This window comes from Myotis nattereri (genome assembly GCF_964212035.1).
Source record: "Myotis nattereri genome assembly, chromosome: 15".
NCBI lineage: Eukaryota > Metazoa > Chordata > Mammalia > Chiroptera > Vespertilionidae > Myotis > Myotis nattereri.
This window is the reverse complement of record NC_138090.1, coordinates 36,721,729-36,793,817: the sequence shown is the minus strand read 5'-3', so window position 1 is coordinate 36,793,817 and position 72,089 is coordinate 36,721,729.

The window sequence follows — 72,089 nt, the reverse complement described above, 5'->3', positions numbered from 1 at the left end:
CTCCTTAGAATACCAAAGAATATGAGTTAAAAGAGCTCAGAACACTGTGTAAATGCGGTTACTGTTCTAAGAATTCACAATAATACACACTGGAATTGTTCTGTGATGTAAATGGAACACTTGAATAACAAGTCAAAAGAACCTTATTACAAACCGGGGAATAAAAATACAGTGAACATAGGTTGAAACAAGTCTCAAATGCCGAGTTTACTGTTAACATTTCCTATTCCTGTCACTCTGATGGTGTTTTTAAAGAAACTCCTTAGAATACTAAAGTATATAAGTTAAAAGAGCACAGAACACTCTCTAACTGTGGTTACTGTCTAAGAATTCACAATCATAAACATTGGAATGTTTCTGTGATGTAAATGGAACACTTGAATAACAAGTCAAAAGAACCTTAGTACAAACCGGGGAATAAAAATACATTGAACATACGTTGAAACAAGTCTCAAATGCCGAGTTTACTGTTTACATTCCCTATTCCCGTCATTCTGATGGCGTTTTAAAAGAAACTCCTTAGAATACTAAAGTATATAAGTTAAAAGAGCTCAGAACACTCTCTAAATGTGGTTACTGTTCTAAGAATTCACAATCATAAACATTGGAATGTTTCTGTGATGTAAATTGAACACTTGAATAACAAGTCAAAAGAACCTTTTTACAAACCAGGGAATAAAAATACAGTGAACATAGGTTGAAACAGGTCTCAAATGCCGAGTTTACTGTTTATATTTCCTATTCCCGTCATTCTGATGGCGTTTCAAAAGAAACTCCTTAGAATACTAAAGTATATAAGATAAAAGTGCTCAGAACACTCTCTAAATGTGGTTACTGTTCTAAGAATTCACAATAATAAACACTGGAATTGTTCTGTGATGTAAATGGAACACTTGAATAAGAAGTCAAAAGAACCTTATTACACAACGGGGAACAAAAATACACAGAACAAACGTTCAGAATACTCTGAAATGCCGAGTTCACTGTTTACATTTCCTATTCCCGTCATTCTGATGGTGTTTTTAAAGAAACTCCTTAGAATACCAAAGAATATGAGTTAAAAGAGCTCAGAACACTGTGTAAATGCGGTTACTGTTCTAAGAATTCACAATAATACACACTGGAATTGTTCTGTGATGTAAATGGAACACTTGAATAACAAGTCAAAAGAACCTTATTACAAACCGGGGAATAAAAATACAGTGAACATAGGTTGAAACAAGTCTCAAAAGCCTAGTTTACTGTTAACATTTCCTATTCCTGTCACTCTGATGGTGTTTTTAAAGAAACTCCTTAGAATACTAAAGTATATAAGTTAAAAGAGCACAGAACACTCTCTAACTGTGGTTACTGTTCTAAGAATTCACAATCATAAACATTGGAATGTTTCTGTGATGTAAATGGAACACTTGAATAACAAGTCAAAAGAACCTTATTACAAACCGGGGAATAAAAATACAGTGAACATACGTTGAAACAAGTCTCAAATGCCGAGTTTAAAATTTACATTCCCTATTCCCGTCATTCTGATGGCGTTTAAAAAAAACTCCTTAGAATACTAAAGAATATAAGTTAAAAGAGCTCAGAACACTCTGTAAATGTGGTTACCGTTCTAAGAGTTCACAATAATAAACACTGGAATTGTTCTGTGATGTAAATGGAACACTTGAATAAGAAGTCAAAAGAACCTTATTACAAAACGGGGAACAAAAATACACTGAACAAACGTTCAGATTACTCTGAAATGCCGAGTTCACTGTTTACATTTCCTATTCCCGTCATTCTGATGGTGTTTTTTTAATGAAACTCCTTAGAATACCAAAGAATATGAGTTAAAAGAGCTCAGAACACTGTGTAAATGCAGTTACTGTTCTAAGAATTCACAATAATACACACTGGAATTGTTCTGTGATGTAAATGGAACACTTGAATAACAAGTCAAAAGAACCTTATTACAAACCGGGGAATAAAAATACAGTGAACATAGGTTGAAACAAGTCTCAAATGCCGAGTTTACTGTTAACATTTCCTATTCCTGTCACTCTGATGGTGTTTTTAAAGAAACTCCTTAGAATACTAAAGTATATAAGTTAAAAGAGCACAGAACACTCTCTAACTGTGGTTACTGTTCTAAGAATTCACAATCATAAACATTGGAATGTTTCTGTGATGTAAATGGAACACTTGAATAACAAGTCAAAAGAACCTTATTACAAACCGGGGAATAAAAATACAGTGAACATACGTTGAAACAAGTCTCAAATGCCGAGTTTACTGTTTACATTCCCTATTCCCGTAATTCTGATGGCGTTTTAAAAGAAACTCCTTAGAATACTAAAGTATATAAGTTAAAAGAGCTCAGAACACTCTCTAAATGTGGTTACAGTTCTAAGAATTCACAATCATAAACATTGGAGTGTTTCTGTGATGTAAACTGAACACTTGAATAACAAGTCAAAAGAACCTTTTTACAAACCAGGGAATAAAAATAAAGTGAACATAGGTTGAAACAGGTCTCAAATGCCGAGTTTACTGTTTATATTTCCTATTCCCGTCATTCTGATGGCGTTTCAAAAGAAACTCCTTAGAATACTAAAGTATATAAGATAAAAGTGCTCAGAACACTCTCTAAATGTGGTTACTGTTCTAAGAATTCACAATAATAATCACTGGAATTGTTCTTTGATGTAAATGTAACACTTGAATAAGAAGTCAAAAGAACCTTATTACACAACGGGGAACAAAAATACACTGAACAAACGTTCAGAATACTCTGAAATGCCGAGTTCACTGTTTACATTTCCTATTCCCGTCATTCTGATGGTGTTTTTAAAGAAACTCCTTAGAATACCAAAGAATATGAGTTAAAAGAGCTCAGAACACTGTGTAAATGCGGTTACATTCTAAGAATTCACAATAATACACACTGGAATTGTTCTGTGATGTAAATGGAACACTTGAATAACACGTCAAAAGAACCTTATTACAAACCAGGGAATAAAAATACAGTGAAAATAGGTTAAAACAGGTCTAAAATGCCGAGTTTACTGTTTACATTTCCAATTCCCGTCATTCTGATGGCGTTTTTAAAGAAACTCCTTAGAATACTAAAGAATATAAGTTAAAAGAGCTCAGAACACTCTGTAAATGTGGTTACCGTTCTAAGAGTTCACAATAATAAACACTGGAATTGTTCTGTGATGTAAATGGAACACTTGAATAACAAGTCAAAAGAACCTTATTAAACAACGGGGAACAAAAATACACTGAACAAACGTTCAGATTACTCTGAAATGCTGAGTTCACTGTTTACATTTCCGATTCCCGTCATTCTGATGGTGTTTTTAAAGAAACTCCTTAGAATACCAAAGAATATGAGTTAAAAGAGCTCAGAACACTGTGTAAATGCGGTTACTGTTCTAAGAATTCACAATAATACACACTGGAATTGTTCTGTGATGTAAATGGAACACTTGAATAAGAAGTCAAAAGAACCTTATTACAAAACGGGGAACAAAAATACACTGAACACACGTTCAGATAACTCTGTAATGGTGAGTTTACTATTTAAAATTACAATCCCCGTCATTCTGATGGCGTGTTTAAAGAAATACTTAGAATCCTTCAGAATATAAGAAATTTGATCTCAGAACACTCTGTCAATGTGGTTACTGTTCTAAGAATTCACAATCATAAACATTGGAATGTTTCTGTGATGTAAATGGAACACTTGAATAACAAGTCCAAAGAACCTTATTACAAACCGGGGAATAAAAATACAGTGAACATAGGTTGAAACAGGTCTCAAATGCCGAGTTTACTGTTTACATTTCCTATTCCCGTCATTCTGATGGCGTTTTAAAAAAAACTCCTTAGAATACTAAAGTATATAAGTTAAAAGAGCTCAGAACACTCTCTAAATGTGGTTACTGTTCTAAGAATTCACAATCATAAACATTGGAATGTTTCTGTGATGTAAATGGAACACTTGAATAACAAGTCAAAAGAACCTTATTACAAACCGGGGAATAAAAATACAGTGAACATAGGTTGAAACAGGTCTCAAATGCCGAGTTTACTGTTTATATTACCTATTCCCGTCATTCTGATGGCGTTTCAAAAGAAAATCCTTAGAATACTAAAGTATATAAGTTAAAAGTGCTCAGAACACTCTCTAAATGTGGTTTCTGTTCTAAGAATTCACAATAATAAACACTGGAATTGTTCTGTGATGTAAATGGAACACTTGAATAACAAGTCAAAAGAACGTTATTACACAACGGGGAACAAAAATACACTGAACAAACGTTCAGATTACTCTGAAATGCCGAATTCACTGTTTACATTTCCTATTCCCGTCATTCTGATGGTGTTTTTTTAATGAAACTCCTTAGAATACCAAAGAATATGAGTTAAAAGAGCTCAGAACACTGTGTAAATGCGGTTACTGTTCTAAGAATTCACAATAATACACACTGGAATTGTTCTGTGATGTAAATGGAACACTTGAATAACAAGTCAAAAGAACCTTATTACAAACCGGGGAATAAAAATACAGTGAACATAGGTTGAAACAAGTCTCAAATGCCGAGTTTACTGTTAACATTTCCTATTCCTGTCACTCTGATGGTGTTTTTAAAGAAACTCCTTAGAATACTAAAGTATATAAGTTAAAAGAGCACAGAACACTCTCTAACTGTGGTTACTGTTCTAAGAATTCACAATCATAAACATTGGAATGTTTCTGTGATGTAAATGGAACACTTGAATAACAAGTCAAAAGAACTTTAGTACAAACCGGGGAATAAAAATACAGTGAACATACCTTGAAACAAGTCTCAAATGCCGAGTTTACTGTTTACATTCCCTATTCCCGTCATTCTGATGGCGTTTAAAAAAAACTCCTTAGAATACTAAAGTATATAAGTTAAAAGAGCTCAGAACACTCTCTAAATGTGGTTACTGTTCTAAGAATTCACAATCATAAACATTGGAATGTTTCTGTGATGTAAATGGAACACTTGAATAACAAGTCAAAAGAAACTTATTACAAACCGGGGAATAAAAATACAGTGAAAATAGGTTCAAACAGGTCTAAAATGCCGAGTTTACTGTTTACATTTCCAATTCCCGTCATTCTGATGGCGTTTTTAAAAAAACTCCTTAGAATACTAAAGAATATAAGTTAAAAGAGCTCAGAACACTCTGTAAATGTGGTTACCGTTCTAAGAGTTCACAATAATAAACACTGGAATTGTTCTGTGATGTAAATGGAACACTTGAATAACAAGTCAAAAGAACCTTATTAAACAACGGGGAACAAAAATACACTGAACAAACATTCAGATTACTCTGAAGTGCTGAGTTCACTGTTTACATTTCCGATTCCCGTCATTCTGATGGTGTTTTTAAAGAAACTCCTTAGAATACCAAAGAATATGAGTTAAAAGAGCTCAGAACACTGTGTAAATGCGGTTACTGTTCTAAGAATTCACAATAATACACACTGGAATTGTTCTGTGATGTAAATGGAACACTTGAATAACAAGTCAAAAGAACCTTATTACAAAACGGGGAACAAAAATACACTGAACACACGTTCAGATAACTCTGTAATGGTGAGTTTACTATTTAAAATTACAATCCCCGTCATTCTGATGGCGTGTTTAAAGAAAGTACTTAGAATCCTTCAGAATATAAGAAATTTGATCTCAGAACACTCTGTCAATGTGGTTACTGTTCTAAGAATTCACAATCATAAACATTGGAATGTTTCTGTGATGTAAATGGAACACTTGAATAACAAGTCCAAAGAACCTTATTACAAACCGGGGAATAAAAATACAGTGAACATAGGTTGAAACAGGTCTCAAATGCCGAGTTTACTGTTTACATTTCCTATTTCCGTCATTCTGATGGCGTTTTAAAAGAAACTCCTTAGAATACTAAAGTATATAGGTTAAAAGAGCTCAGAACACTCTCTAAATGTGGTTACTGTTCTAAGAATTCACAATCATAAACATTGGAATGTTTCTGTGATGTAAATAGAACACTTGAATAACAAGTCAAAGGAACCTTATTACAAACCGGGGAATAAAAATACAGTGAACATAGGTTGAAACAGGTCTGAAATGCCGAGTTTACTGTTTATATTTCCTATTCCCGTCATTCTGATGGCGTTTCAAAAGAAACTCCTTAGAATACTAAAGTATATAAGTTAAAAGTGCTCAGAACACTCTCTAAATGTGGTTACTGTTCTAAGAATTCACAATAATAAACACTGGAATTGTTCTGTGATGTAAATGGAACACTTGAATAACAAGTCAAAAGAACCTTATTACACAACGGGGAACAAAAATACACTGAACACACGTTCAGAATACTCTGAAATGCCGAGTTCACTGTTTACATTTCCTACTCCCGTCATTCTGATGGTGTTTTTAAAGAAACTCCTTAGAATACTAAAGTATATAAGTTAAAAGAGCACAGAACACTCTCTAACTGTGGTTACTGTTCTAAGAATTCACAAACATAAACATTGGAATGTTTCTGTGATGTAAATGGAACACTTGAATAACAAGTCAAAAGAACCTTATTACAAACCGGGGAATAAAAATACAGTGAACATAGATTGAAACAGGTCTCAAATGCCGAGTTTACTGTTTACATTTCCTATTCCCGTCATTCTCATGGCGTTTTAAAAGAAACTCCTTAGAATACTAAAGTATATAAGTTAAAAGAGCTCAGAACACTCTCTAAATGTGGTTACTGTTCTAAGAATTCACAATCATAAACATTGGAATGTTTCTGTGATGTAAATGGAACACTTGAATTACAAGTCAAAAGAACCTTATTACAAACCGGGGAATAAAAATACAGTGAACATAGGTTGAAACAGGTCTCAAATGCCGAGTTTACTGTTTATATTTCCTATTCCCGTCATTCTGATGGCGTTTCAAAAGAAACTCCTTAGAATACTAAAGTATATAAGTTAAAAGTGCTCAGAACACTCTCTAAATGTGGTTACTGTTCTAAGAATTCACAATAATAAACACTGGAATTGTTCTGTGATGTAAATGGAACACTTGAATAACAAGTCAAAAGAACCTTATTACACAACGGGGAACAAAAATACACTGAACAAACGTTCAGATTACTCTGAGATGCTGAGTTCACTGTTTACATTTCCTATTCCCGTCATTCTGATGGTGTTTTTAAAGAAACTCCTTAGAATACCAAAGAATATGAGTTAAAAGAGCTCAGAACACTGTGTAAATGCGGTTACTGTTCTAAGAATTCACAATAATACACACTGGAATTGTTCTGTGATGTAAATGGAACACTTGAATAACAAGTCAAAAGAACATTATTACAAAACGGGGAACAAAAATACACTGAACACACGTTCAGATAACTCTGTAATGGTGAGTTTACTATTTAAAATTACAATCCCCGTCATTCTGATGGCGTGTTTAAAGAAAGTACTTACAATCCTTCAGAATATAAGAAATTTGATCTCAGAACACTCTGTCAATGTGGTTACTGTTCTAAGAATTCACAATCATAAACATTGGAATGTTTCTGTGATGTAAATGGAACACTTGAATAACAAGTCAAAAGAACCTTTTTACAAACCGGGGAATAAAAATACAGTGAACATAGGTTGAAACAGGTCTCAAATGCCGAGTTTACTGTTTACATTTCCTATTCCCGTCATTCTGATGGCGTTTTAAAAGAAACTCCATAGAATACTAAAATATATAAGTTAAAAGAGCTCAGAACACTCTCTAAATGTGGTTACTGTTCTAAGAATTCACAATCATAAACATTGGAATGTTTCTGTGATGTAAATGGAACACTTGAATAACAAGTCAAAAGAACCTTATTACAAACCGGGGAATAAAAATACAGTGAACATAGGTTGAAACAGGTCTCAAATGCCGAGTTTACTGTTTATATTTCCTATTCCCGTCATTCTGATGGCCTTTCAAAAGAAACTCCTTAGAATACTAAAGTATATAAGTTAAAAGTGCTCAGAACACTCTCTAAATGTGGTTACTGTTCTAAGAATTCACAATAATAAACACTGGAATTGTTCTGTGATGTAAATGGAACACTTGAATAACAAGTCAAAAGAACCTTATTACACAACGGGGAACAAAAATACACTGAACAAACGTTCAGATTACTCTGAAATGCCTCGTTCACTGTTTACATTTCCTATTCCCGTCATTCTGATGGTGTTTTTAAAGAAACTCCTTAGAATACCAAAGAATATGAGTTAAAAGAGCTCAGAACACTGTGTAAATGCGGTTACATTCTAAGAATTCACAATAATACACACTGGAATTGTTCTGTGATGTAAATGGAACACTTGAATAACAAGTCAAAAGAACCTTATTACAAACCGGGGAATAAAAATACAGTGAAAATAGGTTCAAACAGGTCTAAAATGCCGAGTTTACTGTTTACATTTCCAATTCCCGTCATTCTGATGGCGTTTTTAAAGAAACTCCTTAGAATACTAAAGAATATAAGTTAAAAGAGCTCAGAACACTCTGTAAATGTGGTTACCGTTCTAAGAGTTCACAATAATAAACACTGGAATTGTTCTGTGATGTAAATGGAACACTTGAATAACAAGTCAAAAGAACCTTATTAAACAACGGGGAACAAAAATACACTGAACAAACGTTCAGATTACTCTGAAATGCTGAGTTCACTGTTTACATTTCTGATTCCCGTCATTCTGATGGTGTTTTTAAAGAAACTCCTTAGAATACCAAAGAATATGAGGTAAAAGAGCTCAGAACACTGTGTAAATGCGGTTACTGTTCTAAGAATTCACAATAATACACACTGGAATTGTTCTGTGATGTAAATGGAACACTTGAATAACAAGTCAAAAGAACCTTATTACAAAACGGGGAACAAAAATACACTGAACACACGTTCAGATAACTCTGTAATGGTGAGTTTACTATTTAAAATTACAATCCCCGTCATTCTGATGGCGTGTTTAAAGAAAGTACTTAGAATCCTTCAGAATATAAGAAATTTGATCTCAGAACACTCTGTCAATGTGATTACTGTTCTAAGAATTCACAATCATAAACATTGGAATGTTTCTGTGATGTAAATGGAACACTTGAATAACAATTCAAAAGAACCTTATTACAAACCGGGGAATAAAAATACAGTGAACATAGGTTGAAACAAGTCTCAAATGCCTAGTTTACTGTTAACATTTCCTATTCCCGTCACTCTGATGGTGTTTTTAAAGAAACTCCTTAGAATACTAAAGTATATAAGTTAAAAGAGCACAGAACACTCTCTAACTGTGGTTACTGTTCTAAGAATTCACAAACATAAACATTGGAATGTTTCTGTGATGTAAATGGAACACTTGAATAACAAGTCAAAAGAACCTTATTACAAACCGGGGAATAAAAATACAGTGAACATAGATTGAAACAGGTCTCAAATGCCGAGTTTACTGTTTACATTTCCTATTCCCATCATTCTCATGGCGTTTTAAAAGAAACTCCTTAGAATACTAAAGTATATAAGTTAAAAGAGCTCAGAACACTCTCTAAATGTGGTTACTGTTCTAAGAATTCACAATCATAAACATTGGAATGTTTCTGTGATGTAAATGGAACACTTGAATAACAAGTCAAAAGAACCTTATTACACAACGGGGAACAAAAATACACAGAACAAACGTTCAGAATACTCTGAAATGCCGAGTTCACTGTTTACATTTCCTATTCCCGTCATTCTGATGGTGTTTTTAAAGAAACTCCTTAGAATACCAAAGAATATGAGTTAAAAGAGCTCAGAACACTGTGTAAATGCGGTTACATTCTAAGAATTCACAATAATACACACTGGAATTGTTCTGTGATGTAAATGGTACACTTGAATAACAAGTCAAAAGAACCTTATTACAAACCGGGGAATAAAAATACAGTGAAAATAGGTTCAAACAGGTCTAAAATGCCGATTTTACTGTTTAGATTTCCAATTCCCCTCATTCTGATGGCGTTTTTAAAGAAACTCCTTAGAATACTAAAGAATATAAGTTAAAAGAGCTCAGAACACTCTGTAAATGTGGTTACCGTTCTAAGAGTTCACAATAACAAACACTGGAATTGTTCTGTGATGTAAATGGAACACTTGAATAACAAGTCAAAAGAACCTTATTAAACAACGGGGAACAAAAATACACTGAACAAACGTTCAGATTACTCTGAAATGCTGAGTTCACTGTTTACATTTCCGATTCCCGTCATTCTGATGGTGTTTTTAAAGAAACTCCTTAGAATACCAAAGAATATGAGTTAAAAGAGCTCAGAACACTGTGTAAATGCGGTTACTGTTCTAAGAATTCACAATCATAAACACTGGAATGTTTCTGTGATGTAAATGGAACACTTGAATAACAAGTCAAAAGAACCTTATTACAAAACGGTGAATAAAAATACAGTGAACATACGTTGAAACAAGTCTCAAATGCCGAGTTTACTGTTTACATTCCCTATTCCCGTCATTCTGATGGCGTTTAAAAAAAACTCCTTAGAATACTAAAGTATATAAGTTAAAAGAGCTCAGAACACTCTCTAAATGTGGTTACTGTTCTAAGAATTCACAATCATAAACATTGGAATGTTTCTGTGATGTAAATGGAACACTTGAATAACAAGTCAAAAGAAACTTATTACAAACCGGGGAATAAAAATACAGTGAAAATAGGTTCAAACAGGTCTAAAATGCCGAGTTTACTGTTTACATTTCCAATTCCCGTCATTCTGATGGCGTTTTTAAAGAAACTCCTTAGAATACTAAAGAATATAAGTTAAAAGAGCTCAGAACACTCTGTAAATGTGGTTACCGTTCTAAGAGTTCACAATAATAAACACTGGAATTGTTCTGTGATGTAAATGGAACACTTGAATAACAAGTCAAAAGAACCTTATTAAACAACGGGGAACAAAAATACACTGAACAAACGTTCAGATTACTCTGAAGTGCTGAGTTCACTGTTTACATTTCCGATTCCCGTCATTCTGATGGTGTTTTTAAAGAAACTCCTTAGAATACCAAAGAATATGAGTTAAAAGAGCTCAGAACACTGTGTAAATGCGGTTACTGTTCTAAGAATTCACAATAATACACACTGGAATTGTTCTGTGATGTAAATGGAACACTTGAATAACAAGTCCAAAGAACCTTATTACAAAACGGGGAACAAAAATACACTGAACACACGTTCAGATAACTCTGTAATGGTGAGTTTACTATTTAAAATTACAATCCCCGTCATTCTGATGGCGTGTTTAAAGAAAGTACTTAGAATCCTTCAGAATATAAGAAATTTGATCTCAGAACACTCTGTCAATGTGGTTACTGTTCTAAGACTTCACAATCATAAACATTGGAATGTTTCTGTGATGTAAATGGAACACTTGAATAACAAGTCAAAAGAACCTTTTTACAAACCGGGGAATAAAAATACAGTGAACATAGGTTGAAACAGGTCTCAAATGCCGAGTTTACTGTTTACATTTCCTATTCCCGTCATTCTGATGGCGTTTTAAAAGAAACTCCATAGAATACTAAAGTATATAAGTTAAAAGAGCTCAGAACACTCTCTAAATGTGGTTACTGTTCTAAGAATTCACAATCATAAACATTGGAATGTTTCTGTGATGTAAATGGAACACTTGAATAACAAGTCAAAAGAACCTTATTACAAACCGGGGAATAAAAATACAGTGAACATAGGTTGAAACAGGTCTCAAATGCCGAGTTTACTGTTTATATTTCCTATTCCCGTCATTCTGATGGCCTTTCAAAAGAAACTCCTTAGAATACTAAAGTATATAAGTTAAAAGTGCTCAGAACACTCTCTAAATGTGGTTACTGTTCTAAGAATTCAGAATAATAAACACTGGAATTGTTCTGTGATGTAAATGGAACACTTGAATAACAAGTCAAAAGAACCTTATTACACAACGGGGAACAAAAATACACTGAACAAACGTTCAGATTACTCTGAAATGCCTCGTTCACTGTTTACATTTCCTATTCCCGTCATTCTGATGGTGTTTTTAAAGAAACTCCTTAGAATACCAAAGAATATGAGTTAAAAGAGCTCAGAACACTGTGTAAATGCGGTTACTGTTCTAAGAATTCACAATAATACACACTGGAATTGTTCTGTGATGTAATTGGAACACTTGAATTACAAGTCAAAAGAACCTTATTACAAACCGGGGAATAAAAATACAGTGAAAATAGGTTCAAACAGGTCTAAAATGCCGAGTTTACTGTTTACATTTCCAATTCCCGTCATTCTGATGGCGTTTTTAAAGAAACTCCTTAGAATACTAAAGAATATAAGTTAAAAGAGCTCAGAACACTCTGTAAATGTGGTTACCGTTCTAAGAGTTCACAATAATAAACACTGGAATTGTTCTGTGATGTAAATGGAACACTTGAATAACAAGTCAAAAGAACCTTATTAAACAACGGGGAACAAAAATACACTGAACAAACGTTCAGATTACTCTGAAATGCTGAGTTCACTGTTTACATTTCCGATTCCCGTCATTCTGATGGTGTTTTTAAAGAAACTCCTTAGAATACCAAAGAATATGAGTTAAAAGAGCTCAGAACACTGTGTAAATGCGGTTACTGTTCTAAGAATTCACAATAATACACACTGGAATTGTTCTGTGATGTAAATGGAACACTTGAATAACAAGTCAAAAGAACATTATTACAAAACGGGGAACAAAAATACACTGAACACACGTTCAGATAACTCTGTAATGGTGAGTTTACTATTTAAAATTACAATCCCCGTCATTTTGATGGCGTGTTTAAAGAAAGTACTTATAATCCTTCAGAATATAAGAAATTTGATCTCAGAACACTCTGTCAATGTGGTTACTGTTCTAAGAATTCACAATCATAAACATTGGAATGTTTCTGTGATGTAAATGGAACACTTGAATAACAAGTCAAAAGAACCTTTTTACACAACGGGGAACAAAAATACACTGAACAAACGTTCAGATTACTCTGAAATGCCTCGTTCACTGTTTACATTTCCTATTCCCGTCATTCTGATGGTGTTTTTAAAGAAACTCCTTAGAATACCAAAGAATATGAGTTAAAAGAGCTCAGAACACTGTGTAAATGCGGTTACTGTTCTAAGAATTCACAATAATACACACTGGAATTGTTCTGTGATGTAATTGGAACACTTGAATTACAAGTCAAAAGAACCTTATTACAAACCGGGGAATAAAAATACAGTGAAAATAGGTTCAAACAGGTCTAAAATGCCGAGTTTACTGTTTACATTTCCAATTCCCGTCATTCTGATGGCGTTTTTAAAGAAACTCCTTAGAATACTAAAGAATATAAGTTAAAAGAGCTCAGAACACTCTGTAAATGTGGTTACCGTTCTAAGAGTTCACAATAATAAACACTGGAATTGTTCTGTGATGTAAATGGAACACTTGAATAACAAGTCAAAAGAACCTTATTAAACAACGGGGAACAAAAATACACTGAACAAACGTTCAGATTACTCTGAAATGCTGAGTTCACTGTTTACATTTCCGATTCCCGTCATTCTGATGGTGTTTTTAAAGAAACTCCTTAGAATACCAAAGAATATGAGTTAAAAGAGCTCAGAACACTGTGTAAATGCGGTTACTGTTCTAAGAATTCACAATAATACACACTGGAATTGTTCTGTGATGTAAATGGAACACTTGAATAACAAGTCAAAAGAACATTATTACAAAACGGGGAACAAAAATACACTGAACACACGTTCAGATAACTCTGTAATGGTGAGTTTACTATTTAAAATTACAATCCCCGTCATTTTGATGGCGTGTTTAAAGAAAGTACTTATAATCCTTCAGAATATAAGAAATTTGATCTCAGAACACTCTGTCAATGTGGTTACTGTTCTAAGAATTCACAATCATAAACATTGGAATGTTTCTGTGATGTAAATGGAACACTTGAATAACAAGTCAAAAGAACCTTTTTACAAACCGGGGAATAAAAATACAGTGAACATAGGTTGAAACAGGTCTCAAATGCCGAGTTTACTGTTTACATTTCCTATTCCCGTCATTCTGATGGCCTTTTAAAAGAAACTCCATAGAATACTAAAGTATATAAGTTAAAAGAGCTCAGAACACTCTCTAAATGTGGTTACAGTTCTAAGAATTCACAATCATAAACATTGGAATGTTTCTGTGATGTAAATGGAACACTTGAATAACAAGTCAAAAGAACCTTATTAAACAACGGGGAACAAAAATACACTGAACAAACGTTCAGATTACTCTGAAATGCTGAGTTCACTGTTTACATTTCTGATTCCCGTCATTCTGATGGTGTTTTTAAAGAAACTCCTTAGAATACCAAAGAATATGAGTTAAAAGAGCTCAGAACACTGTGTAAATGCGGTTACTGTTCTAAGAATTCACAATCATAAACATTGGAATGTTTCTGTGATGTAAATGGAACACTTGAATAACAAGTCAAAAGAACCTTATTACAAACCGGGGAATAAAAATACAGTGAACATACGTTGAAACAAGTCTCAAATGCCGAGTTTACTGTTTACATTCCCTATTCCCGTCATTCTGATGGCGTTTAAAAAAAACTCCTTAGAATACTAAAGTATATAAGTTAAAAGAGCTCAGAACACTCTCTAAATGTGGTTACTGTTCTAAGAATTCACAATCATAAACATTGGAATGTTTCTGTGATGTAAATGGAACACTTGAATAACAAGTCAAAAGAAACTTATTACAAACCGGGGAATAAAAATACAGTGAAAATAGGTTCAAACAGGTCTAAAATGCCGAGTTTACTGTTTACATTTCCAATTCCCGTCATTCTGATGGCGTTTTTAAAGAAACTCCTTAGAATACTAAAGAATATAAGTTAAAAGAGCTCAGAACACTCTGTAAATGTGGTTACCGTTCTAAGAGTTCACAATAATAAACACTGGAATTGTTCTGTGATGTGAATGGAACACTTGAATAACAAGTCAAAAGAACCTTATTAAACAACGGGGAACAAAAATACACTGAACAAACGTTCAGATTACTCTGAAGTGCTGAGTTCACTGTTTACATTTCCGATTCCCGTCATTCTGATGGTGTTTTTAAGGAAACTCCTTAGAATACCAAAGAATATGAGTTAAAAGAGCTCAGAACACTGTGTATATGCGGTTACTGTTCTAAGAATTCACAATAATACACACTGGAATTGTTCTGTGATGTAAATGGAACACTTGAATAACAAGTCAAAAGAACCTTATTACAAAACGGGGAACAAAAATACACTGAACACACGTTCAGATAACTCTGTAATGGTGAGTTTACTATTTAAAATTACAATCCCCGTCATTCTGATGGCGTGTTTAAAGAAAGTACTTAGAATCCTTCAGAATATAAGAAATTTGATCTCAGAACACTCTGTCAATGTGGTTACTGTTCTAAGAATTCACAATCATAAACATTGGAATGTTTCTGTGATGTAAATGGAACACTTGAATAACAAGTCAAAAGAACCTTATTACAAACCGGGGAATAAAAATACAGTGAACATAGGTTGAAACAGGTCTCAAATGCCGAGTTTACTGTTTACATTTCCTATTCCCGTCATTCTGATGGCGTTTTAAAAGAAACTCCTTAGAATACTAATGTATATAAGTTAAAAGAGCACAGAACACTCTCTAACTGTGGTTACTGTTCTAAGAATTCACAATCATAAACATTGGAATGTTTCTGTGATGTAAATGGAACACTTGAATAACAAGTCAAAAGAACCTTATTACAAACCTGGGAATAAAAATACAGTGAACATAGGTTGAAACAGGTCTCAAATGCCGAGTTTACTGTTTATATTTCCTATTCCCTTCATTCTGATGGCGTTTCAAAAGAAACACCTTAGAATACTAAAGTATATAAGTTAAAAGTGCTCAGAACACTCTGTAAATGTGGTTACTGTTCTAAGAATTCAAAATAATAAACACTGGAATTGTTCTGTGATGTAAATGGTACACTTGAATAACAAGTCAAAAGAACCTTATTACAAACCGGGGAATAAAAATACAGTGAAAATAGGTTCAAACAGGTCTAAAATGCCGAGTTTACTGTTTACATTTCCAATTCCCGTCATTCTGATGGCGTTTTTAAAGAAACTCCTTAGAATACTAAAGAATATAAGTTAAAAGAGCTCAGAACACTCTCTAAATGTGGTTACTGTTCTAAGAATTCACAATCATAAACATTGGAATGTTTCTGTGATGTAAATGGAACACTTGAATAACAAGTCAAAAGAACCATATTACAAACCGGGGAATAAAAATACAGTGAACATAGGTTGAAACAGGTCTCAAATGCCGAGTTTACTGTTTATATTTCCTATTCCCGTCATTCTGATGGCCTTTCAAAAGAAACTCCTTAGAATACTAAAGTATATTAGTTAAAAGTGCTCAGAACACTCTCTAAATGTGGTTACTGTTCTAAGAATTCACAATAATAAACACTGGAATTGTTCTGTGATGTAAATGGAACACTTGAATAACAAGTCAAAAGAACCTTATTACACAACGGGGAACAAAAATACACTGAACAAACGTTCAGATTACTCTGAAATGCCTTGTTCACTGTTTACATTTCCTATTCCCGTCATTCTGATGGTGTTTTTAAAGAAACTCCTTAGAATACCAAAAAATATGAGTTAAAAGAGCTCAGAACACTGTGTAAATGCGGTTACATTCTAAGAATTCACAATAATACACACTGGAATTGTTCTGTGATGTAAATGGTACACTTGAATAACAAGTCAAAAGAACCTTATTAAACAACAGGGAACAAAAATACACTGAAAAAACGTTCAGAATACTCTGAAATGCCGAGTTCACTGTTTACATTTCTTATTCCCGTCATTCTGATGGTGTTTTTAAGGAAACTCCTTATAATACCAAAGAATATGAGTTAAAAGAGCTCAGAACACTGTGTAAATGCGGTTACTGTTCTAAGAATTCACAATAATACACACTGGAATTGTTCTGTGATGTAAATGGTACACTTGAATAACAAGTCAAAAGAACCTTATTACAAACCGGGGAATAAAAATACAGTGAAAATAGGTTCAAACAGGTCTAAAATGCCGAGTTTACTGTTTATATTTTCCAATTCCCGTCATTCTGATGGCGTTTTTAAAGAAACTCCTTAGAATACTAAAGAATATTAGTTAAAAGAGCTCAGAACACTCTGTAAATGTGGTTACCGTTCTAAGAGTTCACAATAATAAACACTGGAATTATTCTGTGATGTAAATGGAACACTTGAATAACAAGTCAAAAGAACCTTATTAAACAACGGGGAACAAAAATACACTGAACAAACGTTCAGATTACTCTGAAATGCTGAGTTCACTGTTTACATTTCTGATTCCCGTCATTCTGATGGTGTTTTTAAAGAAACTCCATAGAATACCAAAGAATTTGAGTTAAAAGAGCTCAGAACACTGTGTAAATGCGGTTACTGTTCTAAGAATTCACAATCATAAACATTGGAATGTTTCTGTGATGTAAATGGAACACTTGAATAACAAGTCAAAAGAACCTTATTACAAACCGGGGAATAAAAATACAGTGAACATACGTTGAAACAAGTCTCAAATGCCGAGTTTACAGTTTACATTCCCTATTCCCGTCATTCTGATGGCGTTTAAAAAAAACTCCTTAGAATACTAAAGTATATAAGTTAAAAGAGCTCAGAACACTCTCTAAATGTGGTTACTGTTCTAAGAATTCACAATCATAAACATTGGAATGTTTCTGTGATGTAAATGGAACACTTGAATAACAAGTCAAAAGAAACTTATTACAAACCGGGGAATAAAAATACAGTGAAAATAGGTTCAAACAGGTCTAAAATGCCGAGTTTACTGTTTACATTTCCAATTCCCGTCATTCTGATGGCGTTTTTAAAGAAACTCCTTAGAATACTAAAGAATATAAGTTAAAAGAGCTCAGAACACTCTGTAAATGTGGTTACCGTTCTAAGAGTTCACAATAATAAACACTGGAATTGTTCTGTGATGTGAATGGAACACTTGAATAACAAGTCAAAAGAACCTTATTAAACAACGGGGAACAAAAATACACTGAACAAACGTTCAGATTACTCTGAAGTGCTGAGTTCACTGTTTACATTTCCGATTCCCGTCATTCTGATGGTGTTTTTAAGGAAACTCCTTAGAATACCAAAGAATATGAGTTAAAAGAGCTCAGAACACTGTGTAAATGCGGTTACTGTTCTAAGAATTCACAATAATACACACTGGAATTGTTCTGTGATGTAAATGGAACACTTGAATAACAAGTCAAAAGAACCTTATTACAAAACGGGGAACAAAAATACACTGAACACACGTTCAGATAACTCTGTAATGGTGAGTTTACTATTTAAAATTACAATCCCCGTCATTCTGATGGCGTGTTTAAAGAAAGTACTTAGAATCCTTCAGAATATAAGAAATTTGATCTCAGAACACTCTGTCAATGTGGTTACTGTTCTAAGAATTCACAATCATAAACATTGGAATGTTTCTGTGATGTAAATGGAACACTTGAATAACAAGTCAAAAGAACCTTATTACAAACCGGGGAATAAAAATACAGTGAACATAGGTTGAAACAGGTCTCAAATGCCGAGTTTACTGTTTACATTTCCTATTCCCGTCATTCTGATGGCGTTTTAAAAGAAACTCCTTAGAATACTAATGTATATCAGTTAAAAGAGCACAGAACACTCTCTAACTGTGGTTACTGTTCTAAGAATTCACAATCATAAACATTGGAATGTTTCTGTGATGTAAATGGAACACTTGAATAACAAGTCAAAAGAACCTTATTACAAACCTGGGAATAAAAATACAGTGAACATAGGTTGAAACAGGTCTCAAATGCCGAGTTTACTGTTTATATTTCCTATTCCCTTCATTCTGATGGCGTTTCAAAAGAAACACCTTAGAATACTAAAGTATATAAGTTAAAAGTGCTCAGAACACTCTGTAAATGTGGTTACTGTTCTAAGAATTCAAAATAATAAACACTGCAATTGTTCTGTGATGTAAATGGTACACTTGAATAACAAGTCAAAAGAACCTTATTACAAACCGGGGAATAAAAATACAGTGAAAATAGGTTCAAACAGGTCTAAAATGCCGAGTTTACTGTTTACATTTCCAATTCCCGTCATTCTGATGGCGTTTTTAAAGAAACTCCTTAGAATACTAAAGAATATAAGTTAAAAGAGCTCAGAACACTCTCTAAATGTGGTTACTGTTCTAAGAATTCACAATCATAAACATTGGAATGTTTCTGTGATGTAAATGGAACACTTGAATAACAAGTCAAAAGAACCTTATTACAAACCGGGGAATAAAAATACAGTGAACATAGGTTGAAACAGGTCTCAAATGCCGAGTTTACTGTTTATATTTCCTATTCAAGTCATTCTGATGGCGTTTCAAAAGAAACTCCTTAGAATACTAAAGTATATAAGTTAAAAGTGCTCAGAACACTCTCTAAATGTGGTTACTGTTCTAAGAATTCACAATAATAAACACTGGAATTGTTCTGTGATGTAAATGGAACACTTGAATAACAAGTCAAAAGAACCTTATTACACAACGGGGAACAATAATACACTGAACAAACGTTCAGATTACTCTGAAATGCCGAGTTCACTGTTTACATTTCCTATTCCCGTCATTCTGATGGTGTTTTTAAAGAAACTCCTTAGAATACCAAAGAATATGAGTTAAAAGAGCTCAGAACACTGTGTAAATGCGGTTACTTTTCTAAGAATTCACAATAATACACACTGGAATTGTTCTGTGATGTAATTGGAACACTTGAATTACAAGTCAAAAGAACCTTATTACAAACCGGGGAATAAAAATACAGTGAAAATAGGTTCAAACAGGTCTAAAATGCCGAGTTTACTGTTTACATTTCCAATTCCCGTCATTCTGATGGCGTTTTTAAAGAAACTCCTTAGAATACTAAAGAATATAAGTTAAAAGAGCTCAGAACACTCTGTAAATGTGGTTACTGTTCTAAGAGTTCACAATAATAAACACTGGAATTGTTCTGTGATGTAAATGGAACACTTGAATAACAAGTCAAAAGAACCTTATTAAACAACGGGGAACAAAAATACACTGAACAAACGTTCAGATTACTCTGAAATGCTGAGTTCACTGTTTACATTTCCTATTCCCGTCATTCTGATGGTGTTTTTAAAGAAACTCCTTAGAATACCAAAGAATATGAGTTAAAAGAGCTCAGAACACTGTGTAAATGCGGTTACTGTTCTAAGAATTCACAATAATACACACTGGAATTGTTCTGTGATGTAAATGGAACACTTGAATAACAAGTCAAAAGAACATTATTACAAAACGGGGAACAAAAATACACTGAACACACGTTCAGATAACTCTGTAATGGTGAGTTTACTATTTAAAATTACAATCCCCGTCATTTTGATGGCGTGTTTAAAGAAAGTACTTATAATCCTTCAGAATATAAGAAATTTGATCTCAGAACACTCTGTCAATGTGGTTACTGTTCTAAGAATTCACAATCATAAACATTGGAATGTTTCTGTGATGTAAATGGAACACTTGAATAACAAGTCAAAAGAACCTTTTTACAAACCGGGGAATAAAAATACAGTGAACATAGGTTGAAACAGGTCTCAAATGCCGAGTTTACTGTTTACATTTCTTATTCCCGTCATTCTGATGGCGTTTTAAAAGAAACTCCATAGAATACTAAAGTATATAAGTTAAAAGAGCTCAGAACACTCTCTAAATGTGGTTACAGTTCTAAGAATTCACAATCATAAACATTGGAATGTTTCTGTGATGTAAATGGAACACTTGAATAACAAGTCAAAAGAACCTTATTACAAACCGGGGAATAAAAATACAGTGAACATAGGTTGAAACAGGTCTCAAATGCCGAGTTTACTGTTTATATTTCCTATTCCCGTCATTCTGATGGCCTTTCAAAAGAAACTCCTTAGAATACTAAAGTATATAAGTTAAAAGTGCTCAGAACACTCTCTAAATGTGGTTACTGTTCTAAGAATTCACAATAATAAACACTGGAATTGTTCTGTGATGTAAATGGAACACTTGAATAACAAGTCAAAAGAACCTTATTACACAACGGGGAACAAAAATACACAGAACAAACGTTCAGAATACTCTGAAATGCCGAGTTCACTGTTTACATTTCCTATTCCCGTCATTCTGATGGTGTTTTTAAAGAAACTCCTTAGAATACCAAAGAATATGAGTTAAAAGAGCTCAGAACACTGTGTAAATGCGGTTACATTCTAAGAATTCACAATAATACACACTGGAATTGTTCTGTGATGTGAATGGAACACTTGAATAACAAGTCAAAAGAACCTTATTAAACAACGGGGAACAAAAATACACTGAACAAACGTTCAGATTACTCTGAAGTGCTGAGTTCACTGTTTACATTTCCGATTCCCGTCATTCTGATGGTGTTTTTAAGGAAACTCCTTAGAATACCAAAGAATATGAGTTAAAAGAGCTCAGAACACTGTGTATATGCGGTTACTGTTCTAAGAATTCACAATAATACACACTGGAATTGTTCTGTGATGTAAATGGAACACTTGAATAACAAGTCAAAAGAACCTTATTACAAAACGGGGAACAAAAATACACTGAACACACGTTCAGATAACTCTGTAATGGTGAGTTTACTATTTAAAATTACAATCCCCGTCATTCTGATGGCGTGTTTAAAGAAAGTACTTAGAATCCTTCAGAATATAAGAAATTTGATCTCAGAACACTCTGTCAATGTGGTTACTGTTCTAAGAATTCACAATCATAAACATTGGAATGTTTCTGTGATGTAAATGGAACACTTGAATAACAAGTCAAAAGAACCTTATTACAAACCGGGGAATAAAAATACAGTGAACATAGGTTGAAACAGGTCTCAAATGCCGAGTTTACTGTTTACATTTCCTATTCCCGTCATTCTGATGGCGTTTTAAAAGAAACTCCTTAGAATACTAATGTATATAAGTTAAAAGAGCACAGAACACTCTCTAACTGTGGTTACTGTTCTAAGAATTCACAATCATAAACATTGGAATGTTTCTGTGATGTAAATGGAACACTTGAATAACAAGTCAAAAGAACCTTATTACAAACCTGGGAATAAAAATACAGTGAACATAGGTTGAAACAGGTCTCAAATGCCGAGTTTACTGTTTATATTTCCTATTCCCTTCATTCTGATGGCGTTTCAAAAGAAACACCTTAGAATACTAAAGTATATAAGTTAAAAGTGCTCAGAACACTCTGTAAATGTGGTTACTGTTCTAAGAATTCAAAATAATAAACACTGGAATTGTTCTGTGATGTAAATGGTACACTTGAATAACAAGTCAAAAGAACCTTATTACAAACCGGGGAATAAAAATACAGTGAAAATAGGTTCAAACAGGTCTAAAATGCCGAGTTTACTGTTTACATTTCCAATTCCCGTCATTCTGATGGCGTTTTTAAAGAAACTCCTTAGAATACTAAAGAATATAAGTTAAAAGAGCTCAGAACACTCTCTAAATGTGGTTACTGTTCTAAGAATTCACAATCATAAACATTGGAATGTTTCTGTGATGTAAATGGAACACTTGAATAACAAGTCAAAAGAACCATATTACAAACCGGGGAATAAAAATACAGTGAACATAGGTTGAAACAGGTCTCAAATGCCGAGTTTACTGTTTATATTTCCTATTCCCGTCATTCTGATGGCCTTTCAAAAGAAACTCCTTAGAATACTAAAGTATATTAGTTAAAAGTGCTCAGAACACTCTCTAAATGTGGTTACTGTTCTAAGAATTCACAATAATAAACACTGGAATTGTTCTGTGATGTAAATGGAACACTTGAATAACAAGTCAAAAGAACCTTATTACACAACGGGGAACAAAAATACACTGAACAAACGTTCAGATTACTCTGAAATGCCTTGTTCACTGTTTACATTTCCTATTCCCGTCATTCTGATGGTGTTTTTAAAGAAACTCCTTAGAATACCAAAAAATATGAGTTAAAAGAGCTCAGAACACTGTGTAAATGCGGTTACATTCTAAGAATTCACAATAATACACACTGGAATTGTTCTGTGATGTAAATGGTACACTTGAATAACAAGTCAAAAGAACCTTATTAAACAACAGGGAACAAAAATACACTGAAAAAACGTTCAGAATACTCTGAAATGCCGAGTTCACTGTTTACATTTCTTATTCCCGTCATTCTGATGGTGTTTTTAAGGAAACTCCTTATAATACCAAAGAATATGAGTTAAAAGAGCTCAGAACACTGTGTAAATGCGGTTACTGTTCTAAGAATTCACAATAATACACACTGGAATTGTTCTGTGATGTAAATGGTACACTTGAATAACAAGTCAAAAGAACCTTATTACAAACCGGGGAATAAAAATACAGTGAAAATAGGTTCAAACAGGTCTAAAATGCCGAGTTTACTGTTTATATTTTCCAATTCCCGTCATTCTGATGGCGTTTTTAAAGAAACTCCTTAGAATACTAAAGAATATTAGTTAAAAGAGCTCAGAACACTCTGTAAATGTGGTTACCGTTCTAAGAGTTCACAATAATAAACACTGGAATTATTCTGTGATGTAAATGGAACACTTGAATAACAAGTCAAAAGAACCTTATTACACAACGGGGAACAATAATACACTGAACAAACGTTCAGATTACTCTGAAATGCCGAGTTCACTGTTTACATTTCCTATTCCCGTCATTCTGATGGTGTTTTTAAAGAAACTCCTTAGAATACCAAAGAATATGAGTTAAAAGAGCTCAGAACACTGTGTAAATGCGGTTACTTTTCTAAGAATTCACAATAATACACACTGGAATTGTTCTGTGATGTAATTGGAACACTTGAATTACAAGTCAAAAGAACCTTATTACAAACCGGGGAATAAAAATACAGTGAAAATAGGTTCAAACAGGTCTAAAATGCCGAGTTTACTGTTTACATTTCCAATTCCCGTCATTCTGATGGCGTTTTTAAAGAAACTCCTTAGAATACTAAAGAATATAAGTTAAAAGAGCTCAGAACACTCTGTAAATGTGGTTACTGTTCTAAGAGTTCACAATAATAAACACTGGAATTGTTCTGTGATGTAAATGGAACACTTGAATAACAAGTCAAAAGAACCTTATTAAACAACGGGGAACAAAAATACACTGAACAAACGTTCAGATTACTCTGAAATGCTGAGTTCACTGTTTACATTTCCTATTCCCGTCATTCTGATGGTGTTTTTAAAGAAACTCCTTAGAATACCAAAGAATATGAGTTAAAAGAGCTCAGAACACTGTGTAAATGCGGTTACTGTTCTAAGAATTCACAATAATACACACTGGAATTGTTCTGTGATGTAAATGGAACACTTGAATAACAAGTCAAAAGAACATTATTACAAAACGGGGAACAAAAATACACTGAACACACGTTCAGATAACTCTGTAATGGTGAGTTTACTATTTAAAATTACAATCCCCGTCATTTTGATGGCGTGTTTAAAGAAAGTACTTATAATCCTTCAGAATATAAGAAATTTGATCTCAGAACACTCTGTCAATGTGGTTACTGTTCTAAGAATTCACAATCATAAACATTGGAATGTTTCTGTGATGTAAATGGAACACTTGAATAACAAGTCAAAAGAACCTTTTTACAAACCGGGGAATAAAAATACAGTGAACATAGGTTGAAACAGGTCTCAAATGCCGAGTTTACTGTTTACATTTCTTATTCCCGTCATTCTGATGGCGTTTTAAAAGAAACTCCATAGAATACTAAAGTATATAAGTTAAAAGAGCTCAGAACACTCTCTAAATGTGGTTACAGTTCTAAGAATTCACAATCATAAACATTGGAATGTTTCTGTGATGTAAATGGAACACTTGAATAACAAGTCAAAAGAACCTTATTACAAACCGGGGAATAAAAATACAGTGAACATAGGTTGAAACAGGTCTCAAATGCCGAGTTTACTGTTTATATTTCCTATTCCCGTCATTCTGATGGCCTTTCAAAAGAAACTCCTTAGAATACTAAAGTATATAAGTTAAAAGTGCTCAGAACACTCTCTAAATGTGGTTACTGTTCTAAGAATTCACAATAATAAACACTGGAATTGTTCTGTGATGTAAATGGAACACTTGAATAACAAGTCAAAAGAACCTTATTACACAACGGGGAACAAAAATACACAGAACAAACGTTCAGAATACTCTGAAATGCCGAGTTCACTGTTTACATTTCCTATTCCCGTCATTCTGATGGTGTTTTTAAAGAAACTCCTTAGAATACCAAAGAATATGAGTTAAAAGAGCTCAGAACACTGTGTAAATGCGGTTACATTCTAAGAATTCACAATAATACACACTGGAATTGTTCTGTGATGTAAATGGTACACTTGAATAACAAGTCAAAAGAACCTTATTAAACAACGGGGAAAAAAATACACGGAACAAACGTTCAGAATACTCTGAAATGCCGAGTTCACTGTTTACATTTCTTATTCCCGTCATTCTGATGGTGTTTTTAAAGAAACTCCTTATAATACCAAAGAATATGAGTTAAAAGAGCTCAGAACACTGTGTAAATGCGGTTACTGTTCTAAGAATTCACAATAATACACACTGGAATTGTTCTGTGATGTAAATGGTACACTTGAATAACAAGTCAAAAGAACCTTATTACAAACCGGGGAATAAAAATACAGTGAAAATAGGTTCAAACAGGTCTAAAATGCCGAGTTTACTGTTTAGATTTCCAATTCCCGTCATTCTGATGGCGTTTTTAAAGAAACTCCTTAGAATACTAAAGAATATAAGTTAAAAGAGCTCAGAACACTCTGTAAATGTGGTTACCGTTCTAAGAGTTCACAATAACAAACACTGGAATTGTTCTGTGATGTAAATGGAACACTTGAATAACAAGTCAAAAGAACCTTATTAAACATCGGGGAACAAAAATACACTGAACAAACGTTCAGATTACTCTGAAATGCTGAGTTCACTGTTTACATTTCCGATTCCCGTCATTCTGATGGTGTTTTTAAAGAAACTCCTTAGAATACCAAAGAATATGAGTTAAAAGAGCTCAGAACACTGTGTAAATGCGGTTACTGTTCTAAGAATTCACAATCATAAACACTGGAATGTTTCTGTGATGTAAATGGAACACTTGAATAACAAGTCAAAAGAACCTTATTACAAACCGGGGAATAAAAATACAGTGAACATACGTTGAAACAAGTCTCAAATGCCGAGTTTACTGTTTACATTCCCTATTCCCGTCATTCTGATGGCGTTTAAAAAAAACTCCTTAGAATACTAAAGTATATAAGTTAAAAGAGCTCAGAACACTCTCTAAATGTGGTTACTGTTCTAAGAATTCACAATCATAAACATTGGAATGTTTCTGTGATGTAAATGGAACACTTGAATAACAAGTCAAAAGAAACTTATTACAAACCGGGGAATAAAAATACAGTGAAAATAGGTTCAAACAGGTCTAAAATGCCGAGTTTACTGTTTACATTTCCAATTCCCGTCATTCTGATGGCGTTTTTAAAGAAACTCCTTAGAATACTAAAGAATATAAGTTAAAAGAGCTCAGAATACTCTGTAAATGTGGTTACCGTTCTAAGAGTTCACAATAATAAACACTGGAATTGTTCTGTGATGTAAATGGAACACTTGAATAACAAGTCAAAAGAACCTTATTACACAACGGGGAACAAAAATACACTGAACAAACGTTCAGATTACTCTGAAATGCCTTGTTCACTGTTTACATTTCCGATTCCCGTCATTCTGATGGTGTTTTTAAAGAAACTCCTTAGAATACCAAAGAATATGAGTTAAAAGAGCTCAGAACACTGTGTAAATGCGGTTACTGTTCTAAGAATTCACAATAATACACACTGGAATTGTTCTGTGATGTAAATGGAACACTTGAATAACAAGTCCAAAGAACCTTATTACAAAACGGGGAACAAAAATACACTGAACACACGTTCAGATAACTCTGTAATGGTGAGTTTACTATTTAAAATTACAATCCCCGTCATTCTGATGGCGTGTTTAAAGAAAGTACTTAGAATCCTTCAGAATATAAGAAATTTGATCTCAGAACACTCTGTCAATGTGGTTACTGTTCTAAGAATTCACAATCATAAACATTGGAATGTTTCTGTGATGTAAATGGAACACTTGAATAACAAGTCAAAAGAACCTTTTTACAAACCGGGGAATAAAAATACAGTGAACATAGGTTGAAACAGGTCTCAAATGCCGAGTTTACTGTTTACATTTCCTATTCCCGTCATTCTGATGGCGTTTTAAAAGAAACTCCATAGAATACTAAAGTATATAAGTTAAAAGAGCTCAGAACACTCTCTAAATGTGGTTACTGTTCTAAGAATTCACAATCATAAACATTGGAATGTTTCTGTGATGTAAATGGAACACTTGAATAACAAGTCAAAAGAACCTTATTACAAACCGGGGAATAAAAATACAGTGAACATAGGTTGAAACAGGTCTCAAATGCCGAGTTTACTGTTTATATTTCCTATTCCCGTCATTCTGATGGCCTTTCAAAAGAAACTCCTTAGAATACTAAAGTATATAAGTTAAAAGTGCTCAGAACACTCTCTAAATGTGGTTACTGTTCTAAGAATTCAGAATAATAAACACTGGAATTGTTCTGTGATGTAAATGGAACACTTGAATAACAAGTCAAAAGAACCTTATTACACAACGGGGAACAAAAATACACTGAACAAACGTTCAGATTACTCTGAAATGCCTCGTTCACTGTTTACATTTCCTATTCCCGTCATTCTGATGGTGTTTTTAAAGAAACTCCTTAGAATACCAAAGAATATGAGTTAAAAGAGCTCAGAACACTGTGTAAATGCGGTTACTGTTCTAAGAATTCACAATAATACACACTGGAATTGTTCTGTGATGTAATTGGAACACTTGAATTACAAGTCAAAAGAACCTTATTACAAACCGGGGAATAAAAATACAGTGAAAATAGGTTCAAACAGGTCTAAAATGCCGAGTTTACTGTTTACATTTCCAATTCCCGTCATTCTGATGGCGTTTTTAAAGAAACTCCTTAGAATACTAAAGAATATAAGTTAAAAGAGCTCAGAACACTCTGTAAATGTGGTTACCGTTCTAAGAGTTCACAATAATAAACACTGGAATTGTTCTGTGATGTAAATGGAACACTTGAATAACAAGTCAAAAGAACCTTATTAAACAACGGGGAACAAAAATACACTGAACAAACGTTCAGATTACTCTGAAATGCTGAGTTCACTGTTTACATTTCTGATTCCCGTCATTCTGATGGTGTTTTTAAAGAAACTCCTTAGAATACCAAAGAATATGAGTTAAAAGAGCTCAGAACACTGTGTAAATGCGGTTACTGTTCTAAGAATTCACAATAATACACACTGGAATTGTTCTGTGATGTTAATGGAACACTTGAATAACAAGTAAAAAGAACATTATTACAAAACGGGGAATAAAAATACACTGAACACACGTTCAGATAACTCTGTAATGGTGAGTTTACTATTTAAAATTACAATCCCCGTCATTTTGATGGCGTGTTTAAAGAAAGTACTTAGAATCCTTCAGAATATAAGAAATTTGATCTCAGAACACTCTGTCAATGTGGTTACTGTTCTAAGAATTCACAATCATAAACATTGGAATGTTTCTGTGATGTAAATGGAACACTTGAATAACAAGTCAAAAGAACCTTTTTACAAACCGGGGAATAAAAATACAGTGAACATAGGTTGAAACAGGTCTCAAATGCCGAGTTTACTGTTTACATTTCCTATTCCCGTCATTCTGATGGCGTTTTAAAAGAAACTCCATAGAATACTAAAGTATATAAGTTAAAAGAGCTCAGAACACTCTCTAAATGTGGTTACAGTTCTAAGAATTCACAATCATAAACATTGGAATGTTTCTGTGATGTAAATGGAACACTTGAATAACAAGTCAAAAGAACCTTATTACAAACCGGGGAATAAAAATACAGTGAACATAGGTTGAAACAGGTCTCAAATGCCGAGTTTACTGTTTATATTTCCTATTCCCGTCATTCTGATGGCCTTTCAAAAGAAACTCCTTAGAATACTAAAGTATATAAGTTAAAAGTGCTCAGAACACTCTCTAAATGTGGTTACTGTTCTAAGAATTCACAATAATAAACACTGGAATTGTTCTGTGATGTAAATGGAACACTTGAATAACAAGTCAAAAGAACCTTATTACACAACGGGGAACAAAAATACACTGAACAAACGTTCAGATTACTCTGAAATGCCTTGTTCACTGTTTACATTTCCTATTCCCGTCATTCTGATGGTGTTTTTAAAGAAACTCCTTAGAATACCAAAGAATATGAGTTAAAAGAGCTCAGAACACTGTGTAAATGCGGTTACATTCTAAGAATTCACAATAATACACACTGGAATTGTTCTGTGATGTAAATGGTACACTTGAATAACAAGTCAAAAGAACCTTATTAAACAACGGGGAACAAAAATACACTGAACAAACGTTCAGAATACTCTGAAATGCCGAGTTCACTGTTTACATTTCTTATTCCCGTCATTCTGATGGTGTTTTTAAGGAAACTCCTTATAATACCAAAGAATATGAGTTAAAAGAGCTCAGAACACTGTGTAAATGCGGTTACTGTTCTAAGAATTCACAATAATACACACTGGAATTGTTCTGTGATGTAAATGGTACACTTGAATAACAAGTCAAAAGAACCTTATTACAAACCGGGGAATAAAAATACAGTGAAAATAGGTTCAAACAGGTCTAAAATGCCGAGTTTACTGTTTACATTTCCAATTCCCGTCATTCTGATGGCGTTTTTAAAGAAACTCCTTAGAATACTAAAGAATATTAGTTAAAAGAGCTCAGAACACTCTGTAAATGTGGTTACCGTTCTAAGAGTTCACAATAATAAACACTGGAATTGTTCTGTGATGTAAATGGAACACTTGAATAACAAGTCAAAAGAACCTTATTAAACAACGGGGAACAAAAATACACTGAACAAACGTTCAGATTACTCTGAAATGCTGAGTTCACTGTTTACATTTCCGATTCCCGTCATTCTGATGGTGTTTTTAAAGAAACTCCTTAGAATACCAAAGAATATGAGTTAAAAGAGCTCAGAACACTGTTTAAATGCGGTTACTGTTCTAAGAATTCACAATCATAAACATTGGAATGTTTCTGTGATGTAAATGGAACACTTGAATAACAAGTCAAAAGAACCTTATTACAAACCGGGGAATAAAAATACAGTGAACATACGTTGAAACAAGTCTCAAATGCCGAGTTTACTGTTTACATTCCCTATTCCCGTCATTCTGATGGCGTTTAAAAAAAACTCCTTAGAATACTAAAGTATATAAGTTAAAAGAGCTCAGAACACTCTCTAAATGTGGTTACTGTTCTAAGAATTCACAATCATAAACATTGGAATGTTTCTGTGATGTAAATGGAACACTTGAATAACAAGTCAAAAGAAACTTATTACAAACCGGGGAATAAAAATACAGTGAAAATAGGTTCAAACAGGTCTAAAATGCCGAGTTTACTGTTTACATTTCCAATTCCCGTCATTCTGATGGCGTTTTTAAAGAAACTCCTTAGAATACTAAAGAATATAAGTTAAAAGAGCTCAGAACACTCTGTAAATGTGGTTACCGTTCTAAGAGTTCACAATAATAAACACTGGAATTGTTCTGTGATGTGAATGGAACACTTGAATAACAAGTCAAAAGAACCTTATTAAACAACGGGGAACAAAAATACACTGAACAAACGTTCAGATTACTCTGAAGTGCTGAGTTCACTGTTTACATTTCCGATTCCCGTCATTCTGATGGTGTTTTTAAGGAAACTCCTTAGAATACCAAAGAATATGAGTTAAAAGAGCTCAGAACACTGTGTAAATGCGGTTACTGTTCTAAGAATTCACAATAATACACACTGGAATTGTTCTGTGATGTAAATGGAACACTTGAATAACAAGTCAAAAGAACCTTATTACAAAACGGGGAACAAAAATACACTGAACACACGTTCAGATAACTCTGTAATGGTGAGTTTACTATTTAAAATTACAATCCCCGTCATTCTGATGGCGTGTTTAAAGAAAGTACTTAGAATCCTTCAGAATATAAGAAATTTGATCTCAGAACACTCTGTCAATGTGGTTACTGTTCTAAGAATTCACAATCATAAACATTGGAATGTTTCTGTGATGTAAATGGAACACTTGAATAACAAGTCAAAAGAACCTTATTACAAACCGGGGAATAAAAATACAGTGAACATAGGTTGAAACAGGTCTCAAATGCCGAGTTTACTGTTTACATTTCCTATTCCCGTCATTCTGATGGCGTTTTAAATGAAACTCCTTAGAATACTAATGTATATCAGTTAAAAGAGCACAGAACACTCTCTAACTGTGGTTACTGTTCTAAGAATTCACAATCATAAACATTGGAATGTTTCTGTGATGTAAATGGAACACTTGAATAACAAGTCAAAAGAACCTTATTACAAACCTGGGAATAAAAATACAGTGAACATAGGTTGAAACAGGTCTCAAATGCCGAGTTTACTGTTTATATTTCCTATTCCCTTCATTCTGATGGCGTTTCAAAAGAAACACCTTAGAATACTAAAGTATATAAGTTAAAAGTGCTCAGAACACTCTGTAAATGTGGTTACTGTTCTAAGAATTCAAAATAATAAACACTGGAATTGTTCTGTGATGTAAATGGTACACTTGAATAACAAGTCAAAAGAACCTTATTACAAACCGGGGAATAAAAATACAGTGAAAATAGGTTCAAACAGGTCTAAAATGCCGAGTTTACTGTTTACATTTCCAATTCCCGTCATTCTGATGGCGTTTTTAAAGAAACTCCTTAGAATACTAAAGAATATAAGTTAAAAGAGCTCAGAACACTCTCTAAATGTGGTTACTGTTCTAAGAATTCACAATCATAAACATTGGAATGTTTCTGTGATGTAAATGGAACACTTGAATAACAAGTCAAAAGAACCTTATTACAAACCGGGGAATAAAAATACAGTGAACATAGGTTGAAACAGGTCTCAAATGCCGAGTTTACTGTTTATATTTCCTATTCAAGTCATTCTGATGGCGTTTCAAAAGAAACTCCTTAGAATACTAAAGTATATAAGTTAAAAGTGCTCAGAACACTCTCTAAATGTGGTTACTGTTCTAAGAATTCACAATAATAAACACTGGAATTGTTCTGTGATGTAAATGGAACACTTGAATAACAAGTCAAAAGAACCTTATTACACAACGGGGAACAATAATACACTGAACAAACGTTCAGATTACTCTGAAATGCCGAGTTCACTGTTTACATTTCCTATTCCCGTCATTCTGATGGTGTTTTTAAAGAAACTCCTTAGAATACCAAAGAATATGAGTTAAAAGAGCTCAGAACACTGTGTAAATGCGGTTACTTTTCTAAGAATTCACAATAATACACACTGGAATTGTTCTGTGATGTAATTGGAACACTTGAATTACAAGTCAAAAGAACCTTATTACAAACCGGGGAATAAAAATACAGTGAAAATAGGTTCAAACAGGTCTAAAATGCCGAGTTTACTGTTTACATTTCCAATTCCCGTCATTCTGATGGCGTTTTTAAAGAAACTCCTTAGAATACTAAAGAATATAAGTTAAAAGAGCTCAGAACACTCTGTAAATGTGGTTACTGTTCTAAGAGTTCACAATAATAAACACTGGAATTGTTCTGTGATGTAAATGGAACACTTGAATAACAAGTCAAAAGAACCTTATTAAACAACGGGGAACAAAAATACACTGAACAAACGTTCAGATTACTCTGAAATGCTGAGTTCACTGTTTACATTTCCTATTCCCGTCATTCTGATGGTGTTTTTAAAGAAACTCCTTAGAATACCAAAGAATATGAGTTAAAAGAGCTCAGAACACTGTGTAAATGCGGTTACTGTTCTAAGAATTCACAATAATACACACTGGAATTGTTCTGTGATGTAAATGGAACACTTGAATAACAAGTCAAAAGAACATTATTACAAAACGGGGAACAAAAATACACTGAACACACGTTCAGATAACTCTGTAATGGTGAGTTTACTATTTAAAATTACAATCCCCGTCATTTTGATGGCGTGTTTAAAGAAAGTACTTATAATCCTTCAGAATATAAGAAATTTGATCTCAGAACACTCTGTCAATGTGGTTACTGTTCTAAGAATTCACAATCATAAACATTGGAATGTTTCTGTGATGTAAATGGAACACTTGAATAACAAGTCAAAAGAACCTTTTTACAAACCGGGGAATAAAAATACAGTGAACATAGGTTGAAACAGGTCTCAAATGCCGAGTTTACTGTTTACATTTCTTATTCCCGTCATTCTGATGGCGTTTTAAAAGAAACTCCATAGAATACTAAAGTATATAAGTTAAAAGAGCTCAGAACACTCTCTAAATGTGGTTACAGTTCTAAGAATTCACAATCATAAACATTGGAATGTTTCTGTGATGTAAATGGAACACTTGAATAACAAGTCAAAAGAACCTTATTACAAACCGGGGAATAAAAATACAGTGAACATAGGTTGAAACAGGTCTCAAATGCCGAGTTTACTGTTTATATTTCCTATTCCCGTCATTCTGATGGCCTTTCAAAAGAAACTCCTTAGAATACTAAAGTATATAAGTTAAAAGTGCTCAGAACACTCTCTAAATGTGGTTACTGTTCTAAGAATTCACAATAATAAACACTGGAATTGTTCTGTGATGTAAATGGAACACTTGAATAACAAGTCAAAAGAACCTTATTACACAACGGGGAACAAAAATACACAGAACAAACGTTCAGAATACTCTGAAATGCCGAGTTCACTGTTTACATTTCCTATTCCCGTCATTCTGATGGTGTTTTTAAAGAAACTCCTTAGAATACCAAAGAATATGAGTTAAAAGAGCTCAGAACACTGTGTAAATGCGGTTACATTCTAAGAATTCACAATAATACACACTGGAATTGTTCTGTGATGTAAATGGTACACTTGAATAACAAGTCAAAAGAACCTTATTAAACAACGGGGAAAAAAATACACGGAACAAACGTTCAGAATACTCTGAAATGCCGAGTTCACTGTTTACATTTCTTATTCCCGTCATTCTGATGGTGTTTTTAAAGAAACTCCTTATAATACCAAAGAATATGAGTTAAAAGAGCTCAGAACACTGTGTAAATGCGGTTACTGTTCTAAGAATTCACAATAATACACACTGGAATTGTTCTGTGATGTAAATGGTACACTTGAATAACAAGTCAAAAGAACCTTATTACAAACCGGGGAATAAAAATACAGTGAAAATAGGTTCAAACAGGTCTAAAATGCCGAGTTTACTGTTTAGATTTCCAATTCCCGTCATTCTGATGGCGTTTTTAAAGAAACTCCTTAGAATACTAAAGAATATAAGTTAAAAGAGCTCAGAACACTCTGTAAATGTGGTTACCGTTCTAAGAGTTCACAATAACAAACACTGGAATTGTTCTGTGATGTAAATGGAACACTTGAATAACAAGTCAAAAGAACCTTATTAAACATCGGGGAACAAAAATACACTGAACAAACGTTCAGATTACTCTGAAATGCTGAGTTCACTGTTTACATTTCCGATTCCCGTCATTCTGATGGTGTTTTTAAAGAAACTCCTTAGAATACCAAAGAATATGAGTTAAAAGAGCTCAGAACACTGTGTAAATGCGGTTACTGTTCTAAGAATTCACAATCATAAACACTGGAATGTTTCTGTGATGTAAATGGAACACTTGAATAACAAGTCAAAAGAACCTTATTACAAACCGGGGAATAAAAATACAGTGAACATACGTTGAAACAAGTCTCAAATGCCGAGTTTACTGTTTACATTCCCTATTCCCGTCATTCTGATGGCGTTTAAAAAAAACTCCTTAGAATACTAAAGTATATAAGTTAAAAGAGCTCAGAACACTCTCTAAATGTGGTTACTGTTCTAAGAATTCACAATCATAAACATTGGAATGTTTCTGTGATGTAAATGGAACACTTGAATAACAAGTCAAAAGAAACTTATTACAAACCGGGGAATAAAAATACAGTGAAAATAGGTTCAAACAGGTCTAAAATGCCGAGTTTACTGTTTACATTTCCAATTCCCGTCATTCTGATGGCGTTTTTAAAGAAACTCCTTAGAATACTAAAGAATATAAGTTAAAAGAGCTCAGAACACTCTGTAAATGTGGTTACCGTTCTAAGAGTTCACAATAATAAACACTGGAATTGTTCTGTGATGTAAATGGAACACTTGAATAACAAGTCAAAAGAACCTTATTACACAACGGGGAACAAAAATACACTGAACAAACGTTCAGATTACTCTGAAATGCCTTGTTCACTGTTTACATTTCCGATTCCCGTCATTCTGATGGTGTTTTTAAAGAAACTCCTTAGAATACCAAAGAATATGAGTTAAAAGAGCTCAGAACACTGTGTAAATGCGGTTACTGTTCTAAGAATTCACAATAATACACACTGGAATTGTTCTGTGATGTAAATGGAACACTTGAATAACAAGTCCAAAGAACCTTATTACAAAACGGGGAACAAAAATACACTGAACACACGTTCAGATAACTCTGTAATGGTGAGTTTACTATTTAAAATTACAATCCCCGTCATTCTGATGGCGTGTTTAAAGAAAGTACTTAGAATCCTTCAGAATATAAGAAATTTGATCTCAGAACACTCTGTCAATGTGGTTACTGTTCTAAGAATTCACAATCATAAACATTGGAATGTTTCTGTGATGTAAATGGAACACTTGAATAACAAGTCAAAAGAACCTTTTTACAAACCGGGGAATAAAAATACAGTGAACATAGGTTGAAACAGGTCTCAAATGCCGAGTTTACTGTTTACATTTCCTATTCCCGTCATTCTGATGGCGTTTTAAAAGAAACTCCATAGAATACTAAAGTATATAAGTTAAAAGAGCTCAGAACACTCTCTAAATGTGGTTACTGTTCTAAGAATTCACAATCATAAACATTGGAATGTTTCTGTGATGTAAATGGAACACTTGAATAACAAGTCAAAAGAACCTTATTACAAACCGGGGAATAAAAATACAGTGAACATAGGTTGAAACAGGTCTCAAATGCCGAGTTTACTGTTTATATTTCCTATTCCCGTCATTCTGATGGCCTTTCAAAAGAAACTCCTTAGAATACTAAAGTATATAAGTTAAAAGTGCTCAGAACACTCTCTAAATGTGGTTACTGTTCTAAGAATTCAGAATAATAAACACTGGAATTGTTCTGTGATGTAAATGGAACACTTGAATAACAAGTCAAAAGAACCTTATTACACAACGGGGAACAAAAATACACTGAACAAACGTTCAGATTACTCTGAAATGCCTCGTTCACTGTTTACATTTCCTATTCCCGTCATTCTGATGGTGTTTTTAAAGAAACTCCTTAGAATACCAAAGAATATGAGTTAAAAGAGCTCAGAACACTGTGTAAATGCGGTTACTGTTCTAAGAATTCACAATAATACACACTGGAATTGTTCTGTGATGTAATTGGAACACTTGAATTACAAGTCAAAAGAACCTTATTACAAACCGGGGAATAAAAATACAGTGAAAATAGGTTCAAACAGGTCTAAAATGCCGAGTTTACTGTTTACATTTCCAATTCCCGTCATTCTGATGGCGTTTTTAAAGAAACTCCTTAGAATACTAAAGAATATAAGTTAAAAGAGCTCAGAACACTCTGTAAATGTGGTTACCGTTCTAAGAGTTCACAATAATAAACACTGGAATTGTTCTGTGATGTAAATGGAACACTTGAATAACAAGTCAAAAGAACCTTATTAAACAACGGGGAACAAAAATACACTGAACAAACGTTCAGATTACTCTGAAATGCTGAGTTCACTGTTTACATTTCTGATTCCCGTCATTCTGATGGTGTTTTTAAAGAAACTCCTTAGAATACCAAAGAATATGAGTTAAAAGAGCTCAGAACACTGTGTAAATGCGGTTACTGTTCTAAGAATTCACAATAATACACACTGGAATTGTTCTGTGATGTTAATGGAACACTTGAATAACAAGTAAAAAGAACATTATTACAAAACGGGGAATAAAAATACACTGAACACACGTTCAGATAACTCTGTAATGGTGAGTTTACTATTTAAAATTACAATCCCCGTCATTTTGATGGCGTGTTTAAAGAAAGTACTTAGAATCCTTCAGAATATAAGAAATTTGATCTCAGAACACTCTGTCAATGTGGTTACTGTTCTAAGAATTCACAATCATAAACATTGGAATGTTTCTGTGATGTAAATGGAACACTTGAATAACAAGTCAAAAGAACCTTTTTACAAACCGGGGAATAAAAATACAGTGAACATAGGTTGAAACAGGTCTCAAATGCCGAGTTTACTGTTTACATTTCCTATTCCCGTCATTCTGATGGCGTTTTAAAAGAAACTCCATAGAATACTAAAGTATATAAGTTAAAAGAGCTCAGAACACTCTCTAAATGTGGTTACAGTTCTAAGAATTCACAATCATAAACATTGGAATGTTTCTGTGATGTAAATGGAACACTTGAATAACAAGTCAAAAGAACCTTATTACAAACCGGGGAATAAAAATACAGTGAACATAGGTTGAAACAGGTCTCAAATGCCGAGTTTACTGTTTATATTTCCTATTCCCGTCATTCTGATGGCCTTTCAAAAGAAACTCCTTAGAATACTAAAGTATATAAGTTAAAAGTGCTCAGAACACTCTCTAAATGTGGTTACTGTTCTAAGAATTCACAATAATAAACACTGGAATTGTTCTGTGATGTAAATGGAACACTTGAATAACAAGTCAAAAGAACCTTATTACACAACGGGGAACAAAAATACACTGAACAAACGTTCAGATTACTCTGAAATGCCTTGTTCACTGTTTACATTTCCTATTCCCGTCATTCTGATGGTGTTTTTAAAGAAACTCCTTAGAATACCAAAGAATATGAGTTAAAAGAGCTCAGAACACTGTGTAAATGCGGTTACATTCTAAGAATTCACAATAATACACACTGGAATTGTTCTGTGATGTAAATGGTACACTTGAATAACAAGTCAAAAGAACCTTATTAAACAACGGGGAACAAAAATACACTGAACAAACGTTCAGAATACTCTGAAATGCCGAGTTCACTGTTTACATTTCTTATTCCCGTCATTCTGATGGTGTTTTTAAGGAAACTCCTTATAATACCAAAGAATATGAGTTAAAAGAGCTCAGAACACTGTGTAAATGCGGTTACTGTTCTAAGAATTCACAATAATACACACTGGAATTGTTCTGTGATGTAAATGGTACACTTGAATAACAAGTCAAAAGAACCTTATTACAAACCGGGGAATAAAAATACAGTGAAAATAGGTTCAAACAGGTCTAAAATGCCGAGTTTACTGTTTACATTTCCAATTCCCGTCATTCTGATGGCGTTTTTAAAGAAACTCCTTAGAATACTAAAGAATATTAGTTAAAAGAGCTCAGAACACTCTGTAAATGTGGTTACCGTTCTAAGAGTTCACAATAATAAACACTGGAATTGTTCTGTGATGTAAATGGAACACTTGAATAACAAGTCAAAAGAACCTTATTAAACAACGGGGAACAAAAATACACTGAACAAACGTTCAGATTACTCTGAAATGCTGAGTTCACTGTTTACATTTCCGATTCCCGTCATTCTGATGGTGTTTTTAAAGAAACTCCTTAGAATACCAAAGAATATGAGTTAAAAGAGCTCAGAACACTGTTTAAATGCGGTTACTGTTCTAAGAATTCACAATCATAAACATTGGAATGTTTCTGTGATGTAAATGGAACACTTGAATAACAAGTCAAAAGAACCTTATTACAAACCGGGGAATAAAAATACAGTGAACATACGTTGAAACAAGTCTCAAATGCCGAGTTTACTGTTTACATTCCCTATTCCCGTCATTCTGATGGCGTTTAAAAAAAACTCCTTAGAATACTAAAGTATATAAGTTAAAAGAGCTCAGAACACTCTCTAAATGTGGTTACTGTTCTAAGAATTCACAATCATAAACATTGGAATGTTTCTGTGATGTAAATGGAACACTTGAATAACAAGTCAAAAGAAACTTATTACAAACCGGGGAATAAAAATACAGTGAAAATAGGTTCAAACAGGTCTAAAATGCCGAGTTTACTGTTTACATTTCCAATTCCCGTCATTCTGATGGCGTTTTTAAAGAAACTCCTTAGAATACTAAAGAATATAAGTTAAAAGAGCTCAGAACACTCTGTAAATGTGGTTACCGTTCTAAGAGTTCACAATAATAAACACTGGAATTGTTCTGTGATGTGAATGGAACACTTGAATAACAAGTCAAAAGAACCTTATTAAACAACGGGGAACAAAAATACACTGAACAAACGTTCAGATTACTCTGAAGTGCTGAGTTCACTGTTTACATTTCCGATTCCCGTCATTCTGATGGTGTTTTTAAGGAAACTCCTTAGAATACCAAAGAATATGAGTTAAAAGAGCTCAGAACACTGTGTAAATGCGGTTACTGTTCTAAGAATTCACAATAATACACACTGGAATTGTTCTGTGATGTAAATGGAACACTTGAATAACAAGTCAAAAGAACCTTATTACAAAACGGGGAACAAAAATACACTGAACACACGTTCAGATAACTCTGTAATGGTGAGTTTACTATTTAAAATTACAATCCCCGTCATTCTGATGGCGTGTTTAAAGAAAGTACTTAGAATCCTTCAGAATATAAGAAATTTGATCTCAGAACACTCTGTCAATGTGGTTACTGTTCTAAGAATTCACAATCATAAACATTGGAATGTTTCTGTGATGTAAATGGAACACTTGAATAACAAGTCAAAAGAACCTTATTACAAACCGGGGAATAAAAATACAGTGAACATAGGTTGAAACAGGTCTCAAATGCCGAGTTTACTGTTTACATTTCCTATTCCCGTCGTTCTGATGGCGTTTTAAAAGAAACTCCTTAGAATACTAATGTATATAAGTTAAAAGAGCACAGAACAATCTCTAACTGTGGTTACTGTTCTAAGAATTCACAATCATAAACATTGGAATGTTTCTGTGATGTAAATGGAACACTTGAATAACAAGTCAAAAGAACCTTATTACAAACCTGGGAATAAAAATACAGTGAACATAGGTTGAAACAGGTCTCAAATGCCGAGTTTACTGTTTATATTTCCTATTCCCGTCATTCTGATGGCGTTTCAAAAGAAACTCCTTAGAATACTAAAGTATATAAGTTAAAAGTGCTCAGAACACTCTGTAAATGTGGTTACTGTTCTAAGAATTCACAATAATAAACACTGGAATTGTTCTGTGATGTAAATGGTACACTTGAATAACAAGTCAAAAGAACCTTATTACAAACCGGGGAATAAAAATACAGTGAAAATAGGTTCAAACAGGTCTAAAATGCCGAGTTTACTGTTTACATTTCCAATTCCCGTCATTCTGATGGCGTTTTTAAAGAAACTCCTTAGAATACTAAAGAATATAAGTTAAAAGAGCTCAGAACACTCTCTAAATGTGGTTACTGTTCTAAGAATTCACAATCATAAACATTGGAATGTTTCTGTGATGTAAATGGAACACTTGAATAACAAGTCAAAAGAACCTTATTACAAACCGGGGAATAAAAATACAGTGAACATAGGTTGAAACAGGTCTCAAATGCCGAGTTTACTGTTTATATTTCCTATTCAAGTCATTCTGATGGCGTTTCAAAAGAAACTCCTTAGAATACTAAAGTATATAAGTTAAAAGTGCTCAGAACACTCTCTAAATGTGGTTACTGTTCTAAGAATTCACAATAATAAACACTGGAATTGTTCTGTGATGTAAATGGAACACTTGAATAACAAGTCAAAAGAACCTTATTACACAACGGGGAACAAAAATACACTGAACAAACGTTCAGATTACTCTGAAATGCCGAGTTCACTGTTTACATTTCCTATTCCCGTCATTCTGATGGTGTTTTTAAAGAAACTCCTTAGAATACCAAAGAATATGAGTTAAAAGAGCTCAGAACACTGTGTAAATGCGGTTACTGTTCTAAGAATTCACAATAATACACACTGGAATTGTTCTGTGATGTAATTGGAACACTTGAATTACAAGTCAAAAGAACCTTATTACAAACCGGGGAATAAAAATACAGTGAAAATAGGTTCAAACAGGTCTCAAATGCCGAGTTTACTGTTTACATTTCCTATTCCCGTCATTCTGATGGCGTTTTAAAAGAAACTCCTTAGAATACTAATGTATATAAGTTAAAAGAGCACAGAACACTCTCTAACTGTGGTAACTGTTCTAAGAATTCACAATCATAAACATTGGAATGTTTCTGTGATGTAAATGGAACACTTGAATAACAAGTCAAAAGAACCTTATTACAAACCGGGGAATAAAAATACAGTGAACATAGGTTGAAACAGGTCTCAAATGCCGAGTTTACTGTTTATATTTCCTATTCCCGTCATTCTGATGGCGTTTCAAAATAAACTCCTTAGAATACTAAAGTATATAAGTTAAAAGTGCTCAGAACACTCTGTAAATGTGGTTACTGTTCTAAGAATTCACAATAATAAACACTGGAATTGTTCTGTGATGTAAATGGTACACTTGAATAACAAGTCAAAAGAACCTTATTACAAACCGGGGAATAAAAATACAGTGAAAATAGGTTCAAACAGGTCTAAAATGCCGAGTTTACTGTTTACATTTCCAATTACCGTCATTCTGATGGCGTTTTTAAAGAAACTCCTTAGAATACTAAAGAATATAAGTTAAAAGAGCTCAGAACACTCTCTAAATGTGGTTACTGTTCTAAGAATTCACAATCATAAACATTGGAATGTTTCTGTGATGTAAATGGAACACTTGAATAACAAGTCAAAAGAACCTTATTACAAACCGGGGAATAAAAATACAGTGAACATAGGTTGAAACAGGTCTCAAATGCCGAGTTTACTGTTTATATTTCCTATTCAAGTCATTCTGATGGCGTTTCAAAAGAAACTCCTTAGAATACTAAAGTATATAAGTTAAAAGTGCTCAGAACACTCTCTAAATGTGGTTACTGTTCTAAGAATTCACAATAATAAACACTGGAATTGTTCTGTGATGTAAATGGAACACTTGAATAACAAGTCAAAAGAACCTTATTACACAACGGGGAACAAAAATACACTGAACAAACGTTCAGATTACTCTGAAATGCCGAGTTCACTGTTTACATTTCCTATTCCCGTCATTCTGATGGTGTTTTTAAAGAAACTCCTTAGAATACCAAAGAATATGAGTTAAAAGAGCTCAGAACACTGTGTAAATGCGGTTACTGTTCTAAGAATTCACAATAATACACACTGGAATTGTTCTGTGATGTAATTGGAACACTTGAATTACAAGTCAAAAGAACCTTATTACAAACCGGGGAATAAAAATACAGTGAAAATAGGTTCAAACAGGTCTAAAATGCCGAGTTTACTGTTTACATTTCCAATTCCCGTCATTCTGATGGCGTTTTTAAAGAAACTCCTTAGAATACTAAAGAATATAAGTTAAAAGAGCTCAGAACACTCTGTAAATGTGGTTACCGTTCTAAGAGTTCACAATAATAAACACTGGAATTGTTCTGTGATGTAAATGGAACACTTGAATAACAAGTCAAAAGAACCTTATTAAACAACGGGGAACAAAAATACACTGAACAAACGTTCAGATTACTCTAAAATGCTGAGTTCACTGTTTACATTTCCGATTCCCGTCATTCTGATGGTGTTTTTAAAGAAACTCCTTAGAATACCAAAGAATATGAGTTAAAAGAGCTCAGAACACTGTGTAAATGCGGTTACTGTTCTAAGAATTCACAATAATACACACTGGAATTGTTCTGTGATGTAAATGGAACACTTGAATAACAAGTCAAAAGAACATTATTACAAAACGGGGAACAAAAATACACTGAACACACGTTCAGATAACTCTGTAATGGTGAGTTTACTATTTAAAATTACAATCCCCGTCATTTTGATGGCGTGTTTAAAGAAAGTACTTATAATCCTTCAGAATATAAGAAATTTGATCTCAGAACACTCTGTCAATGTGGTTACTGTTCTAAGAATTCACAATCATAAACATTGGAATGTTTCTGTGATGTAAATGGAACACTTGAATAACAAGTCAAAAGAACCTTTTTACAAACCGGGGAATAAAAATACAGTGAACATAGGTTGAAACAGGTCTCAAATGCCGAGTTTACTGTTTACATTTCCTATTCCCGTCATTCTGATGGCGTTTTAAAAGAAACTCCATAGAATACTAAAGTATATAAGTTAAAAGAGCTCAGAACACTCTCTAAATGTGGTTACAGTTCTAAGAATTCACAATCATAAACATTGGAATGTTTCTGTGATGTAAATGGAACACTTGAATAACAAGTCAAAAGAACCTTATTACAAACCGGGGAATAAAAATACAGTGAACATAGGTTGAAACAGGTCTCAAATGCCGAGTTTACTGTTTATATTTCCTATTCCCGTCATTCTGATGGCCTTTCAAAAGAAACTCCTTAGAATACTAAAGTATATAAGTTAAAAGTGCTCAGAACACTCTCTAAATGTGGTTACTGTTCTAAGAATTCACAATAATAAACACTGGAATTGTTCTGTGATGTAAATGGAAGACTTGAATAACAAGTCAAAAGAACATTATTACACAACGGGGAACAAAAATACACTGAACAAACGTTCAGATTACTCTGAAATGCCTTGTTCACTGTTTACATTTCCTATTCCCGTCATTCTGATGGTGTTTTTAAAGAAACTCCTTAGAATACCAAAGAATATGAGTTAAAAGAGCTCAGAACACTGTGTAAATGCGGTTACATTCTAAGAATTCACAATAATACACACTGGAATTGTTCTGTGATGTAAATGGTACACTTGAATAACAAGTCAAAAGAACCTTATTAAACAACGGGGAACAAAAATACACTGAACAAACGTTCAGAATACTCTGAAATGCCGAGTTCACTGTTTACATTTCTTATTCCCGTCATTCTGATGGTGTTTTTAAAGAAACTCCTTATAATACCAAAGAATATGAGTTAAAAGAGCTCAGAACACTGTGTAAATGCGGTTACTGTTCTAAGAATTCACAATAATACACACTGGAATTGTTCTGTGATGTAAATGGTACACTTGAATAACAAGTCAAAAGAACCTTATTACAAACCGGGAATAAAAATACAGTGAAAATAGGTTCAAACAGGTCTAAAATGCCGAGTTTACTGTTTACATTTCCAATTCCCGTCATTCTGATGGCGTTTTTAAAGAAACTCCTTAGAATACTAAAGAATATAAGTTAAAAGAGCTCAGAACACTCTGTAAATGTGGTTACCGTTCTAAGAGTTCACAATAATAAACACTGGAATTGTTCTGTGATGTAAATGGAACACTTGAATAACAAGTCAAAAGAACCTTAAAACAACGGGGAACAAAAATACACTGAACAAACGTTCAGATTACTCTGAAATGCTGAGTTCACTGTTTACATTTCCGATTCCCCTCATTCTGATGGTGTTTTTAAAGAAACTCCTTAGAATACCAAAGAATATGAGTTAAAAGAGCTCAGAACACTGTGTAAATGCGGTTACTGTTCTAAGAATTCACAATAATAAACATTGGAATGTTTCTGTGATGTAAATGGAACACTTGAATAACAAGTCAAAAGAACCTTATTACAAACCGGGGAATAAAAATACAGTGAACATAGGTTGAAACAGGTCTCAAATGCCGAGTTTGCTGTTTACATTTCCTATTCCCGTCATTCTGATGGCGTTTTAAAAGAAACTCCTTAGAATACTAATGTATATAAGTTAAAAGAGCACAGAACACTCTCTAACTGTGGTTACTGTTCTAAGAATTCACAATCATAAACATTGGAATGTTTCTGTGATGTAAATGGAACACTTGAATAACAAGTCAAAAGAACCTTATTACAAACCGGGGAATAAAAATACAGTGAACATAGGTTGAAACAGCTCTCAAATGCCGAGTTTACTGTTTACATATCCAATTCCCGTCATTCTGATGGCGTTTCAAAAGAAACTCCTTAGAATACTAAAGTATATAAGTTAAAAGTGCTCAGAACACTCTCTAAATGTGGTTACTGTTCTAAGAATTCACAATAATAAACACTGGAATTGTTCTGTGATGTAAATGGAACACTTGAATAACAAGTCAAAAGAACCTTATTACACAACGGGGAACAAAAATACACTGAACACACGTTCAGAATACTCTGAAATGCCGAGTTCACTGTTTACATTTCCTATTCCCGTCATTCTGATGGTGTTTTTAAAGAAACTCCTTAGAATACCAAAGAATATGAGTTAAAAGAGCTCAGAACACTGTGTAAATGAGGTTACTGTTCTAAGAATTCACAATAATACACACTGGAATTGTTCTGTGATGTAAATGGAACACTTGAATAACAAGTCAAAAGAACCTTATTACAAACCGGGGAATAAAAATACAGTGAAAATAGGTTCAAACAGGTCTAAAATGCCGAGTTTACTGTTTACATTTCCAATTCCCGTCATTCTGATGGCGTTTTTAAAGAAACTCCTTAGAATACTAAAGAATATAAGTTAAAAGAGCTCAGAACACTCTGTAAATGTGGTTACCGTTCTAAGAGTTCACAATAATAAACACTGGAATTGTTCTGTGATGTAAATGGAACACTTGAATAACAAGTCAAAAGAACCTTATTAAACAACGGGGAACAAAAATACACTGAACAAACGTTCAGATTACTCTGAAATGTTGAGTTCACTGTTTACATTTCCGATTCCCGTCATTCTGATGGTGTTTTTAAAGAAACTCCTTAGAATACCAAAGAATATGAGGTAAAAGAGCTCAGAACACTGTGTAAATGCGGTTACTGTTCTAAGAATTCACAATAATACACACTGGAATTGTTCTGTGATGTAAATGGAACACTTGAATAACAAGTCAAAAGAACCTTATTACAAAACGGGGAACAAAAATACACTGAACACACGTTCAGATAACTCTGTAATGGTGAGTTTACTATTTAAAATTACAATCCCCGTCATTCTGATGGCGTGTTTAAAGAAAGTACTTAGAATCCTTCAGAATATAAGAAATTTGATCTCAGAACACTCTGTCAATGTGGTTACTGTTCTAAGAATTCACAATCATAAACATTGGAATGTTTCTGTGATGTAAATGGAACACTTGAATAACAATTCAAAAGAACCTTATTACAAACCGGGGAATAAAAATACAGTGAACATAGGTTGAAACAAGTCTCAAATGCCTAGTTTACTGTTTACATTTCCTATTCCCGTCACTCTGATGGTGTTTTTAAAGAAACTCCTTAGAATACTAAAGTATATAAGTTAAAAGAGCACAGAACACTCTCTAACTGTGGTTACTGTTCTAAGAATTCACAAACATAAACATTGGAATGTTTCTGTGATGTAAATGGAACACTTGAATAACAAGTCAAAAGAACCTTATTACAAACCGGGGAATAAAAATACAGTGAACATAGATTGAAACAGGTCTCAAATGCCGAGTTTACTGTTTACATTTCCTATTCCCGTCATTCTCATGGCGTTTTAAAAGAAACTCCTTAGAATACTAAAGTATATAAGTTAAAAGAGCTCAGAACACTCTCTAAATGTGGTTACTGTTCTAAGAATTCACAATCATAAACATTGGAATGTTTCTGTGATGTAAATGGAACACTTGAATAACAAGTCAAAAGAACCTTATTACAAACCGGGGAATAAAAATACAGTGAACATAGGTTGAAACAGGTCTCAAATGCCGAGTTTGCTGTTTACATTTCCTATTCCCGTCACTCTGATGGTGTTTTTAAAGAAACTCCTTAGAATACTAAAGTATATAAGTTAAAAGAGCACAGAACACTCTCTAACTGTGGTTACTGTTCTAAGAATTCACAAACATAAACATTGGAATGTTTCTGTGATGTAAATGGAACACTTGAATAACAAGTCAAAAGAACCTTATTACAAACCGGGGAATAAAAATACAGTGAACATAGATTGAAACAGGTCTCAAATGCCGAGTTTACTGTTTACATTTCCTATTCCCGTCATTCTCATGGCGTTTTAAAAGAAACTCCTTAGAATACTAAAGTATATAAGTTAAAAGTGCTCAGAACACTCTCTAAATGTGGTTACTGTTCTAAGAATTCACAATAATAAACACTGGAATTGTTCTGTGATGTAAATGGAACACTTGAATAACAAGTCAAAAGAACCTTATTACACAATGGGGAACAAAAATACACTGAACACACGTTCAGAATACTCTGAAATGCCGAGTTCACTGTTTACATTTCCTATTCCCGTCATTCTGATGGTGTTTTTAAAGAAACTCCTTAGAATACCAAAGAATATGAGTTAAAAGAGCTCAGAACACTGTGTAAATGAGGTTACTGTTCTAAGAATTCACAATAATACACACTGGAATTGTTCTGTGATGTAAATGGAACACTTGAATAACAAGTCAAAAGAACCTTATTACAAACCGGGGAATAAAAATACAGTGAAAATAGGTTCAAACAGGTCTAAAATGCCGAGTTTACTGTTTACATTTCCAATTCCCGTCATTCTGATGGCGTTTTTAAAGAAACTCCTTAGAATACTAAAGAATATAAGTTAAAAGAGCTCAGAACACTCTGTAAATGTGGTTACCGTTCTAAGAGTTCACAATAATAAACACTGGAATTGTTCTGTGATGTAAATGGAACACTTGAATAACAAGTCAAAAGAACCTTATTAAACAACGGGGAACAAAAATACACTGAACAAACGTTCAGATTACTCTGAAATGTTGAGTTCACTGTTTACATTTCCGATTCCCGTCATTCTGATGGTGTTTTTAAAGAAACTCCTTAGAATACCAAAGAATATGAGTTAAAAGAGCTCAGAACACTGTGTAAATGAGGTTACTGTTCTAAGAATTCACAATAATACACACTGGAATTGTTCTGTGATGTAAATGGAACACTTGAATAACAAGTCAAAAGAACCTTATTACAAACCGGGGAATAAAAATACAGTGAAAATAGGTTCAAACAGGTCTAAAATGCCGAGTTTACTGTTTACATTTCCAATTCCCGTCATTCTGATGGCGTTTTTAAAGAAACTCCTTAGAATACTAAAGAATATAAGTTAAAAGAGCTCAGAACACTCTGTAAATGTGGTTACCGTTCTAAGAGTTCACAATAATAAACACTGGAATTGTTCTGTGATGTAAATGGAACACTTGAATAACAAGTCAAAAGAACCTTATTAAACAACGGGGAACAAAAATACACTGAACAAACGTTCAGATTACTCTGAAATGTTGAGTTCACTGTTTACATTTCCGATTCCCGTCATTCTGATGGTGTTTTTAAAGAAACTCCTTAGAATACCAAAGAATATGAGGTAAAAGAGCTCAGAACACTGTGTAAATGCGGTTACTGTTCTAAGAATTCACAATAATACACACTGGAATTGTTCTGTGATGTAAATGGAACACTTGAATAACAAGTCAAAAGAACCTTATTACAAAACGGGGAACAAAAATACACTGAACACACGTTCAGATAACTCTGTAATGGTGAGTTTACTATTTAAAATTACAATCCCCGTCATTCTGATGGCGTGTTTAAAGAAAGTACTTAGAATCCTTCAGAATATAAGAAATTTGATCTCAGAACACTCTGTCAATGTGGTTACTGTTCTAAGAATTCACAATCATAAACATTGGAATGTTTCTGTGATGTAAATGGAACACTTGAATAACAATTCAAAAGAACCTTATTACAAACCGGGGAATAAAAATACAGTGAACATAGGTTGAAACAAGTCTCAAATGCCTAGTTTACTGTTTACATTTCCTATTCCCGTCACTCTGATGGTGTTTTTAAAGAAACTCCTTAGAATACTAAAGTATATAAGTTAAAAGAGCACAGAACACTCTCTAACTGTGGTTACTGTTCTAAGAATTCACAAACATAAACATTGGAATGTTTCTGTGATGTAAATGGAACACTTGAATAACAAGTCAAAAGAACCTTATTACAAACCGGGGAATAAAAATACAGTGAACATAGATTGAAACAGGTCTCAAATGCCGAGTTTACTGTTTACATTTCCTATTCCCGTCATTCTCATGGCGTTTTAAAAGAAACTCCTTAGAATACTAAAGTATATAAGTTAAAAGAGCTCAGAACACTCTCTAAATGTGGTTACTGTTCTAAGAATTCACAATCATAAACATTGGAATGTTTCTGTGATGTAAATGGAACACTTGAATAACAAGTCAAAAGAACCTTATTACAAACCGGGGAATAAAAATACAGTGAACATAGGTTGAAACAGGTCTCAAATGCCGAGTTTGCTGTTTACATTTCCTATTCCCGTCACTCTGATGGTGTTTTTAAAGAAACTCCTTAGAATACTAAAGTATATAAGTTAAAAGAGCACAGAACACTCTCTAACTGTGGTTACTGTTCTAAGAATTCACAAACATAAACATTGGAATGTTTCTGTGATGTAAATGGAACACTTGAATAACAAGTCAAAAGAACCTTATTACAAACCGGGGAATAAAAATACAGTGAACATAGATTGAAACAGGTCTCAAATGCCGAGTTTACTGTTTACATTTCCTATTCCCGTCATTCTCATGGCGTTTTAAAAGAAACTCCTTAGAATACTAATGTATATAAGTTAAAAGAGCACAGAACACTCTCTAACTGTGGTTACTGTTCTAAGAATTCACAATCATAAACATTGGAATGTTTCTGTGATGTAAATGGAACACTTGAATAACAAGTCAAAAGAACCTTATTACAAACCGGGGAATAAAAATACAGTGAACATAGGTTGAAACAGCTCTCAAATGCCGAGTTTACTGTTTACATATCCAATTCCCGTCATTCTGATGGCGTTTCAAAAGAAACTCCTTAGAATACTAAAGTATATAAGTTAAAAGTGCTCAGAACACTCTCTAAATGTGGTTACTGTTCTAAGAATTCACAATAATAAACACTGGAATTGTTCTGTGATGTAAATGGAACACTTGAATAACAAGTCAAAAGAACCTTATTACACAATGGGGAACAAAAATACACTGAACACACGTTCAGAATACTCTGAAATGCCGAGTTCACTGTTTACATTTCCTATTCCCGTCATTCTGATGGTGTTTTTAAAGAAACTCCTTAGAATACCAAAGAATATGAGTTAAAAGAGCTCAGAACACTGTGTAAATGAGGTTACTGTTCTAAGAATTCACAATAATACACACTGGAATTGTTCTGTGATGTAAATGGAACACTTGAATAACAAGTCAAAAGAACCTTATTACAAACCGGGGAATAAAAATACAGTGAAAATAGGTTCAAACAGGTCTAAAATGCCGAGTTTACTGTTTACATTTCCAATTCCCGTCATTCTGATGGCGTTTTTAAAGAAACTCCTTAGAATACTAAAGAATATAAGTTAAAAGAGCTCAGAACACTCTGTAAATGTGGTTACCGTTCTAAGAGTTCACAATAATAAACACTGGAATTGTTCTGTGATGTAAATGGAACACTTGAATAACAAGTCAAAAGAACCTTATTAAACAACGGGGAACAAAAATACACTGAACAAACGTTCAGATTACTCTGAAATGCTGAGTTCACTGTTTACATTTCCGATTCCCGTCATTCTGATGGTGTTTTTAAAGAAACTCCTTAGAATACCAAAGAATATGAGGTAAAAGAGCTCAGAACACTGTGTAAATGCGGTTACTGTTCTAAGAATTCACAATAATACACACTGGAATTGTTCTGTGATGTAAATGGAACACTTGAATAACAAGTCAAAAGAACCTTATTACAAAACGGGGAACAAAAATACACTGAACACACGTTCAGATAACTCTGTAATGGTGAGTTTACTATTTAAAATTACAATCCCCGTCATTCTGATGGCGTGTTTAAAGAAAGTACTTAGAATCCTTCAGAATATAAGAAATTTGATCTCAGAACACTCTGTCAATGTGGTTACTGTTCTAAGAATTCACAATCATAAACATTGGAATGTTTCTGTGATGTAAATGGAACACTTGAATAACAATTCAAAAGAACCTTATTACAAACCGGGGAATAAAAATACAGTGAACATAGGTTGAAACAAGTCTCAAATGCCTAGTTTACTGTTTACATTTCCTATTCCCGTCACTCTGATGGTGTTTTTAAAGAAACTCCTTAGAATACTAAAGTATATAAGTTAAAAGAGCACAGAACACTCTCTAACTGTGGTTACTGTTCTAAGAATTCACAAACATAAACATTGGAATGTTTCTGTGATGTAAATGGAACACTTGAATAACAAGTCAAAAGAACCTTATTACAAACCGGGGAATAAAAATACAGTGAACATAGATTGAAACAGGTCTCAAATGCCGAGTTTACTGTTTACATTTCCTATTCCCGTCATTCTCATGGCGTTTTAAAAGAAACTCCTTAGAATACTAAAGTATATAAGTTAAAAGAGCTCAGAACACTCTCTAAATGTGGTTACTGTTCTAAGAATTCACAATCATAAACATTGGAATGTTTCTGTGATGTAAATGGAACACTTGAATAACAAGTCAAAAGAACCTTATTACAAACCGGGGAATAAAAATACAGTGAACATAGGTTGAAACAGGTCTCAAATGCCGAGTTTACTGTTTATATTTCCTATTCCCGTCATTCTGATGGCGTTTCAAAAGAAACTCCTTAGAATACTAAAGTATATAAGTTAAAAGTGCTCAGAACACTCTCTAAATGTGGTTACTGTTCTAAGAATTCACAATAATAAACACTGGAATTGTTCTGTGATGTAAATGGAACACTTGAATAACAAGTCAAAAGAACCTTAAAACAACGGGGAACAAAAATACACTGAACAAACGTTCAGATTACTCTGAAATGCTGAGTTCACTGTTTACATTTCCGATTCCCCTCATTCTGATGTTGTTTTTAAAGAAACTCCTTAGAATACCAAAGAATATGAGTTAAAAGAGCTCAGAACACTGTGTAAATGCGGTTACTGTTCTAAGAATTCACAATAATAAACATTGGAATGTTTCTGTGATGTAAATGGAACACTTGAATAACAAGTCAAAAGAACCTTATTACAAACCGGGGAATAAAAATACAGTGAACATAGGTTGAAACAGGTCTCAAATGCCGAGTTTGCTGTTTACATTTCCTATTCCCGTCATTCTGATGGCGTTTTAAAAGAAACTCCTTAGAATACTAATGTATATAAGTTAAAAGAGCACAGAACACTCTCTAACTGTGGTTACTGTTCTAAGAATTCACAATCATAAACATTGGAATGTTTCTGTGATGTAAATGGAACACTTGAATAACAAGTCAAAAGAACCTTATTACAAACCGGGGAATAAAAATACAGTGAACATAGGTTGAAACAGCTCTCAAATGCCGAGTTTACTGTTTACATATCCAATTCCCGTCATTCTGATGGCGTTTCAAAAGAAACTCCTTAGAATACTAAAGTATATAAGTTAAAAGTGCTCAGAACACTCTCTAAATGTGGTTACTGTTCTAAGAATTCACAATAATAAACACTGGAATTGTTCTGTGATGTAAATGGAACACTTGAATAACAAGTCAAAAGAACCTTATTACACAACGGGGAACAAAAATACACTGAACACACGTTCAGAATACTCTGAAATGCCGAGTTCACTGTTTACATTTCCTATTCCCGTCATTCTGATGGTGTTTTTAAAGAAACTCCTTAGAATACCAAAGAATATGAGTTAAAAGAGCTCAGAACACTGTGTAAATGAGGTTACTGTTCTAAGAATTCACAATAATACACACTGGAATTGTTCTGTGATGTAAATGGAACACTTGAATAACAAGTCAAAAGAACCTTATTACAAACCGGGGAATAAAAATACAGTGAAAATAGGTTCAAACAGGTCTAAAATGCCGAGTTTACTGTTTACATTTCCAATTCCCGTCATTCTGATGGCGTTTTTAAAGAAACTCCTTAGAATACTAAAGAATATAAGTTAAAAGAGCTCAGAACACTCTGTAAATGTGGTTACCGTTCTAAGAGTTCACAATAATAAACACTGGAATTGTTCTGTGATGTAAATGGAACACTTGAATAACAAGTCAAAAGAACCTTATTAAACAACGGGGAACAAAAATACACTGAACAAACGTTCAGATTACTCTGAAATGTTGAGTTCACTGTTTACATTTCCGATTCCCGTCATTCTGATGGTGTTTTTAAAGAAACTCCTTAGAATACCAAAGAATATGAGGTAAAAGAGCTCAGAACACTGTGTAAATGCGGTTACTGTTCTAAGAATTCACAATAATACACACTGGAATTGTTCTGTGATGTAAATGGAACACTTGAATAACAAGTCAAAAGAACCTTATTACAAAACGGGGAACAAAAATACACTGAACACACGTTCAGATAACTCTGTAATGGTGAGTTTACTATTTAAAATTACAATCCCCGTCATTCTGATGGCGTGTTTAAAGAAAGTACTTAGAATCCTTCAGAATATAAGAAATTTGATCTCAGAACACTCTGTCAATGTGGTTACTGTTCTAAGAATTCACAATCATAAACATTGGAATGTTTCTGTGATGTAAATGGAACACTTGAATAACAATTCAAAAGAACCTTATTACAAACCGGGGAATAAAAATACAGTGAACATAGGTTGAAACAAGTCTCAAATGCCTAGTTTACTGTTTACATTTCCTATTCCCGTCACTCTGATGGTGTTTTTAAAGAAACTCCTTAGAATACTAAAGTATATAAGTTAAAAGAGCACAGAACACTCTCTAACTGTGGTTACTGTTCTAAGAATTCACAAACATAAACATTGGAATGTTTCTGTGATGTAAATGGAACACTTGAATAACAAGTCAAAAGAACCTTATTACAAACCGGGGAATAAAAATACAGTGAACATAGATTGAAACAGGTCTCAAATGCCGAGTTTACTGTTTACATTTCCTATTCCCGTCATTCTCATGGCGTTTTAAAAGAAACTCCTTAGAATACTAAAGTATATAAGTTAAAAGAGCTCAGAACACTCTCTAAATGTGGTTACTGTTCTAAGAATTCACAATCATAAACATTGGAATGTTTCTGTGATGTAAATGGAACACTTGAATAACAAGTCAAAAGAACCTTATTACAAACCGGGGAATAAAAATACAGTGAACATAGGTTGAAACAGGTCTCAAATGCCGAGTTTGCTGTTTACATTTCCTATTCCCGTCATTCTGATGGCGTTTTAAAAGAAACTCCTTAGAATACTAATGTATATAAGTTAAAAGAGCACAGAACACTCTCTAACTGTGGTTACTGTTCTAAGAATTCACAATCATAAACATTGGAATGTTTCTGTGATGTAAATGGAACACTTGAATAACAAGTCAAAAGAACCTTATTACAAACCGGGGAATAAAAATACAGTGAACATAGGTTGAAACAGCTCTCAAATGCCGAGTTTACTGTTTACATATCCAATTCCCGTCATTCTGATGGCGTTTCAAAAGAAACTCCTTAGAATACTAAAGTATATAAGTTAAAAGTGCTCAGAACACTCTCTAAATGTGGTTACTGTTCTAAGAATTCACAATAATAAACACTGGAATTGTTCTGTGATGTAAATGGAACACTTGAATAACAAGTCAAAAGAACCTTATTACACAATGGGGAACAAAAATACACTGAACACACGTTCAGAATACTCTGAAATGCCGAGTTCACTGTTTACATTTCCTATTCCCGTCATTCTGATGGTGTTTTTAAAGAAACTCCTTAGAATACCAAAGAATATGAGTTAAAAGAGCTCAGAACACTGTGTAAATGAGGTTACTGTTCTAAGAATTCACAATAATACACACTGGAATTGTTCTGTGATGTAAATGGAACACTTGAATAACAAGTCAAAAGAACCTTATTACAAACCGGGGAATAAAAATACAGTGAAAATAGGTTCAAACAGGTCTAAAATGCCGAGTTTACTGTTTACATTTCCAATTCCCGTCATTCTGATGGCGTTTTTAAAGAAACTCCTTAGAATACTAAAGAATATAAGTTAAAAGAGCTCAGAACACTCTGTAAATGTGGTTACCGTTCTAAGAGTTCACAATAATAAACACTGGAATTGTTCTGTGATGTAAATGGAACACTTGAATAACAAGTCAAAAGAACCTTATTAAACAACGGGGAACAAAAATACACTGAACAAACGTTCAGATTACTCTGAAATGCTGAGTTCACTGTTTACATTTCCGATTCCCGTCATTCTGATGGTGTTTTTAAAGAAACTCCTTAGAATACCAAAGAATATGAGGTAAAAGAGCTCAGAACACTGTGTAAATGCGGTTACTGTTCTAAGAATTCACAATAATACACACTGGAATTGTTCTGTGATGTAAATGGAACACTTGAATAACAAGTCAAAAGAACCTTATTACAAAACGGGGAACAAAAATACACTGAACACACGTTCAGATAACTCTGTAATGGTGAGTTTACTATTTAAAATTACAATCCCCGTCATTCTGATGGCGTGTTTAAAGAAAGTACTTAGAATCCTTCAGAATATAAGAAATTTGATCTCAGAACACTCTGTCAATGTGGTTACTGTTCTAAGAATTCACAATCATAAACATTGGAATGTTTCTGTGATGTAAATGGAACACTTGAATAACAATTCAAAAGAACCTTATTACAAACCGGGGAATAAAAATACAGTGAACATAGGTTGAAACAAGTCTCAAATGCCTAGTTTACTGTTTACATTTCCTATTCCCGTCACTCTGATGGTGTTTTTAAAGAAACTCCTTAGAATACTAAAGTATATAAGTTAAAAGAGCACAGAACACTCTCTAACTGTGGTTACTGTTCTAAGAATTCACAAACATAAACATTGGAATGTTTCTGTGATGTAAATGGAACACTTGAATAACAAGTCAAAAGAACCTTATTACAAACCGGGGAATAAAAATACAGTGAACATAGATTGAAACAGGTCTCAAATGCCGAGTTTACTGTTTACATTTCCTATTCCCGTCATTCTCATGGCGTTTTAAAAGAAACTCCTTAGAATACTAAAGTATATAAGTTAAAAGAGCTCAGAACACTCTCTAAATGTGGTTACTGTTCTAAGAATTCACAATCATAAACATTGGAATGTTTCTGTGATGTAAATGGAACACTTGAATAACAAGTCAAAAGAACCTTATTACAAACCGGGGAATAAAAATACAGTGAACATAGGTTGAAACAGGTCTCAAATGCCGAGTTTACTGTTTATATTTCCTATTCCCGTCATTCTGATGGCGTTTCAAAAGAAACTCCTTAGAATACTAAAGTATATAAGTTAAAAGTGCTCAGAACACTCTCTAAATGTGGTTACTGTTCTAAGAATTCACAATAATAAACACTGGAATTGTTCTGTGATGTAAATGGAACACTTGAATAACAAGTCAAAAGAACCTTATTACACAACGGGGAACAAAAATACACTGAACAAACGTTCAGATTACTCTGAAATGCCGAGTTCACTGTTTACATTTCCTATTCCCGTCATTCTGATGGTGTTTTTAAAGAAACTCCTTATAATACCAAAGAATATGAGTTAAAAGAGCTCAGAACACTGTGTAAATGCGGTTACTGTTCTAAGAATTCACAATAATACGCACTGGAATTGTTCTGTGATGTATTTGGAACACTTGAATTACAAGTCAAAAGAACCTTATTACAAACCGGGGAATAAAAATACAGTGAAAATAGGTTCAAACAGGTCTAAAATGCCGAGTTTACTGTTTACATTTCCAATTCCCGTCATTCTGATGGCGTTTTTAAAGAAACTCCTTAGAATACTAAAGAATATAAGTTAAAAGAGCTCAGAACACTCTGTAAATGTGGTTACCGTTCTAAGAGTTCACAATAATAAACACTGGAATTGTTCTGTGATGTAAATGGAACACTTGAATAACAAGTCAAAAGAACCTTATTAAACAACGGGGAACAAAAATACACTGAACAAACGTTCAGATTACTCTGAAATGCTGAGTTCACTGTTTACATTTCCGATTCCCGTCATTCTGATGGAGTTTTTAAAGAAACTCCTTAGAATACCAAAGAATATGAGGTAAAAGAGTTCAGAACACTGTGTAAATACAGTTACTGTTCTAAGAATTCACAATAATACACACTGGAATTGTTCTGTGATGTAAATGGAACACTTGAATAACAAGTCAAAAGAACCTTATTACAAAACGGGGAACAAAAATACACTGAACACACGTTCAGATAACTCTGTAATGGTGAGTTTACTATTTAAAATTACAATCCCCGTCATTCTGATGGCGTGTTTAAAGAAAGTACTTAGAATCCTTCAGAATATAAGAAATTTGATCTCAGAACACTCTGTCAATGTGGTTACTGTTCTATGAATTCACAATCATAAACATTGGAATGTTTCTGTGATGTAAATGGAACACTTGAATAACAAGTCAAAAGAACCTTATTACAAACCGGGGAATAAAAATACAGTGAACATAGGTTGAAACAAGTCTCAAATGCCGAGTTTACCGTTAACATTTCCTATTCCCGTCACTCTGATGGTGTTTTTAAAGAAACTCCTTAGAATACTAAAGTATATAAGTTAAAAGAGCACAGAACACTCTCTAACTGTGGTTACTGTTCTAAGAATTCACAAACATAAACATTGGAATGTTTCTGTGATGTAAATGGAACACTTGAATAACAAGTCAAAAGAACCTTATTACAAACCGGGGAATAAAAATACAGTGAACATAGATTGAAACAGGTCTCAAATGCCGAGTTTACTGTTTACATTTCCTATTCCCGTCATTCTCATGGCGTTTTAAAAGAAACTCCTTAGAATACTAAAGTATATAAGTTAAAAGAGCTCAGAACACTCTCTAAATGTGGTTACTGTTCTAAGAATTCACAATCATAAACATTGGAATGTTTCTGTGATGTAAATGGAACACTTGAATAACAAGTCAAAAGAACCTTATTACAAACCGGGGAATAAAAATACAGTGAACATAGGTTGAAACAGGTCTCAAATGCCGAGTTTACTGTTTATATTTCCTATTCCCGTCATTCTGATGTCGTTTCAAAAGAAACTCCTTAGAATACTAAAGTATATAAGTTAAAAGTGTTCAGAACACTCTCTAAATGTGGTTACTGTTCTAAGAATTCACAATAATAAACACTGGAATTGTTCTGTGATATAAATGGAACACTTGAATAACAAGTCAAAAGAACCTTATTACACAACGGGGAACAAAAATACACTGAACAAACGTTCAGATTACTCTGAAATGCCTCGTTCACTGTTTACATTTCCTATACCTTCATTCTGATGGTGTTTTTAAAGAAACTCCTTAGAATACCAAAGAATATGAGTTAAAAGAGCTCAGAACACTGTGTAAATGCGGTTACTGTTCTAAGAATTCACAATAATACACACTGGAATTGTTCTGTGATGTAATTGGAACACTTGAATTACAAGTCAAAAGAACCTTATTACAAACCGGGGAATAAAAATACAGTGAAAATAGGTTCAAACAGGTCTAAAATGCCGAGTTTACTGTTTACATTTCCAATTCCCGTCATTCTGATGGCGTTTTTAAAGAAACTCCTTAGAATACTAAAGAATATAAGTTAAAAGAGCTCAGAACACTCTGTAAATGTGGTTACCGTTCTAAGAGTTCACAATAATAAACACTGGAATTGTTCTGTGATGTAAATGGAACACTTGAATAACAAGTCAAAAGAACCTTATTAAACAACGGGGAACAAAAATACACTGAACAAACGTTCAGATTACTCTGAAATGCTGAGTTCACTGTTTACATTTCCGATTCCCGTCATTCTGATGGTGTTTTTAAAGAAACTCCTTAGAATACCAAAGAATATGAGGTAAAAGAGCTCAGAACACTGTGTAAATGCGGTTACTGTTCTAAGAATTCACAATAATACACACTGGAATTGTTCTGTGATGTAAATGGAACACTTGAATAACAAGTCAAAAGAACCTTATTACAAAACGGGGAACAAAAATACACTGAACACACGTTCAGATAACTCTGTAAAGGTGAGTTTACTATTTAAAATTACAATCCCCGTCATTCTGATGGCGTGTTTAAAGAAAGTACTTAGAATCCTTCAGAATATAAGAAATTTGATCTCAGAACACTCTGTCAATGTGGTTACTGTTCTAAGAATTCACAATCATAAACATTGGAATGTTTCTGTGATGTAAATGGAACACTTGAATAACAATTCAAAAGAACCTTATTAAAAACCGGGGAATAAAAATACAGTGAACATAGATTGAAACAGGTCTCAAATGCCGAGTTTACTGTTTACATTTCCTATTCCCGTCATTCTCATGGCGTTTTAAAAGAAACTCCTTAGAATACTAAAGTATATAAGTTAAAAGAGCTCAGAACACTCTCTAAATGTGGTTACTGTTCTAAGAATTCACAATCATAAACATTGGAATGTTTCTGTGATGTAAATGGAACACTTGAATAACAAGTCAAAAGAACCTTATTACAAACCGGGGAATAAAAATACAGTGAACATAGGTTGAAACAGGTCTCAAATGCCGAGTTTACTGTTTATATTTCCTATTCCGGTCATTCTGATGGCGTTTCAAAAGAAACTCCTTAGAATACTAAAGTATATAAGTTAAAAGTGCTCAGAACACTCTCTAAATGTGGTTACTGTTCTAAGAATTCACAATAATAAACACTGGAATTGTTCTGTGATGTAAATGGAACACTTGAATAACAAGTCAAAAGAACCTTATTACACAACGGGGAACAAAAATACACTGAACAAACGTTCAGATTACTCTGAAATGCCGAGTTCACTGTTTACATTTCCTATTCCCGTCATTCTGATGGTGTTTTTAAAGAAACTCCATAGAATACCAAAGAATATGAGTTAAAAGAGCTCAGAACACTGTGTAAATGCGGTTACTGTTCTAAGAATTCACAATAATACACACTGGAATTGTTCTGTGATGTAATTGGAACACTTGAATTACAAGTCAAAAGAACCTTATTACAAACCGGGGAATAAAAATACAGTGAAAATAGGTTCAAACAGGTCTAAAATGCCGAGTTTACTGTTTACATTTCCAATTCCCGTCATTCTGATGGCGTTTTTAAAGAAACTCCTTAGAATACTAAAGAATATAAGTTAAAAGATCTCAGAACATCTGTAAATGTGGTTACCGTTCTAAGAGTTCACAATAATAAACACTGGAATTGTTCTGTGATGTAAATGGAACACTTGAATAACAAGTCAAAAGAACCTTATTAAACAACGGGGAACAAAAATACACTGAACAAACGTTCAGATTACTCTGAAATGCTGAGTTCACTGTTTACATTTCCGATTCCCGTCATTCTGATGGTGTTTTTAAAGAAACTCCTTAGAATACCAAAGAATATGAGTTAAAAGAGCTCAGAACACTGTGTAAATGCGGTTACTGTTCTAAGAATTCACAATAATACACACTGGAATTGTTCTGTGATGTAAATGGAACACTTGAATAACAAGTCCAAAGAACCTTATTACAAAACGGGGAACAAAAATACACTGAACACACGTTCAGATAACTCTGTAATGGTGAGTTTACTATTTAAAATTACAATCCCCGTCATTCTGATGGCGTGTTTAAAGAAAGTACTTACAATCCTTCAGAATATAAGAAATTTGATCTCAGAACACTCTGTCAATGTGGTTACTGTTCTAAGAATTCACAATCATAAACATTGGAATGTTTCTGTGATGTAAATGGAACACTTGAATAACAAGTCAAAAGAACCTTTTTACAAACCGGGGAATAAAAATACAGTGAACATAGGTTGAAACAGGTCTCAAATGCCGAGTTTACTGTTTACATTTCCTATTCCCGTCATTCTGATGGCGTTTTAAAAGAAACTCCATAGAATACTAAAGTATATAAGTTAAAAGAGCTCAGAACACTCTCTAAATGTGGTTACTGTTCTAAGAATTCACAATCATAAACATTGGAATGTTTCTGTGATGTAAATAGAACACTTGAATAACAAGTCAAAAGAACCTTATTACAAACCGGGGAATAAAAATACAGTGAACATAGGTTGAAACAGGTCTCAAATGCCGAGTTTACTGTTTATATTTCCTATTCCCGTCATTCTGATGGCCTTTCAAAAGAAACTCCTTAGAATACTAAAGTATATAAGTTAAAAGTGCTCAGAACACTCTCTAAATGTGGTTACTTTTCTAAGAATTCACAATAATAAACACTGGAATTGTTCTGTGATGTAAATGGAACACTTGAATAACAAGTCAAAAGAACCTTATTACACAACGGGGAACAAAAATACACTGAACAAACTTTCAAATTACTCTGAAATGCCTCGTTCACTGTTTACATTTCCTATTCCCGTCATTCTGATGGTGTTTTTAAAGAAACTCCTTAGAATACCAAAGAATATGAGTTAAAAGAGCTCAGAACACTGTGTAAATGCGGTTACATTCTAAGAATTCACAATAATACACACTGGAATTGTTCTGTGATGTAAATGGTACACTTGAATAACAAGTCAAAAGAACCTTATTAATCAACGGGGAACAAAAATACACTGAACAAACGTTCAGAATACTCTGAAATGCCGAGTTCACTGTTTACATTTCTTATTCCCGTCATTCTGATGGTGTTTTTAAAGAAACTCCTTAGAATACCAAAGAATATGAGTTAAAAGAGCTCAGAACACTGTGTAAATGCGGTTACTGTTCTAAGAATTCACAATAATACACACTGGAATTGTTCTGTGATGTAAATGGTACACTTTAATAACAAGTCAAAAGAACCTTTTTACAAACCTGGGAATAAAAATACAGTGAAAATAGGTTCAAACAGGTCAAAAATGCCGAGTTTACTGTTTACATTTCCAATTCCCGTCATACTGATGGCGTTTTTAAAGAAACTCCTTAGAATACTAAAGAATATAAGTTAAAAGAGCTCAGAACACTCTGTAAATGTGGTTACTGTTCTAAGAATTCACAATCATAAACATTGGAATGTTTCTGTGATGTAAATGGAACACTTGAATAACAAGTCAAAAGAAACTTATTAAACAACGGGGAACAAAAATACACTGAAAAAACGTTCAGATTACTCTGAAATGCTGAGTTCACTGTTTACATTTCCGATTCCCGTCATTCTGATGGTGTTTTTAAAGAAACTCCTTAGAATACCAAAGAATATGAGTTAAAAGAGCTCAGAACACTGTGTAAATGCGGTTACTGTTCTAAGAATTCACAATCATAAACATTGGAATGTTTCTGTGATGTAAATGGAACACTTGAATAACAAGTCAAAAGAACCTTATTACAAACCGGGGAATAAAAATACAGTGAACATACGTTGAAACAAGTCTCAAATGCCGAGTTTACTGTTTACATTCCCTATTCCCGTCATTCTGATGGCGTTTAAAAAAAACTCCTTAGAATACTAAAGTATATAAGTTAAAAGAGCTCAGAACACTCTCTAAATGTGGTTACTGTTCTAAGAATTCACAATCATAAACATTGGAATGTTTCTGTGATGTAAATGGAACACTTGAATAACAAGTAAAAAGAACCTTATTACAAACCGGGGAATAAAAATACAGTGAAAATAGGTTCAAACAGGTCTCAAATGCCGAGTTTACTGCTTACATTTCCTATTTCCGTCATTCTGATGGCGTTTTAACAGAAACTCCTTAGAATACTAAAATATATAGGTTAAAAGAGCTCAGAACACTCTCTAAATGTGGTTACTGTTCTAAGAATTCACAATCATAAACATTGGAATGTTTCTGTGATGTAAATGGAACAATTGAATAACAAGTCAAAAGAACCTTATTACAAACCGGGGAATAAAAATACAGTGAAAATAGGTTCAAACAGGTCTAAAATGCCGAGTTTACTGTTTACATTTCCAATTCCCGTCATTCTGATGGCGTTTTTAAAGAAACTCCTTAGAATACTAAAGAATATAAGTTAAAAGAGCTCAGAACACTCTGTAAATGTGGTTACCGTTCTAAGAGTTCACAATAATACACACTGGAATTGTTCAGTGATGTAAATGGAACACTTGAATAACAAGTCAAAAGAAACTTATTAAACAACGGGGAACAAAAATACACTGAACAAACGTTCAGATTACTCTGAAATGCTGAGTTCACTGTTTACATTTCCGATTCCCCTCATTCTGATGGTGTTTTTAAAGAAACTCCTTAGAATACCAAAGAATATGAGTTAAAAGAGCTCAGAACACTGTGTAAATGCGGTTACTGTTCTAAGAATTCACAATCATAAACATTGGAATGTTTCTGTGATGTAAATGGAACACTTGAATAACAAGTCAAAAGAACCTTATTACAAACCGGGGAATAAAAATACAGTGAACATACGTTGAAACAAGTCTCAAATGCCGAGTTTACTGTTTACATTCCCTATTCCCGTCATTCTGATGGCGTTTAAAAAAAACTCCTTAGAATACTAAAGTATATAAGTTAAAAGAGCTCAGAACACTCTCTAAATGTGGTTACTGTTCTAAGAATTCACAATCATAAACATTGGAATGTTTCTGTGATGTAAATGGAACACTTGAATAACAAGTCAAAAGAACCTTATTACAAACCGGGGAATAAAAATACAGTGAACATAGGTTGAAACAGGTCTCAAATGCCGAGTTTACTGTTTATATTTCCTATTCCCGTCATTATGATGGCGTTTCAAAAGAAAATCCTTAGAATACTAAAGTATATAAGTTAAAAGTGCTCAGAACACTCTCTAAATGTGGTTACTGTTCTAAGAATTCACAATAATAAACACTGGAATTGTTCTGTGATGTAAATGGTACACTTGAATAACAAGTCAAAAGAACCTTATTACAAACCGGGGAATAAAAATACAGTGAAAATAGGTTCAAACAGGTCTAAAATGCCGAGTTTACTGTTTACATTTCCAATTACCGTCATTCTGATGGCGTTTTTAAAGAAACTCCTTAGAATACTAAAGAATATAAGTTAAAAGAGCTCAGAACACTCTGTAAATGTGCTTACCGTTCTAAGAGTTCACAATAATAAACACTGGAATTGTTCTGTGATGTAAATGGAACACTTGAATAACAAGTCAAAAGAACCTTATTAAACAACGGGGAACAAAAATACACTGAACAAACGTTCAGATTACTCTGAAGTGCTGAGTTCACTGTTTACATTTCCGATTCCCGTCATTCTGATGGTGTTTTTAAAGAAACTCCTTAGAATACCAAAGAATATGAGTTAAAAGAGCTCAGAACACTGTGTAAATGCGGTTACTGTTCTAAGAATTCACAATAATACACACTGGAATTGTTCTGTGATGTAAATGGAACACTTGAATAACAAGTCAAAAGAACCTTATTACAAAACAGGGAACAAAAATACACTGAACAAACGTTCAGATAACTCTGTAATGGTGAGTTTACTATTTAAAATTACAATCCCCGTCATTCTGATGGCGTGTTTAAAGAAAGTACTTGGAATCCTTCAGAATATAAGAAATTTGATCTCAGAACACTCTGTCAATGTGGTTACTGTTCTAAGAATTCACAATCATAAACATTGGAATGTTTCTGTGATGTAAATGGAACACTTGAATAACAAGTCAAAAGAACCTTATTACAAACCGGGGAATAAAAATACAGTGAACATAGGTTGAAACAGGTCTCAAATGCCGAGTTTACTGTTTACATTTCCTATTCCCGTCATTCTGATGGCGTTTTAAAAGAAACTCCTTAGAATACTAATGTATATAAGTTAAAAGAGCACAGAACACTCTCTAACTGTGGTTACTGTTCTAAGAATTCACAATCATAAACATTGGAATGTTTCTGTGATGTAAATGGAACACTTGAATAACAAGTCAAAAGAACCTTATTACAAACCGGGGAATAAAAATACAGTGAACATAGGTTGAAACAGGTCTCAAATGCCGAGTTTACTGTTTATATTTCCTATTCCCGTCATTCTGATGGCGTTTCAAAAGAAACTCCTTAGAATACTAAAGTATATAAGTTAAAAGTGCTCAGAACACTCTCTAAATGTGGTTACTGTTCTAAGAATTCACAATAATAAACACTGGAATTGTTCTGTGATGTAAATGGTACACCTGAATAACAAGTCAAAAGAACCTTATTACAAACCGGGGAATAAAAATACAGTGAAAATAGGTTCAAACAGGTCTAAAATGCCGAGTTTACTGTTTACATTTCCAATTACCGTCATTCTGATGGCGTTTTTAAAGAAACTCCTTAGAATACTAAAGAATATAAGTTAAAAGAGCTCAGAACACTCTTTAAATGTGGTTACCGTTCTAGGAGTTCACAATAATAAACACTGGAATTGTTCTGTGATGTAAATGGAACACTTGAATAACAAGTCAAAAGAACCTTATTAAACAACGGGGAACAAAAATACACTGAACAAACGTTCAGATTACTCTGAAGTGCTGAGTTCACTGTTTACATTTCCGATTCCCGTCATTCTGATGGTGTTTTTAAAGAAACTCCTTAGAATACCAAAGAATATGAGTTAAAAGAGCTCAGAACACTGTGTAAATGCGGTTACTGTTCTAAGAATTCACAACAATACACACTGGAATTGTTCTGTGATGTAAATGGAACACTTGAATAACAAGTCAAAAGAACCTTATTACAAAACGGGGAACAAAAATACACTGAACACACGTTCAGATAACTCTGTAATGGTGAGTTTACTATTTAAAATTACAATCCCCGTCATTCTGATGGCGTGTTTAAAGAAAGTACTTAGAATCCTTCAGAATATAAGAAATTTGATCTCAGAACACTCTGAAATGTGGTTACTGTTCTAAGAATTCACAATCATAAACATTGGAATGTTTCTGTGATGTAAATGGAACACTTGAATAACAAGTCAAAAGAACCTTATTACAAACCGGGGAATAAAAATACAGTGAACATAGGTTGAAACAGGTCTCAAATGCCGAGTTGACTGTTTACATTTCCTATTTCCGTCATTCTGATGGCGTTTTAACAGAAACTCCTTAGAATACTAAAGTATATAGGTTAAAAGAGCTCAGAACACTCTCTAAATGTGGTTACTCTTCTAAGAATTCACAATCATAAACATTGGAATGTTTCTGTGATGTAAATGGAACAATTGAATAACAAGTCAAAAGAACCTTATTACAAACCGGGGAATAAAAATACAGTGAAAATAGGTTCAAACAGGTCTAAAATGCCGAGTTTACTGTTTACATTTCCAATTCCCGTCATTCTGATGGCGTTTTTAAAGAAACTCCTTAGAATACTAAAGAATATAAGTTAAAAGAGCTCAGAACACTCTGTAAATGTGGTTACCGTTCTAAGAGATCACAATAATAAACACTGGAATTGTTCTGTGATGTAAATGGAACACTTGAATAACAAGTCAAAAGAACCTTATTAAACAACGGGGAACAAAAATACACTGAACAAACGTTCAGATTACTCTGAAGTGCTGAGTTCACTGTTTACATTTCCGATTCCCGTCATTCTGATGGTGTTTTTAAAGAAACTCCTTAGAATACCAAAGAATATGAGTTAAAAGAGCTCAGAACACTGTGTAAATGCGGTTACTGTTCTAAGAATTCACAATAATACACACTGGAATTGTTCTGTGATGTAAATGGAACACTTGAATAACAAGTCAAAAGAACCTTATTACAAAACAGGGAACAAAAATACACTGAACAAACGTTCAGATAACTCTGTAATGGTGAGTTTACTATTTAAAATTACAATCCCCGTCATTCTGATGGCGTGTTTAAAGAAAGTACTTGGAATCCTTCAGAATATAAGAAATTTGATCTCAGAACACTCTGTCAATGTGGTTACTGTTCTAAGAATTCACAATCATAAACATTGGAATGTTTCTGTGATGTAAATGGAACACTTGAATAACAAGTCAAAAGAACCTTATTACAAACCGGGGAATAAAAATACAGTGAACATAGGTTGAAACAGGTCTCAAATGCCGAGTTTACTGTTTACATTTCCTATTCCCGTCATTCTGATGGCGTTTTAAAAGAAACTCCTTAGAATACTAATGTATATAAGTTAAAAGAGCACAGAACACTCTCTAACTGTGGTTACTGTTCTAAGAATTCACAATCATAAACATTGGAATGTTTCTGTGATGTAAATGGAACACTTGAATAACAAGTCAAAAGAACCTTATTACAAACCGGGGAATAAAAATACAGTGAACATAGGTTGAAACAGGTCTCAAATGCCGAGTTTACTGTTTATATTTCCTATTCCCGTCATTCTGATGGCGTTTCAAAAGAAACTCCTTAGAATACTAAAGTATATAAGTTAAAAGTGCTCAGAACACTCTCTAAATGTGGTTACTGTTCTAAGAATTCACAATAATAAACACTGGAATTGTTCTGTGATGTAAATGGTACACTTGAATAACAAGTCAAAAGAACCTTATTACAAACCGGGGAATAAAAATACAGTGAAAATAGGTTCAAACAGGTCTAAAATGCCGAGTTTACTGTTTACATTTCCAATTACCGTCATTCTGATGGCGTTTTTAAAGAAACTCCTTAGAATACTAAAGAATATAAGTTAAAAGAGCTCAGAACACTCTTTAAATGTGGTTACCGTTCTAGGAGTTCACAATAATAAACACTGGAATTGTTCTGTGATGTAAATGGAACACTTGAATAACAAGTCAAAAGAACCTTATTAAACAACGGGGAACAAAAATACACTGAACAAACGTTCAGATTACTCTGAAGTGCTGAGTTCACTGTTTACATTTCCGATTCCCGTCATTCTGATGGTGTTTTTAAAGAAACTCCTTAGAATACCAAAGAATATGAGTTAAAAGAGCTCAGAACACTGTGTAAATGCGGTTACTGTTCTAAGAATTCACAACAATACACACTGGAATTGTTCTGTGATGTAAATGGAACACTTGAATAACAAGTCAAAAGAACCTTATTACAAAACGGGGAACAAAAATACACTGAACACACGTTCAGATAACTCTGTAATGGTGAGTTTACTATTTAAAATTACAATCCCCGTCATTCTGATGGCGTGTTTAAAGAAAGTACTTAGAATCCTTCAGAATATAAGAAATTTGATCTCAGAACACTCTGAAATGTGGTTACTGTTCTAAGAATTCACAATCATAAACATTGGAATGTTTCTGTGATGTAAATGGAACACTTGAATAACAAGTCAAAAGAACCTTATTACAAACCGGGGAATAAAAATACAGTGAACATAGGTTGAAACAGGTCTCAAATGCCGAGTTGACTGTTTACATTTCCTATTTCCGTCATTCTGATGGCGTTTTAACAGAAACTCCTTAGAATACTAAAGTATATAGGTTAAAAGAGCTCAGAACACTCTCTAAATGTGGTTACTCTTCTAAGAATTCACAATCATAAACATTGGAATGTTTCTGTGATGTAAATGGAACAATTGAATAACAAGTCAAAAGAACCTTATTACAAACCGGGGAATAAAAATACAGTGAAAATAGGTTCAAACAGGTCTAAAATGCCGAGTTTACTGTTTACATTTCCAATTCCCGTCATTCTGATGGCGTTTTTAAAGAAACTCCTTAGAATACTAAAGAATATAAGTTAAAAGAGCTCAGAACACTCTGTAAATGTGGTTACCGTTCTAAGAGATCACAATAATAAACACTGGAATTGTTCTGTGATGTAAATGGAACACTTGAATAACAAGTCAAAAGAACCTTATTAAACAACGGGGAACAAAAATACACTGAACAAACGTTCAGATTACTCTGAAGTGCTGAGTTCACTGTTTACATTTCCGATTCCCGTCATTCTGATGGTGTTTTTAAAGAAACTCCTTAGAATACCAAAGAATATGAGTTAAAAGAGCTCAGAACACTGTGTAAATGCGGTTACTGTTCTAAGAATTCACAATAATACACACTGGAATTGTTCTGTGATGTAAATGGAACACTTGAATAACAAGTCAAAAGAACCTTATTACAAAACAGGGAACAAAAATACACTGAACAAACGTTCAGATAACTCTGTAATGGTGAGTTTACTATTTAAAATTACAATCCCCGTCATTCTGATGGCGTGTTTAAAGAAAGTACTTGGAATCCTTCAGAATATAAGAAATTTGATCTCAGAACACTCTGTCAATGTGGTTACTGTTCTAAGAATTCACAATCATAAACATTGGAATGTTTCTGTGATGTAAATGGAACACTTGAATAACAAGTCAAAAGAACCTTATTACAAACCGGGGAATAAAAATACAGTGAACATAGGTTGAAACAGGTCTCAAATGCCGAGTTTACTGTTTACATTTCCTATTCCCGTCATTCTGATGGCGTTTTAAAAGAAACTCCTTAGAATACTAATGTATATAAGTTAAAAGAGCACAGAACACTCTCTAACTGTGGTTACTGTTCTAAGAATTCACAATCATAAACATTGGAATGTTTCTGTGATGTAAATGGAACACTTGAATAACAAGTCAAAAGAACCTTATTACAAACCGGGGAATAAAAATACAGTGAACATAGGTTGAAACAGGTCTCAAATGCCGAGTTTACTGTTTATATTTCCTATTCCCGTCATTCTGATGGCGTTTCAAAAGAAACTCCTTAGAATACTAAAGTATATAAGTTAAAAGTGCTCAGAACACTCTCTAAATGTGGTTACTGTTCTAAGAATTCACAATAATAAACACTGGAATTGTTCTGTGATGTAAATGGTACACTTGAATAACAAGTCAAAAGAACCTTATTACAAACCGGGGAATAAAAATACAGTGAAAATAGGTTCAAACAGGTCTAAAATGCCGAGTTTACTGTTTACATTTCCAATTACCGTCATTCTGATGGCGTTTTTAAAGAAACTCCTTAGAATACTAAAGAATATAAGTTAAAAGAGCTCAGAACACTCTGTAAATGTGGTTACCGTTCTAGGAGTTCACAATAATAAACACTGGAATTGTTCTGTGATGTAAATGGAACACTTGAATAACAAGTCAAAAGAACCTTATTAAACAACGGGGAACAAAAATACACTGAACAAACGTTCAGATTACTCTGAAATGCTGAGTTCACTGTTTACATTTCCGATTCCCGTCATTCTGATGGTGTTTTTAAAGAAACTCCTTAGAATACCAAAGAATATGAGTTAAAAGAGCTCAGAACACTGTGCAAATGCGGTTACTGTTCTAAGAATTCACAATCATAAACATTGGAATGTTTCTGTGATGTAAATGGAACACTTGAATAACAAGTCAAAAGAACCTTATTACAAACCGGGGAATAAAAATACAGTGAACATAGGTTGAAACAGGTCTCAAATGCCGAGTTTGCTGTTTACATTAACTATTCCCGTCATTCTGATGGCGTTTTAAAAGAAACTCCTTAGAATACTAATGTATATAAGTTAAAAGAGCACAGAACACTCTCTAACTGTGGTTACTGTTCTAAGAATTCACAATCATAAACATTGGAATGTTTCTGTGATGTAAATGGAACACTTGAATAACAAGTCAAAAGAACCTTATTACAAACCGGGGAATAAAAATACAGTGAACATAGGTTGAAACAGGTCTCAAATGCCGAGTTTACTGTTTACATTTCCTATTTCCGTCATTCTGATGGCGTTTTAACAGAAACTCCTTAGAATACTAAAGTATATAGGTTAAAAGAGCTCAGAACACTCTCTAAATGTGGATACTGTTCTAAGAATTCACAATCATAAACATTGGAATGTTTCTGTGATGTAAATTGAACACTTGAATAACAAGTCAAAAGAACCTTATTACAAACCGGGGAATAAAAATACAGTGAACATAGGTTGAAACAGGTCTCAAATGCCGAGTTTACTGTTTATATTTCCTATTCCCGTCATTCTGATGGCGTTTCAAAAGAAACTCCTTAGAATACTAAAGTATATAAGATAAAAGTGCTCAGAACACTCTCTAAATGTGGTTACTGTTCTAAGAATTCACAATAATAAACACTGGAATTGTTCTGGGATGTAAATGGAACACTTGAATAACAAGTCAAAAGAACCTTATTAATCAACGGGGAACAAAAATACACTGAACAAACGTTCAGAATACTCTGAAATGCCCAGTTCACTGTTTACATTTCTTATTCCCGTCATTCTGATGGTGTTTTTAAAAAAACTCCTTAGAATACCAAAGAATATGAGTTAAAAGAGCTCAGAACACTGTGTAAATGCGGATACTGTTCTAAGAATTCACAATAATACACACTGGAATTGTTCTGTGATGTAAATGGTACACTTGAATAACAAGTCAAA